Source organism: Hipposideros armiger, unplaced genomic scaffold (genome assembly GCF_001890085.2).
Source record: "Hipposideros armiger isolate ML-2016 unplaced genomic scaffold, ASM189008v1 scaffold_225, whole genome shotgun sequence".
Lineage (NCBI taxonomy): Eukaryota > Metazoa > Chordata > Mammalia > Chiroptera > Hipposideridae > Hipposideros > Hipposideros armiger.
In genome coordinates this window covers 1294520-1366608 of record NW_017731575.1, presented here as the reverse complement: position 1 = coordinate 1366608, position 72089 = coordinate 1294520, and the positions used below count along the sequence as shown (strand labels likewise).

Below are 72089 nucleotides of genomic sequence, written 5' to 3'. Positions count from 1 at the left end.
ATAAAAAGCAATCTAGAAAAATTCAGAAGTATATCCCATCATTCATGTGTCATACATTTATTTATATGCATAATATACAAAATAAGTGGTATTTCAATTAAGTAGAAAAAATATTTAATAAATGGCACAATTGGACCTTCATTTAAAAGAAAATAAAAGTAAAAATCATATAAATATAATTTCCAGATAAATTTGTAATGTAAAAAGTAAAATAAAATTCATGCAAGAAAATATAAAGAGATATTCAACTGAAAAACTCAGAAAAACATAAAAGATGATATAGATACAAAACAAAAATACCAAAAGCAAAGTTAATCAATAAATGACATATTTTGAAAAAATTTGGTAAAGCAGATAGCCATAGAACTGATATTTAAATTTGCAAAGGTATTATTTCTTATACTGACAAGAATGCAACCAATGGAGTATTAAAAACAATTCACAAACAAGCAGTCTTGATAGCTGAAAACATATGAAAAGAAGTTCACTGTCACCACTAGGGAAATGCAAACTAAAGAAAATAGATACCTTTTTATACCCGTCAGAATGGCAAAACTTAAAAAGACTAAGAACACATATTGTGGGTGAGAATGTGAGAAAATAGTATAGTGAGAATATGAGGTGTTGGCACTTTTTGGAAATTGCTCTAGTAACATTTCATGAAATTAATAATTGGTATACCTTTTGAGTCAGCAGTCTCATTCTTGGTAATGAATCTCCTAGAAAGAAAATCCCAAGAGAAAATAAAACTATTCAAAGGAGAATGGTTGAATGATGCTGGGATATCCATAGGGAATAATATTCGGCTATTAAAAACAATGACTGTGAGCTATAGTAATTTGTCTTTGAGGAATTTCCAAGAGGTATTTCCAAGCAAAAAAAGCAAGATAGATATGAAAAGTGTGTAACATAACATTAAAAAAAAAGAACAATAACAATGGAAATCCTATGTGCGGAGGAAAATGTGAAAGGGTGCATTCTAGGTGTTAACATGTGTTATGGGTAGAGGAACAGTCTAAAACTTTTCTCATAGCCAATGAAGGTAACCAAAGTTATGGGTTGATAATTCGATTCAATCACATTTTGTAAACTATCAAAATGCAGACAATACACCTGCATACATTTAAAATATGCTACTCAAAACTGGTCACGTGGCTTCATTTATAAAACACAATATTTCATCCTTATGAGTGGAGATTTCTTAAAAGACATAAGGATTTACTCTCAAAAGTCTTAGCATACCCTCTATTGGTCTAGAAAATTAAGTGGGCAAGGAGTTTTTTGTCCTAGAAACTAGAAGTCCTGCAAAATTTTATTGGTTATTCTTTTTCTCTCTCTCTGACTCCTTGTCCTTTACTCTCCCTAAGGAGTAAATGACTGGTCAGCTGCACCTGTCTATCTGACCCAGTTGGTTAATTCAGAATTAAAATTTACTTATTCAGCAACACTGTAACTCCTGTGGCTCTACAATGATAGTGATAATTTCAATAAAAAGTATACCAATTCCTGTATATATTATCTATCCCACAAACTTCTTTTTTTTAAAGATAAATAATGTTGCTTCCTGTTGTCTCTGGGTTTTCAGTATTTCTATGTTGATAATAGCTTTGACTCTAATTGTTTGATCCTATTAAAAAGCAGAAATAAGCAGAAAGAAGAAAAAACATATTATTTGTATCTCTATAGAGAAATTGCTTGGAAAGCTGTCAAAGTTTCTTTAGACTATTTAAATTAGGGAAGGTAGCTTCCGTCTGAATGTGAGATGACAGATCAGACTAAGAAATTCACCAGTACATTGTGGGTATTTATTTGTATGTGGGCATGCGAATCCTTATGCATTTATAAGGATTCAAAAATGCATATGTTTCAAAATATAAAAATCTTTAGAATGAAATCGACTGATATTTTTTAGTAGCTCACAGCAGTTCTAGGTTCCCTTGAGTGAACACACTACTCGATAGAATATACCTTGGGTTATCTTGCTTTACAAGTATAGTCAAATAATAAATATTACCCCAAGCATTCATACAAAGAAAACAAGCCCCTTATGCTTCAGACTTATCTGTAGCTAAGAATTAGGTTGTCCTAAATGAGGAGAGATTCTTAGTTATTTCCTTCAAAGTAATTATTTTTATCCAAACCAAAACCAACCAACTAACTAACTAATCATATAACTTTCCCTGGTCATATTTGCTAATAAATCTTTCTCTATTTTTACATTGTTAATGTTTTGTGCTATTGAGTTCTATTTCTATCTCTTGTAAGAAACTATATGGTTAGAGTATGTTTTCTTATCCTATTAATTTTTTTATTTTTATTATGGAATTTTAAGCTATTTGCTCTTATAGTATTTGATGTGCCTAATTTTAATTTTGAAATTTTGATTTTTACTTACTCTTTTGCTCTTCTTTCATATTTTCTTTGTATTTTGTCTTGTTAGGCGGACTGTGGTTTTTGCTTCTTTTCAGAGATTTGCATCTAAGGATTTTGAAATACGCATACTCTTGTTTTTTAAAAACTTCTATGGGAAACTATCTGTAAGTTCTTCAAAATTGTGCATTTTTTTAATTCTCAAAGTCAAGTATGAACAATTTTTTGATACAGCCAATATAAATCTAGGTATTTTGGGCATATTTATATTCTATTATATCCTTATATCCCTTTTATTATTATAACCTGGAAGTTTTAGCATATTTGATATTCAACCTAATTTTATTTTTAACTGATTTAAATATTATTTGAAAATTATTTCTTCTATGAATCTGAATTTTTAATTTAGATTCTTCTGTGCCGTGGCACTAGTGTGTCTTAAAGTACTTTTCTTAGAAAATTTCCTGAAAGAATGCCTTTCCTTTGCCTCCATACTTAAAGCTTCTGGGTATATACTTCTTGAAGTACAATTTTCCCCTCCCAGCCCTGTAGCTGTAGAGTACTATTTTCCCTTGATATCTCAAACTGCAGGAAAATATTAAAAACAGTCTGTTTTTTGTTTCATTGTAGGAATTTTGTCCAGATGTTTCTACTCTAAGGTTTTTTCCCTTGTACCTCATAATTGAAAAACAAAAGGATCATATGTTGTGGCATGGGTCTTTTTTTTCCCCCCATCATTTTTCCCAGCTGTAAAGTGACCTTTTTGAATGCGTACATTCCTCACTGACTGCCAACCAGCCCACATGTATATTCTCCCTCTTAAGACTCTTCTTGTTAGGTGACCTGATTCTGATCATATTTAAAACCATATTTTCTTTGTTCTGGATTTTAACTTCATTTCTCTAGCCCTAAGGTGTCTTCATTATTTTGTTCTTATCCTTCAACTTTGTCTTATTACAAAATTAGCATTCCACAAACTTAGTACTGTAGAAGAAAGGATCATGCGTAGAACATCTATGCAATTTCACAGGTCACTGATTACTGTTATACGTTATGAAAGATAATGTGAGTAGACATGGAGATATAGAAGACCATCAAAGGTGTCACTTCACTGCTATGACTGAACGCCAGGTTGTAAGCTCCATGTATGATATTGATGTTTTTATAGGCAATATGTCAAAAAAGATAAATATCAAATCTTTTCAACCTTGTCCACTTTTCCTGCAATCATGAGTTGATAAAAAGCTGAAACTATGTTGAGAATCATGTCTCCTAATCAGACAACCTTTTTGCAGAGGTTGCAAACTTTGGAACTGGGTGAAATACACCTTGCTCAATATTCCACCCTTAATCTACAAGCAGCTTCTCAACATACCACCCTAAATCCACAGGAGCTGTGATGAGATACCAAGTAATGGTATCATTGCTATTGTTCCCCATTTTAACCATTCAATGCCTGAAAATAACAGCCAGCAATTCTACGGACTCTTTGTTTTCCCAAATACTGACTTCCCCCTCCCAGATGACAATGTTATAAACTCCTTGAGGATATCTTCTACAGTATCCACCTCAGGGTCTTTAATATAGCATTTGCTCAGTAGAGAGTAGATGACAAATGAGTGAATGAATGAATGAATGAAATAGTTGTTGACCATATTCATACCCATCCTCATTTTTATATCAAAAGTGAATTCCTTGACTGAAATGAATTAAAGTTGAAACTATGATGCAGTTATTTTCACTTAAACTTGTCTATAGCAAGGACATACTCTTTCTTTGTAAACTTTGCTTGGTTCCCTAGAGAAATCTCTCCTAAGAAACACATCTCTCTCAGGTGTATGAAAAGACTTGGCATCACTTCCCTGAACCAAGTATAGAGGCTCTGACTATTCTGGTTGCTGTCATCGCCCTCAAGACAATTGCTATTCTATTTTAACCTCAGTCCTTTCAAGTACTTTGGAATTTGAGATAACTACAGAGTTACTTGATGTATTGAAAACTGCCCAACTTCTACTTTCTGTTTTGTTCTTACTCCTTGGCTGATTGAAAACATTGAATCTAGCCTGTCTCCCTGTTTCCCCCATGAGATTTGAGATGGTTTGTCAAAGAAAAACAACAGTGAAGAGAATAATTAATGATCTTTTTATGCCTGCCCACTCTGAAGAGGTACTTATGTATGGGCTTTCAAGTGTTCCATTACTACGTGACAGTACCCACTGCTTGCCCATCTTACCAAGTTTCCATATGTTTTCAGATTACTGCAGATGGTGTAAATATTTGCCGGGTTCCCACTACACTATAGTTCAATGTATTCAGGTCAATCTCCTCCATTAAAATAATCACAATAAATGCATAGTATACTTCAGAAGTATATAGTTATGGAGGTATGTAAAATGCTTTCTCTGAGAGGTTTGAGAACAACCACATCCTGTGGAATCTATTTTTCTTTCTTCCACTTCAACACACGAAGAGATTTATAAAACTTCTCCCTTGGCCAGATTTCAGCTTTTCTTCCAAATAAACTCAGAACTCTTTCACCCTATCTTGCTATGAGCTGGGCCATTGAGGAGAAAATAAGTGTTGTGTAGTACGAAACTGAGCTATTACTTTTTGAAAGATAAATAATACATAAAGACATAAATAGGGGTTACTTGACTAAGTATGTACTGGTTTAACATATGTATGAGTGGGCCTTCTTGGTCTCTCAGGAATTCTCCATATGTCCTATATTTAGTTCTATTTCCTACTTATGAGGAAAACTTAACATCAATACAACAGAGGTAAAAATGTGGGGATGAGGAGGCGGACTGACAGAAGAGTATCTTCCCCCATCAAGTGATTACTATTTATCGGGGCAACTTAAAAGGCCATTTTAAAAAATCAGTATGACATTTCATTTTCATTTTATTTGAAAAAATGGTAAATTTCTTCTATGAAATTAATCTTTTTCTCAATTTTCATATCTAAAGAAAGATGCTGCTAAGAACCTTTTTTCTTACAATAATGTTTTTATGAGCAAAGAAGTTTTTATTAAAAATTCTGTTTAAAGGAGATTCAGGGGTAAACTTTTCAACACAAGTGGAGTAAACATCTCACAGTATAAAATCACATAATAGGATGGGTGAATACGATATTAAAGAGTTTGTTTTGAGATAAATCACTTGAGGAAAATGTTTTCCAATTTCTAAAACCCTTGGGTAAGTTATTCCTCAAAGTTCCATCGTATGTTTAATATTGTCATATATTGTTGCGTAATTGTGCACTGCATCATTCTAGAAGCTTCTATTACTTACACTATAGTTGGCGTCTATGCTGTGCCCCCAAATCCATTTTTATCATTTTAGAAACTCAAAAGAGTTTTCATTCTTGAAGAATTGAATCTTTAAAAAACAAACAGAAAAATTTTATTCAGAACACCAATACAGAAAATAGATAAAAGCACAACTGTTCTGTTGGAAGCGTAGGTGAGAAATCCCATAGACCTGCCCCTTCATAGCTCCCAGGAAGGGCTTTTATGTCTCTGAGAAAAGCAGTTCAAATGTGGTGCTTGAAAGTAAAAAGTTTGTATAAGGAAAAGACATATTTTCCAAGATTAGTTGAGAGTGGGGTGATAGAAAGAGCATTAACATGGACATCAATAAACACTTCACATTTTGCTGTGGGTGAGCCGCCAAATCCTGGGCAAATCACAACTATTTTACATAAATGAGAGAGGTGTCAGAACCTCTTTTGAGCCATGGGCTCTTCGGAAATCTGAAAACAGTGGTAGATCATCTCCTTACAGCCTGCCAAAGTCACATAGGCCCATAGCTCTGCTGTTGATGTCCAAGGATCACTGGCCCTTTGGATCTCTTAGTGTTCCACGGACACTTACTCTAGATTGCCATAAAATCATTCCAGATCTCAATGTTATTCTACACTTCTTAACATCTAAAGTAATTTTAATGTCTGACAACGAAAGTTACCTCCACATTCTGTTTGCTTCCTGAATGGGTCAGTCGACTTTCCTCTGCTCCATAGATGCAGAATAAGACTACATGCAGCTCCATGGAGTCCTTACCTCTTTCTTGGAAATACACTTTATAAACCAAGACCTTCTGAAGTGAAGACACTAGATCATATCATGCATGAAAACAGCACTGACCATCAGAGGAGAAGTTCTCAGCAAGTTTTCAGCTGATGGAAGTCCAGCTGTGTCTAGTAAGCTAGTCAGGGAAGCTGAAGATGGCCACCAACACTTTCAAATCAGAAAATCTCAGCATCTGCATATATTAGGCGCTTAATATTTCTTGTTGGAAAAGGAATGACCAGGATGTTGTAATAAGCACCATTTCTATTCCCTATAAATTCAAAGCTACTCGTATTATTGCTTATAATTAAATTATTGATAGTGATGGAAAATCAGTTACCTTTAACCCCAGCAGTATCCAAGTTTCTAGATGTCTAAAACTAATGTTTTCCTTTTTCTGAATCCTCCACTCACCAATAATTTATTTTTCCTCCTTTAAGGCACAGGTGAAATCCTAACTTTCATGTAAATTCTGTATCTACACTTGGGAAATGTGCGTTTCTGGAGAGAAGAAACTGGATTCTAAATGATAAGTAGTTTCTTCTCTTAGGTCAACTTTTATTTATCAATTGAGTGAGGCTGCCTAGACCACAGAGTTAGAAGGATTAGAACTGTTCCAAGGATAGAGTTTTGTAATCACATAACATTTGTCCAGTATCTTATGGACCCTAGAGTGTATCTTCACCAACCTATTTCTCAGAACCCATGGTAGAGCAACTGCTCACCCATAGCATATGAGAATCACAGAAAGCAATGTTAGTTGGGCAAATTGATAAATAAAGCAAAGAAGATAAAACAACATACATAACCCCCTTCCCCCACTTCCCCCAATCTCTATTTCTTTGCCCATTTGGGTTTAAGGAAATGCCGAATATTTTGTGTATTATTTTTAAATCATAAAAAGGATGTTATTTTCATACTTCAATATACCTAGGAAATTTCTGGAATACACAGGGAAACACTTAGTGATTACTTCTTGGGGGTGAGGATGAGACTGGTTAGAGATTCTTTTTCTGTGAGCATAATTTCTGCAGGAGTGTCCTCACCACCAAGTGTTTTGGTAAATTATGAATTCTGATAGAGTTAATGCTGATAGCAAATAATACCCCTAAACTTTAACCTCTTTGAAAGGAGGGTTCTTTTGTCATTTAGGACTCTGGCCACTTTCTGAAGTAAAATAGGTGCTCCATGTAAGTTCATTAAATTAATGAATAAATCAACCAACTAATTTAATCAGTCAAAGTACCTTAAGGCAAGAGTCCTAAATTATAACTACAGGCTAATTCCACCCAAACCACTGTCTTGCTTCATGACAACTAGGTAAACCAGAATTCACATTTTATCTCTATCATGTAGGATTTGGGACAAATTCCTAAACTTTTGAGTTTCAACTTCCTTTTTTGTAAAATGGAGATGATCCTTTTTCGCATAGTTGTTGTCCAGACTACATAGAATGAGATCCACAGAGTGCCTGCCTAGCTCAGAGCCTAGTTAATACTAAGTATCACTATTATTAATTCCTTAGAGGTGCCACTTAATTCTTTCAAGGCTTACTTTATTTCCCCCCCTCTATTTAAATAATGTGATAAGAACTTTAAAAAAAGTCCTACAAAAATGTTATTATTCAGCTCCTGCTGGGTGATAAAATGTCCCACACTTGGATTATACTCCCTTTGAGTACTTACAGAAATGATGACAATAATTTAAAAGACACACAGCTGAGCTGATTAATCATTTAGTGACCTACACTGAGTCATGTTTCCTTGGCTTCCCTAAGGTGCTTGCATATTGCCTAATGCCCTTCCTGTGACACTTAATAATACAAATGCCATGTTTGTCCTTCAGTAGGAAATTGTAGCACATTTTGAGGAGAAAAAAAAACAGTAAAGTGAAATTATTGAAATGAATGCCACATATGGGGGGGCGCCAAAAAAATGTATATACATGACTTGTATTCATCTTTTGTTATCAGTATATATTATTACAATTTTAATACAGTTTTTTTCTTCCTTAAAATGTGTATACATTTTTTGGCACTCTCTGTATATATATATATATTATGAACACTAAGTGATTTTAGTGAGTTTCTATAAAAGCATTCCTTTTGAACTTTTTGAAAATCAAAATATAATGTATTCTAATAGATACCCATTTTCTGCCTTTACATGTTGTCCATTTTTTAAAATTTATTAAATATTTAAGTAAAATACTGATAAGAATGGTGAACCCTTTTGTCTAATCATAGCCATGTTCATCAAAATATAGAATGCTTTCTTAAGTTGTTTTTAAAACCTAATAGTCTGAAGTCTAGACAGACATTTCAGTGATTAAGTAAACTATGCAGTCGATTCAGTTAAATAAATTACATATGACTAACCCATTTGGATGTCCCCTAACTCAGCCTACTGCCTTGTCCAAACATAGTAGGCACTAATAAATATTTATTGATTTAAGTTGTTTGTGCTTTGAAGTGAAATGTACTTAGGTTGAAACTAGAGCAAGTAATTTTGATAATGCATGTGAAATGCCTAATAGCTCCTATTAAGTCCTTTTCCAATTCATGTGCACCTTCTTCTGATTAGTGAGTTTCATTTGTTCCTGTTATGTTACTGAGCTTGGATTTAGATGCAGATTGGCAAATTGCTTTCCAAATATCTATTATGTATTTTGTTGTAATAACCGTTCATTGGGCTTTAAGTCATCTCCCCATTGTCTTTGTTCTAACCACCTCTTTATTGTGAACTAGTATTACATATTATTTATGAATGACTTCAGGAAAAAAAAAGAAGAAACACCATGGGTGCCAATGAGAGAATTCTTCTTACCAGCAGGTGTGATTCATTAATAAGTGAGTGTATTTTGAAAGGAAAATAATTAATGTTGTCACTCTTAACAGACAATAACTCTGTATGAGTTAGATTTGATCAAATAATGATTAGGTAAACTGTAGAAGGATTCAGATTAACTGTGAAATTATTACTTCTGGGAATCTGATTTAATACTTTTTAATTTTTAAATATGAGAGCATGATATCTAGGAGATCAATAAGTCTGAGGAAAGAATAAGATTAAGTAAGATATCACCCACAGTGTTCTTCTATTAGCAATAAAGAAGGTTTTTATGCACAACCATAATTACACAATTATGAAGTTTATTAAAATAGTTACATGTTGGATTATCTCTCTTGATTTTTTATATTTTGAATTCCAGAAAGCTACCACTACCAAAGCACTGATGGCCATATAGTTCTATCATGTAATCTGCATTTTGTCATTGTAACCAGAACAAAATGTAAAATAGTATTTTTGTCTATGTGGCATAAATATGAAATTGCTATCCAAAAACTGAGATTAGAGATTGTTTTACAAAATTCAGTTCCAAAGGAGGAAAAATATATAGTTGATGTATATAAAAATCAAATTAATTTTCTTACCCTCTCTTTCAACCCTCTTTTGCCTCTGATCCATGCAGTTGTACTTTTCTACAGACTGTCCTAAGCTATGCTGAGAAGGGAGGGATATTGTTTGCACAAATGAGATTGTTGTTTGCACTGTGCCCACTGTTTCTAGCCAGTGGTCCCTACTGGTGGTTGTGTGTGAACGGCAATTCACATTCTAGGAATGAAGTGATTACAGCCCAAAGAGTCGTTGAAAGATGTGTTGTTCTTTGCTTATACTATAAAATTCTGATGGGTAAATATTGCATGATCAAACAAAGAAATTATTGTTCACATTTTTCTGAATACAATGCATAAGACTTGCCTTTGTTGTTATCTTCAGTGAAACCCAGCAACAACCCTTGTTTGGCAGACTCATGGGAAACCAGTATTCACAGGTGGTACAATGGATGATGCAGCATCAAGAGTATGAGGTGGTTGACATTATATAAATGGTATTAGGGAACTGCAGAAGCAAGAACATCTATATTACTTCAAATACAAATACTAAAGAACCACGGTACTTTGAAAAATAACAGCATGGCCATCTTTTCTCATGGTGGGAGATGCAGAATTAGCCAAGAGAAAAGGCATTTGACAACAAAGTATTAAAAGATGATGCCTAAAATAAATAAATAAATAAATAAATAAATAAATAAATAAATAATATCCAAGGTAGAGATTTAGAAGAAAAAAAAAAAGATGGTGCCCGGACATCTCATATGCACTGAATGGATAATAACAAATATACAATTACTTCTTCTCTACCCATTATTTTATATCTTCATCAATGAATCCCTGTTCTTCATGAATGCTTATAATACATACATTTCGTAGTGCATTTTTAAAATAAATATATTTATATAGGCAGGGACCCAATGAAAAAAAAAATTGCTCAAGGTCTCACATAACCTAGCAGTGGCCCTGAGGTCCTAAATTTGAATAAGATTTTGATCTCTATCCTTATGCAATGCAAAAACTGCTAGCCATTTTTTGTCTCATCAATGTTAAGTACACTGGGAAAAAACTTACTGTAAGTTTCTCATAAATCAAAGTTATATTTTGGGTCAACGTCTCAGGTTGGGCTGCACAATAGACATTTATTTCTCATAGTTCTAGGGGCTGGGAAGTCTGGGATCAGGGTGCCAGCATAGTCGGGTTCCGGAGAGGATTCTTCCTGCCTTGCAGATGTCTCTCTGCTGGTCTCTTCTTATAAGGTCATTACTCCCATGGTGAGGGTCTCACTCTCATGACCTCATCTAAAACTAATTACTTCCCAAAGGCTCCATCTCTACCTCCAATTATTATACACATCAGGAGTTAGAGCCTCAACATATGAATTGGAGGGGGCAGGGTGTGTGTGTGTGTGTGTGTGTGTGTGTGTGTGTGTGTGTGTGCATGCACGCGCACAGAGTTCAGTCCATAGCAGTGAGTTCTCCGTTATGAGAACTTTGTTCCTAACATTGAATCAAAACTTATCTCTGCATTACATCCCTATGTCAGGGAAGAAAAACTCTCCTCTACCCTCTTCAAGTTTGTGAGGGCTTGCCTATAACTAACAAAAGACAAATTAGGCACACAATTTTTATAATATTTATGTGCACAGGAGTTCACAGAAAAAGAAGTGAAACTCAAAGAAGCAGTTTAACAGGGATATGTATATATATATATATATATATATATATATATATATATATATATATATGTTTGGTTTTTTTTAAAGGAAAGAGAGTTTGGACTTCAAGGGATGATAAATTGCTGGGAAGTGATAAGGAAATATTTGGAGAACTAATGGAAGATAAGGGCTATTTTAGTAATGTCTGTTAATGCAAACTCAGCTTGGACATTCGATGACCAGAGTTTCTCTTCCACCCACCCCTGGTATGGTGGGGGGCACCTTCTCCAAAGGGAATTTTGCGTCCTGTTTTAAGCAGATAAAGAGAATGCGGAGACCTCTTCCTGTTATCTGTCTGTTGATTCTCAATTCCCTTCAGCTCAAAATAAGCCTTACGCCAAAGTGTCATATTTGAGGTGACATATGCTGATCCCCTTCGCCTACAACAGTCGTCCTCAACTTTCACTCTGTGTCAGATCCACCTGAGCGGCTTTTAAAAAATTAGATGACTAGGTTCAGTGATTTGATTTCACTTGAGCTGAGTGGAACACAGACATGGGTATATTTAGAAAGTTCTGGTGATCTTAATGTACAGCCAAAGTTCCAGTAATTCTCACTCCTGGCTGCACAATAAGATTATTGGAGGAATTTCTAGAAACATATCAATGCTGAGGCCCTGCCCAAGACTAATTAAATTAGAATTTCAGGCGAGGAGGCCCCAAAATTGGTCATTTGGATTTTGTAAAATCTCAGATAACTCTAATCTGAGAACCACTGTAGAGCAATTTCGGCTGGTGCTTTTATTTCTACATGGTGATAAAACATAATCTCTTTTATCCAAATTGACTGATTCCTTTAAAACTGTACAGACACAAACCTAATCATACATTTCATTAAATGTCAAAATTTGTTACATGAGACCTATAAAATGCTATACAGTTCTTATAACGTTCAACCACACGTTTCACTGGATGTTAATTAAATTGTTCACTATTTAAGTGAACCTGTCTACAATCTCCTGAACAGCAGTATTTCTAATTTTACATATTCTTATTTATCTATAAATGGTCCCAATAAGAATCTGGGGATATTTTTAGAATTCTACGGTAAGGAGATTTAGGATTATGCCAGGCAAGTTTGCGCAGCCCCTCCCCTGCCTGCCTTTACCAAACAGGACCATAACTGCAAAACAACCTTCCAGAGGTGGGAGGCAAACCAGCCTGGCTGATAAGCAAAAATGGGAACTGGCAGGCATGGAAGGAACACAACCAAATCTCAGACTTGTGTTTATCCAATCGATAAATGCCATGGCTCTTGAATAACTTGTTTAAATTCATTTCTCAGGGGCGGAACAAAAGGAGAGCAATGAAAGCAATGCTGTTAGAGAACTCATTAGAGTCAGTAAGGAGAAAGCAGGCTTTAAGATAATCACTCTTAGGGAGACAACATCCAGACCATCTTTTGGTTCACAATGATATCAGTAAGCAGTGCGGTGGTCAGGCAAGCCATTTACTCAGTCTGTAGAAAGATTATAGAAAGGAGATCAATAGCTTCATGGCAGAGGATCTCCCGGGTTTGTGCAACCCTTTCGTTGACTCTTTTGTTGCTAATTTGGTTTTGGTAATATGAATCTCCTCCAGTGCCTTTCACTGTTAGCATTCTAGGAGCAGTTAGCCAAGCAGAAAGGCCACACAGATCAAGCCTATTGTCAGCTGGCAAAGGCTCCATTGAATCCTAATGGACATAGGAATCTAGCAAAACAAAGAATCCTTAGTGCCTTGCTTAAATGAATCCTCCATCAGAGGCCAAGGGAGACGTTTTGATTATCTGAAAAGGTAGTGATTAGAAGGTTCATCTATTATGAACCAAAAAGAAAGAAGGAAAGAAGGGAGTAAGAATGAAAGAACATAAAAAAGTGGAGAAAGAAAGGATAACATTTCTCTACCTTGCAAGGTTTCCTCAAGGGTCTCTGGACAAAAATTTGAAAGAAATCTTAGAATCCCTATATAGAGTGGTCTCTGGTGTCCTCTATCCACATAAATGCAGAAATTTGCTATTCAATGTCTCTAAAGGAGTCACTGGCTGCTTTTGTCTTTCATCTCGTATTCACAGCATTTGTGACAAGTGAGAGGGGGAAGGGAATGTTCAACTTTGTTGTGTGGTTATCTTTTGACGCATGTAACTTCTAGAAATCGAATGATCTTTCCTCTAAAATCTTAAGCATTTTTTTTTAAAGTGTGAAGTTGGCTTTCCTTCTTTAATTCTAAAGACATGGTTTGCTTGATTGAGACGCTTTGATGATGATATGTGTGCTTTCACTTTTGGAGTCAGGCTGCAAAGAATTGGGTGCTGTGACTATTAGAAAATGATGAAGTAAAAGGTATTCAACCATTGATGTTAAGAGAAGCAAACGTAGCATCAATTATTTTAATCTGGAGAAAAGGAAGTTGGCCATTGCCAGAAAATATTTGCTCATCCTCCTGCAATAGAAAACAACAACAATAACAAAAGACCCAGAATCACCACGCATACAATTTACTGAGCACTTGCCATAGGCCAGAGAAGAGTCAAGCTCATTTAATATCCATAAATATTCTGAAGGATAAAGCTATTTTTATTATTCTACAAATGGCAAAATTGAAGCTAAGAGAGCTTAAGTAACTTGCTAAAAGTCACGTAGCAACTAAGTAGAACCATGTCTAGACTCTGAGGCTGGCTGGCTCTCAGATCATTCCTCCTCCGTAGAGTCTTCTCCATCTTCCCTCCAATGCCCTTTCCAGGTTTGTCATCTCCTCTTCTCCATCCTACAGAGATTGTCTCCCCAACCAGTGCCCTCAAACTCTGACTAAAAAACGGTCTACTTTATTGCTCCCATTTTATAAAAATTAGGACTTTAATTAGTGGGGGAAAGCATTTTATTCAGTTGCAACTTCTGGTTCCCTCTCACCTGATCATTTAAAATAACTTCCTATGAAGACCTATAGAAAGAAAAGTGCAGAGAGAGGAAGACATGCTTGCTGCTGAGCTATCTACGTGCAACACTGCTCTCCTCCTCCAGGATTCTACAAAAACAGCAGCAAAGTCGGTTCTGCTTAAAGATTTGCTCACGTTGGTGTGTTCTGGAAAAAGCAGGACACTCAGAAGAGTGAGTCTCCAGTATCTTTCTTGGGGAAAAGCATACATCCAACAAACAGAAACATTTGATCAGACGTAAGGAAGCAAGCAGTTTCTCATTGCTCCACCTGTGGCATGGGTATTGTATTTGATTCTCTTTTGATTTTTAGTTGCTTCTAGGGTTGCTAGATTTAGTAAATAAAAATACAGGATGCACAGTTGAATTTCAATTTCAGATAAACAATGAATCATTTTATGGTATAAGTATAAATTTCAGATAGATAATACATATTTTTAGCATAAACATTTTTAATATGTGTGACCCAGGCAATATTTGACACATTCTTATACTAAAAAGTTAATTATATTAAAATTCTATACGGTGTAACAGCAGAACCAGCTCAAAATGGTCCCATCATGTTTAACGAGATACTGAGCTGCTTTTCAGAGACAATAGACCCAAACTGCAAGGCATGCAGGCAAAGCTTGTGCAGATGAGAGAACTTTGACCTGCAGCTGTACCTGGAAGTAAAGTCTTGTCCTTCTCATCCTCTCTCACCACCACCACAGAATCAAAGGACTAGGACATAACCAGAACCTGAAACCTTTTAGGAAGCAAAGGGCCCACCAGGAAGATCCGATGTTGACACCCCTTAATATAAATTACCAAACTCTAATTAAAACTTTCCCCCCAGAGCTTCTGCATACTTGTTCCCCTAAACCCTTAAAAACTTGCCTGGAAACCTCGATGGGGAAATTCAGGCTTTTGAACACTAGCTTCCTGTTCTCTTGAGTGACACCATTCATCATAAAATAGCCAGTCTTTCTCCACTGCAGTTTTTGGTGTTTCATGTTTGATTCTACTAGCACCAGGTGGATGAACTCTTTCTATTTGTTTATCTGAAATTTAAATTTAACAATTGTTTATCTGAAATTTAAATTTAACTGGGTATTCTCTATTTTATCTGCCAACCATACAATGCACTGTGATGAGTCTACACATGATAATGGAACCTAGAATGGACTATTTGTGTAGACCTTATTTTTAAAATTAAAACAAAAATTGATCAAGACACACAGTAATGTAGATGCATATTTATTTGCAATCTATTCTAGGTGCCATTGTGAGAAAACTAAAGGGCGTGTCAATTGGTGTGACATTTTCTTTGTAATTTTAGTGTGATTTCAATGTCATTTCATTGTTATTTCACTATATCAGTCTTGGTGAAATAATTTCAGAATACACATTCATTCATTCCCTCAACAAACCCTTACTGAGTACTAACGCTGTAAGACATTTACTTCATGCTCTAGGGATTCAAAACAGAATCTGAGCCAACCATTATCTTCAAGAAATCAACTGTTCTATTAGTATAAGTAGTATAAGTACATATAATATATATTAGTATAAATAGTATAAGTGCCTGAGATTCTAGTAGGAAAGCATCACTTTCATCTGAAGTTAGCAGCAAAATGTGATGGGCACAACTGGACCTCCGATCAGGCCATGCTGAAAAAGGAGAAAAGTTGTAGTCAGTAACAAGTCCTTACTGGATTCAGTCACCTCAGTATTTACTCACTTTGCTGCCTAATATTTCACATGATTGGCAAGTTGGTACATTACCATTTCTAACATTATTTTATTTTTAAAAATAAAGAATGGCCAGTGCCTTCAGTGACCATTTGGCAGTCCTTTGTTAGTCTGCCTGGGCGGTTTTATTTTTAAAGTAGTTAGCCTTAAGTACACATTAGTAAGCTTCATCATGCTTCCTTACTGGGTCAAGCTCAACAAATATCTTTTTCATAAGGAGGTGTTAATTCTATAGTATTTTCTTGGTGCCTCACCTGGAAAAGCTTATTTATTTTCTCAGTGTCTGGTTTTCTTTCTTTTTAAAAAAATAAATATAATATAAAAATAAATATTATCACGCCTATCATTCTACCAGGAATAATAATGACTGCAGTGCCTGCAAGAAGCTTTCAGCCTCCTCGGGGATTCTAAAATACTGAAAACTGTTACATATACTTTGACCCAACTGCCACACACTCCTTGGATTCGTGGCAGTTATGAGGAGCTGTTGGCCAGACAAATCAAGTCAAACGAAAATGCCTTTCCCAATATACAAAGCTGCTCTTGTTTGCACTGCAGCTATGGGTCTTGACACTCTGACTCCTTTTGCTTATTGGGTTTACACTGTGTGAACCAGGCCTGCAGAGAGAAATTGCTGCATCTCTCATTACCACATGTCTGGGTTTGGGCTCCAGCTGAAGTATTTTGTTTGTGGACTTCCGACCCAGCATTCATTTCCTTCTGTTCTTTCCTATTATTGCTACTTCTTTTGGTTTATACAACACCAAAGGACTCAAGATGTGCCCGTGTCATTAACTCTCTCAACATCTTTCTCTAATAAAGAATATTATTCCATGAATATCAAGAATAGATGGGCAATGTTCAAAAATCTCTGTATTTATCCTCCATTTTAGCCAGTTCCATCAACGTTTTAATATAAAACAAATCCCTGGACACTAAGGATAGAGCTAACAGACAGACTCTCGCAGAAGAAAATTTAGAGAGGTCAATAGTCATTTATTTCAAAATATTATTTCCCTACCAAGGTCAAGCCATCTCATGGGTCAGTGCATGTTTATCTGGAAGCCTCTGGGGGACAATTTCAGTTTTTCCACTTTCCTCCACATGACATTTTTCTTTATTATCCATCAAAAATGAATCACAGTTATGTTAGACTATGAACTCAATTTCAGCAAACTTTTATTTATTTCTTTTGCCTCCGTGTTATTACAGTGAAATTGTAAGTATTGTGCGTGAAGGGATTGTCAGTATTTGCCTTCCAATTAACTGATAATGCCCCTTGGAATTTCACTACAACATATGAGAGGCCTCAGAGGGAAAGCCATTTTTGAATGGCAAATTTCATGTCTCTCAGTGACAGTTGGGATTACCTTGTGCTCCAGCACAATTCCTACAGAGAAATATTTGTCATGTTTCATTGACAGTTTAGTGTTATAATTATGCACTAAGCATATTTACTCCATCCAAGCATTAAAGTAAGCAAATACTTAGCTTTTTCCCTCATAAGAATAAGGGGAAAGCATGCTAAATATTTCCTTATCTACTTCCAGATAGGTTGTCTGTAAGCACATAACTCTGATTGCCTTTGGGAATGACATCTTAAGTTTTATGTGTGCGATCAGTGTCACAGCAGTGTGGATTGTCACATGGGATCCATCAAAGCAGAGCCTTCCTCTGCTTAAGAAACAGAGCCTGATCTTGATCCTAACAACATCTGTTTTGGATTACCTAATATGTTTAAATGCTCCTCTTTTGGCCTGAGATCTTTTGCATAATCCTATCCAATTCTTATCTCCTAAGGGTGCCACTCTTGCTTAGAATGAGATAGAGTGTCAGCTTGTCTAGAGATACATGCCTGAGAATTGTGAATTCTCCCTTGTAAAAGTTTGTGTTCTTTTTTTTTTCTTTTCTTTTCTTTTCTTTCTTTCTGTTTTTTCCTTTTAGTATTTATACTGAGTGTTGGAGAAAAAGTCAAGAAAGAAAGGAAAGGGATGACATGTGATTTTTTCCCCCCATTGTCCTTCTATCATCTCTTCTTTCTGTTTTTAAAACTGCCTCTTTTCTCCTGAGAAAAGGAAAAATGCCTTCTCTGCATGGCTGAGTGTGGCTATGTAGCAGTCAGCTTTGAGCAGGAACTTACAGGTTTTGAAAAGTGGGTGAAAGTTCAGTGGGTGCACCAGTTTTTGGGTTTTTTTAAAGATTTTTATTGGGGAATTGGGGGATGGGAACAGTGCTGGGGAATTGGGGGAAGGGGAACAGACAAGTTGCTGTCCTTTTGTTCTTCAGTCTAGTTGTGGAGACATTGCTTCACTGGCCCAAGTTGGCACCATCATTGCGCTCTTCCCAGGTGAGGCAGATCAGTCACCGGCTTCTGGACGGCTGCTCACGCTGGCTGCTGGCTACACACGGTAGCCCATGGCAACCCACTGCAGCAGGGGCTGCAGCCTACACCGTCGCCGGCAACTCAAGGCAGCCCAGCTCCAGGTTGAGCCGTTGTTCAGCATCTTAGCTGTAGAGGGCAGTGTCACTGGCCCTCCTATGTGGGATCTGAACCGGGGCCCTCTGGCGTCCCAAGCCAGTTCTTAACCATCACGCCACTCGGCCAGCCCCACCAGTTTTTAATATTGCTTCTTTCTGTACCAAGATTTAAAAAAGAAAAGTTTCTTTATATTTATAGCTAAGTGAATAGGATTGGGTTCTTCCTCATGGACGCACATCTCGAAAACCTTTCAACTATCAGAACAGGGATAGGTTTTCATGTTTTGCTGTTGCTACTATGGACACAGTAAGTAAAAAGAGATAATGATGCTCAAAAACCATGGAAAGTCAAAAATCATTATGGTGCAATTATTACTATTATTATTATTATCATTATTATTATATTATTGTCAAAGATATAAGCCACAACATTAAGAAAAGATGATGAAATGTTTAGTGCCTGAAACATCTATAGGCAAATCTAAACTTTAAAAAGCAGAGAATTGTAAAGATTGAGAAATTTGAAAAAGACACTCCAAATGCTTCTCCTCTCCTTCCTTTCACCGTCTACATCTACATTCACACATGCATTCACATCAGTCATTAATGCTTACCATAATCCTAGAATTTGCTCTGTTGAAGCTAATCAAAATGCAAATACTATTGAGAAGGGCAACACTTTTCATAAACCACCGCCTATCAACTCAAATTAATTGACAATATCTGGTTTGAATAACTCTGAGTAAATTGAGCAGAGGTACTCTAAATTGACCTAAGTACTCAGGAGAAAGGATTATGGGAGATCTGTAACCTAAGAAACTGGGCAGTAATTCAGATGGTTCTGTGGGGCGTCTGGAGCCATAGGTAAATTATGAGCCCAGAGTGAGTGGTGAAGAACAGAGGCAGGAAAAGGAGAGGACCAAGGGAGACAAATGAGTTATAAGAGACACTGAAATGAGCTTCACTTTATTCACACATTAAATCTGGAAATGAGGTCTCAATGTCTCAGGATAAGAATCAACAGGTCAGGGGCAAAATGGGTAAACATTTCCCTCACTTTCAAGAGACCACCTAAATGAGTCAGCTAAGATATAGATCTTTATTTTTGCAAAAATGCACTGTTAAGAAAATATTACTGTATCTAAATATCATCTGGTGATCTGACTGTTAGAACTGGGAATTAATCAGTGGGAAACAGTCACCTCTGAAAGCCTTTGCTTCTGACTAAATATGTGAGATAAAATTAGTACAAATGGGTAACAAGAAATGATTTCCATATTTTACTGACAGGTAATGTTAGAAATCATTATCCTAATGGCTTATGAACTTCCTGTATTATCAAATGATATTCTGGAGTAATATTATGATCAGAGGAAGAAATTTTTTTTCTCTCTCCATGTCATAAGCATATATATATATATATATATATATATATATATATATATAATGATTTTACTCTCTTGGAGAATCATTGTTTTCTTTGTTTTAACAGAACAAAGAAAAGGGAAATTTAAGCTTATTAATGGACACTGCATATTCAGAAGGCCCTGGAAAGCTGTAGTCATCACTATAAATTCTTTTCCCAGTAAATTTCTTTAGGGTGAGAAATTTGTTTTTCTGACTTAAAGAACTATCTCAGCTGATACTCCAAATGACAATGCAGGGTTGAAACCTGGAGAGATGAAAGGTGAAATGCTTCGCTTCCTGGTTCAGGATGACCCTCCTGTTAATAACTGGGCATCATTCTTGTTTTACATGGTAAGGTGATTGAATGGCTTAGAGCCTGTCCAGCCAATTGTCTGAGGGAATGTATCACCAAGACAGAGAGAGGAGCTGAGGATAAAGTTAAACGTGGCCCACTGTCTACTACTCCCATAATCAACATGACTTCTGAATATGACCTTGAGGCTGGACCTGGAGCTTTTGAGTGGGGTCTCAGGCTCCTTCGAAGTTCGAGTGGAGAGAAATGGGGCAGAATGTTCTTGGTCAGAGCGAAAAGGAAGTTCAGGATAGAGATGCATCTAAACGACTAGTTTGCTGGAGAGAGCTTGGCTGGTGAACAGTGGTCTCTGATGAGAGAGCAACAACAGTCCAAATGATTTTCAGGGAGGGGGTGCTGGTCTCCCTGGTCCCAGGAGGTGTGCAAGTGTGTGTTCCCCCCTTAACCCCTGAACCTGGGAAGGAGTGGTCTTTCTTGACAGCAGAGAACATTTGGGGGAATTGAGGCTTCCTCCGCTGTCTGCAAAGTGGTGATGATGTAAAGGTTCATTACCTCCCACAGTCTAGGGTGTAGACACAATCTGAGGACTAGACCCAAAGTCACAGTGAAATAAAACAGCTAGAAGAAATGCACTAGGATGGGACCACCAAACTAACTAGAGAACCTGAAGAGATTCAATGAATGCACATAATGTATCTCTAAATCTTCACCAATATGAATTTTAAAATTCAACAGAAAAAATAAGTCATTAATATGAAGGAATAGAAAAACTCATTGATAAGCTCAATCTAACAAATAAAAATAGACTTTTATTACTCATCAAATAGATACTATATATTTTTCTATAGCAAATAAATATTTACCAAAAAATGATCTGATACTGGTCTACAAGTAAAATTTTAACCAATTTTTCAAAACGAGTTTTTTTCCCCCCCGGGACTTATTATCTAATCAAAAAAGAAAGTCTGGAAATCAATAATTTTTAAATTACTCAAAGCATAGTAACTCCTGAAAATTAGTAAACAAACTTTCAACTTACACTTAGAATAAAGAAGACTCTACAAATGAGAAAGGGCTTTACGTAAACATGTTAGAATTGGACCCTTCCCTTGACTTGGCCTGTGAAAACAATCAACTGGTGGGTGGCACCATGTGGAGGTCCCAAAGTCTCTAAAAGTGAAGCAACCTTTAGGCCAGTTATCCTAGGAAACAAAAATAGAATAACTCAAGGCATTCAAGGCTGCGGAAGTGTTTATCTTAATAGAATCAGAAATATATACCTATATATATATATTGTTTCCTTTGTTATTATTTATGTGGTCTTCTTTGGAATTAGTATTAGCCATATATATAGATGATATATATGCTATAGATATAGATATAGATATAGATATCTCAGAGGTGCCAAAAAAATGTATACACATTTTAAGAAAGGAAAAAAACTGTATTAAAATTGTGATAATTTTAATTAAATTTAATTTAATTTTAATTAAAATTGTGTAATAACAAAAGATGAATACAAGTCATGTGTATACATTTTTTTGGCACCCCCAGAATGTATATATGTGTGTGTGTGTGTAATATATATATGACATATATGTTATATATGTTATATGTATATATTATATTATGTTATATAACATATATGTTATATTATACACACACACACATACACACACTCTATGACATGCCTTAGTGGTACTTTGCAAAGCTAAGATATTTGAAACCAAACCATAGACAAAGAATTGAAGGGGGAGGATAGTCCTAAATATTTGAGATCTGCTTCACTCAGAGGATGAAACCCCCTTGCTGAAAGGTCAAGAAGCGTGATTCACCGTCCCATCTCCCACCTGGGCCCCAAATTTTGAAAGTTTTGTACTGTTTCTAAGGAGTTCGTGCATGTCTAAAGCTAGACCAGAACCTTTATGGAAAGTCCTTCTGCTCTGTTCTTTGTTTTCCCTTACTTTGAGCTCTTGAGTTAGCCCCTTCTTTCTTCTTTCTTTCATTAGCCCCAGTCATCATTCGAAACTTTGTCTCTGCAGCTATTTGCTTTAGTCCTTTTTCTAAAGCACATGACCATTGCAGAGATTCTTTTTTCTGTTATCTCTGCTGAGTAGCCTCTGGCCTCCTATCACACAGAACACCTAGGAAAGCATTGCCTTGTCTAAGTGTATCGCCTGAGCAGCCAAGATTGCAAGCTGGTGAATGCCAGAGCAGCTGGACACCAGAAGGAATGTCTCTACAGTAGTTAAGAACAAGTCTGGATTAATAGGCAAAACTACTCCAAAAGCAGTTTTTTTATTCTTTGTTCTTATGGTGTTCCACAGAAAGGCATAAGGCACATTTCCTGAGAAATGCACGGTAATGAAAAAACTTTCTGGCATAGATAGTTCCCAAATGTTCAGGTCACTGTAACAGAATTATAGCCTAAGATGCACTGCCATTAAGTTCCCAAGTCATTTGCATCTATCAGGAAAGAAAAAGATTGCATTGATATGGTATACAGTGTCTTCTTATTTGGTCAAATCTTAATTGGCACCATTGTGGTGTAGCTGTGTGGTATTTTATACAGTACTGCCAGAAAAACATGAATGCCTTCCACATGAACATTTTAAGGGATTGTTTGTTAGTTAGCTAAAGCCACATTAGTTAATCTGTTGTAATAAACTCCAAAATGCATAAAGGCTTAACCCCAATATAAACTTATTTCTTGCTTATGCAAAGTCTAAGCTGGGTGTTTCTAATCAATAGGCTCTGCTTTTCCAAGTGATGACCTACAGGGATCAGTCATCTTCCCAAATGTAGCTTCCAAAGTTGCTTGGGAGAATAACCCCTTTTCAAGCCAATCAGAAGGAGGCAAAGCATAAAGCATCTCCTGAGGTGGTAGCAGTGGGCTTGGCTGCAAAGTGGCACAAGCTACTCACGTTTCCTTTTTCATTTATTGGAAGTCAGTCACATGGCCACACATGGGAGGCCAGTAAATGCAGTCAAGCTAGGAGCTCAGGAAAAAAGAAGAAATGGGTTTGATAAACATCTATCAGGCTCTCCCACTCTGGTCTTCTAAATTCATTTTTGGTTCCCATTTCCTTCAGAACTGGGAATATTTTTATTTATTTATTTATTTTTGTTTTTTTGTTTTTGTTTTTTATTTTTTTATTTATTTTTTTTATTTTATTTTTTTATTATCATTATTAGTTTCAAGTGTACAAAACAATGCAACAGTTATCCTTTTCACCCCTCACAAAGTGACAACACCCTCCCCCCATGAACTGCCCCTCCACCCCCGATATCATACATGTCTATTACAATTACATTGATTCCACTCCCCACACTCTACACATCCCATGAATATATATGTATTAAATTATAGCTGACATATAGTATTATTCAATGGCAGCTTCAGATGTACAGTGCAGTGGTCAGGCCTCTACACCATCCATGAAGTGGTCTCCCTGACAAGACATGAGACCATCTGACCCCTTAAAAAATATTTACAACATTATTGATTTTATTCCCCAAACTGTCTTTTCCATCCCTGAGGCAGTGTTGTAGTTACCAATTTATGTTGTCTCGTCCCTTCCCCTTCTGCCTCGTCCCCACCCCCTCCCAACTAGCAACCATCAGTTTTTCCTCTGTGTCTCTGAGACTATTTCTGTTTACGTTGCTCATTCATTCAATTCTTTAGATTCCACGTATAAGTGAGATCATATGGTATTTGTCTTTCTCTGGCTGACTTATTTCACTTAGCATAATGTTCTCTAGTTCCATCTATATCGTTGCAAATGGTATGATTTCCTTCTTCTTTATAGCTGAGTAATACTCCATTGTGTAAATCTACCACAGTTTCTTAATCCAGTCATCTACCGGTGGGCATTTCGATTATTTCCAAGTCTTAGCTATTGTAAATAGCGCTGCAATGAACATAAGGGTGCATATATTTTTTTGGATTAGTGTCTTGGGTTTTCCTGGATAAGCGTGGAATTGCTGGGTCATAAGGTAGTTCCATTTCCACTTTTTTGAGATACCTCCATACTGATTTCCATAGTGACTGCACCAATCTGCAGTCCCACCAACAGTGTACCAGGGTTCCCTTTTCCCCGCAACCTCATCAGCACTTGTTGTTTGCTGATTTATTGATGACAGCCATTCTTACTGGGGTAAGGTGGCATCTCATTATGGCTTTTATTTGCATTTCCCTAATGATTAGCGAGGTTGAACATTGTTTCATATGCCTGTTGGCCATCTGTATGTCCTCTTTAGAGAAATGTCTCTTCATGTCCTCTGCCCATTTTTAATTGGGTTGTTTGTTTTTTTAGTGTTGAGTTGCATAAGTGTTTTATAAATTTTGGATATTAATCCCTTATCAGATATATCGTTGACAAATACCTTCTTCTCCCATTCAGTAGGCTTCCTTTTTGTTTTATTGATAGTTTCCTTTGTTGTGAAAAAACTTTTAAGTTTGATGTAATCCCATATAGAACTGGGAATATTTTTTAAAAATCAATGCAATCCACCACTAACTTGAAATGTACTGTGTAGCCAATGCTATCACATTTAAATTACCACTAAAGTTATATTCTATATTAAATTACCTGTTCTGAATCTTTTCCATGTATCCTTCTGAATCAGATATCCTTCTCATATGGCTTTGTCTCTTCCCTTTCGGCAAAAAGATTTGATTTTGTTCTTTTACTGCTGCACAGTCCATCTCCAGGGGTGCACTAAACGTAAAATTTATTCAACTAAGTTAGCCAGGAAAAAAAAAACCCAGGATAAGTTCACTGCAATGTCTCCCTTACTAGGGGCTTTATCTCACCAAAATGTCTCATATCCTCCCCTTGACAAACCAAAATTGCTGCTGACCTTTCATGAACTCAGGAAAAGGTGATGGGTCAGATAGCTACCTCTTTATCCCCACACAATCCAGATGCTGACGTCAAAACCTTGTCTCAGCATAAGCAAAAACTGGGGAAGATTCAGTAAGTGTCAGTCTAGCTGCCACAAGGCGCTGCTTGATGTTTGTAGAGACTGACATGAAGAAATGCTCCTGAGAAATCCCCCTTTGGCAGTGCAGCAGAAATTTCACATCCACCCTAAAATCACTTGCTGAGCTATTTGCACTCTGCCACAAAAGTTTCCATCAGCAGAAAAGACAGCTGGAGTTTGGGTTTGAAAATGCCACTTTAGGCTGTGTTGGCTAAGACCTGTAGAAAGGGAGGCTCATAAGTCCTTCTGGCAGTTCCTGTCAGGATCTTAATGAGGCACCTTGTTTGTAAAGAGAACAGTGAATTCAAAAAGCAGAAGCTTAGAAGCCAAAGTGATGGATGCATATTAGAGATATCTAGATAGTTTGGGTGCAGAAATGATGTTTTGAGAGCACAGTGTGATATGCATACAGTCACTGCAAGGGTAACCACAGCAGTATGTGTGGCCTTGACAATCTCTGTCATGCTCTGCCAGTTGAAGGATGGGTGTCAATTTTAACTGCTCAAGCACTCCCTTGTCTGGCTGAGAAATCCTCAAGAAATCTGCCCTTGGCCGGCCGAGTGGCTCAGTTGGTTAAGGCACTAGCTCTGAGCAACAGGGTCCCCGGTTCAATTCCCACATAGACCAGTGAGCTGCGCTCCAACTGAGCTGCCACTGAGCTGCCAACAGGTGGCAGGATGGCTCAGCTGGTGAGAGCACGTGCTACTAACAACAAGGTTGCCTGTTAAACTACCATATGGGATGGTGGGCTACGCCCACCTGCAACAAAGACTGAACATGACACAGTGAGCTGAGCGGCCTTCAGCTGCCGAACAGTCAGCCAGATGGCGACTGGACTTGGAGCTGAGCTAGCTGCGCCCTCCACAACTAGGACTGAAGGACAACAATTTGGCTGTTCCACTTCCCCAATTCCCCAACACTGTTCCCCTTCCCCAATTCCCTAATAAAATCTGTTTTTAAAAGAAAAAGAAGAAGAAAGAAGTCCTCCTTGATCCTGTCGCACAGTACTGCTATGAAATCCTACAAAGCCTTGCTCACTTTGCAGTCTCTTCGTGCATGAGTCTCCTCTTCTTCTGATACCTGTGTTAACCCTGCATTCTAAGTCTTTCCCTGTGACTTGGGACCATTCACCTAGCCTTTACCTGTGGTCCAACCCATCCCTTCATTTCTTCATGTATCCCAGGGCAAGTCCATTATCATATTATACCATTTTTTTTTTCAGTTCAATCTTCTGTTCCTGTCTCTTACATGAAAACCCAAACGACAGCTTGAGTAAAACCATCATGACCAATTTTTGTTACTCTGTATTTTATAATTTAAATATTTTCTTGTGTCTTTTCTTTTTTCTTCCCCTCAAAATGTACCTGCCTTCTTTAATTTTTCCCTCAGAACTAACCTCTACTCTGTCAAGAGGTAGCTAAATAACCTGACAAATAAATTGCAAAAATGTGTTCAGTTAGGTTATAGAAATCCCTAAAGAATGAGTCTGCATAAAATAAAGATGTTCTGAATATAGTGCTTTAAAAAAGGAGATGGCTCAAGTGGTGGAAACACGTGGCACCTGGTAAACTTTTAGGGGAGATGTTTGGGGAAAAATGGTTTCTAAGTGTCCTTTAATAACACAATAGAGTGACTCTCTTCTCTGTTTACATCTAAAGCCATCATCGTCTCATAATTGTCCCTAAAAACTGTAAAAAATTTTGTGATACAATAATTACTGTTGTATTTATAGTTTGTTTCAAATAAATTGAAATAGTGATAGTTAACTGTATTTTTTTTTGTTAAATGTATTATTAATATAAGTACAAAAGGCTAGAGAGACAATATTTAATTTACCCTTTGCATGATTAAGAAATGCATTTGTAGGGCCGGCTGAGTGGCGCAATGGTTAAGAGCTGGCTTGGGATGCCAGAGGGCCCCGGTTCGGATCCCACATATGAGGGCCAGTGACACTGCCCTCTACAGCTAAGATGCTGAACAACAGCTCAACCTGGAGCTGGGCTGCCGTGAGTCGCAGGCCATGGCGTAGGCAGTAGCCCCTGCTGCAGTGGGTTGCCATGAGCTACCGTGTATAGCCAGCAGTCAGTGTGAGCGGCCAGCAGCTGTAGTGAGCGGCCAACCAGAAGCCGGCGACTGATCCGCCTCGCTCGTGAAGAGCGTAATGATGGTGCCAACTTGAGCCAGTGAAGCGATGCCCTCCACAACTAGACTGAAGAACAAAAGGACAGCAACTTGTCTGTTGCCCTTCCCCCAATTCTCCAGCACTGTTCCCATCCCCCCAATTCCCCAATAAAATCTTAAAAAAAAAAGAAATGCATTTGCAGTACTATGTATCATGTTCTCAACTCATTTGACTTACTCCATTGATATCAGTAGATTAAAATAATAGTAGATGATATAAGATTGTCAGTGTAGGAATGAAAAGAGCAAAACTTGTATCTGCATAAGTAAGCGATTGAACTGTAAGAGAGTTGAAAGCGCTACAGGAATTGATAGAAGAATCAATAGAAGTCAATAAAAAACCTCTAGGCAAGAATTGGCTTTTAAAGAACAATCCTAAATACACAAAGGCTTGACAAAATGCTAGCTAACAACTCTGAGACTTATTGATCACAAGGATGTAGGCCATTTTGCAGTATACTCCAATAATCAAAATGCCTTCACAATGGCATACAGTGAAAATTGATATGCATAATAATAACTATAAGTCACTGAAAGATCTTTAATGCCTCTGATTCACTCAAAACTTTATTGTGCTCATTATAATTTTAGGGATAAACACATTTATTTCTGAATAAAGAGACTTAAAACAATATTTCCTTTGGCGGGAGCTATTTCACTAAGAATTATATAATTTTGAGCTAGAAATTGCAGTACGAATGTTGAGTTGTTAATTCAGTAGAAAACACCAAACTAGAGAACAGAGGGTTGTCAGGAAGATTTGGGAAATTGGGGGAAATTTAAGGCATGGAAAGGATGAAGGCAGGATGGAGCCCAGGGAAGGCATGCTTAGCATGTGACCCAGAATAACAAACATGATTTGCCAAATTCCAAATTGAATAAATCCATATAGCTGAACCCATGTGATATGTGTAGACAAAAACCCACAAGCAAACCACCGAAGTGTGAGAACTAGAAGGAAAGGGTGGTCAATAGTCTGATGTAATATTCTGATATATTTCTTAGAACCTACATGCTATCTTAAGTGATCTGGTCATCAAAACCAGCAGTCCCGCCTCTGCCTTCTTCCTTTACCCTATTTCTCCAATGGGGAAAATTAAAGCTTAAGTAAAATGAATTGTTCAAGGTCACATAGTTGGAAGTAGCAGGGCCAGGACTTATATATTCAAGTTTCTTGTTTTTTATTCATTATTCTCTTCAATCTGAAAAGCCACCTCTAGGCAAACGTACCTGAGGGCTCAAATCATCCAGTAATTCACTAAGTTTTTTTCTCCCATGAACATACATGTAATCTGATGGCCAGAGGAAAAAACTCAAACTATGATTTTTTTGTTTGTTTGTTTGTTTTAATTCACTCTAGCATACAAGATGTCTCAAACTAGATGGCCTATTATCCTTGGACCAATTTTTCTTCTGAAAGGAAAAGGGGAAAGTGTTCCTCATGGGACTATGAGTGACATCAACCCATAAACTGCAACACTCCCATTGTTCACACAGGCAGAGCTGCGTCTGTTAGCCCTAAATCAATTTGAAAAACAAATTGGCAGAGCTGAGCTTGTCATCCTAAATGTATTCTTAAAAAATTATTTAGTGTTTATTATGCACCTGATTATGGAGTACAAAATAAATAAGACACCATTTTGACCCCAAGTTACTTACAATTTACAGATTATTTCTTTCTTAGATGAATCCAAGTTATGAAATTGTTCTAAATCACTTTTGTAAGTAATCAACTGTTAAAAAAAATCACATCACATCATAATAGAAAAGTGATTTGCTATACTGCGGGGCATGTGGTAATGATACAACACAGTCTTCCTGGCTCCAAAATTTTTTTCCCCCCATCTTCAGATAAACCTTGATATATATATATATATATATTTTTTTTTTTTTTTCAATGCAAAATAGCATCAGATAATTTCCTGGGTGTATTTGTACTAACTAAAATTTTTATAAAATAAATACATTTATTATGCATTTAGCCATACCTTATGTTCTATATTATATAACATAGATAATGTGCTAAAGCAAACATTTTTTGAACTGTTAGCTTTTTGTAAATTATGAGCAAACAGTTCTGTAGTTTAAAATAGTAAGTGCAAAAATATAATTGAACTGGACTCTCCTTGAATGTGTCTCTGCACACCTGGTCTCTCAAGGTCACGATCTTCTCCTGGGCAACAGAGTCTGGCTGTTCAGCTATGTTTCCCCTCCTTAGCTACCCACCACCACCTGGGGTTTCTCTTTGTGATACATGAATTTTTTTATTTATTCTCAGGTTTATAATTATAAATATGGTGATTGAAAATAACTGGCTCTTCATGTGCATTTTTTTCCCTAAGTGACAACTAAGAATTCACTATGCCTTTTTTTCCCTCTGTTCTTCAAAACGATTATCATTTATTAGACAATGTTGTAAGTATGCTTCCTCATCTTCCCCTAACCAAAAGCCATTGGAGAGATTTATTTTTTTTAATTATGCGTTTGACTTTTTGAATAAGTAATACATTCACAAGTATAAATCAACAAATGCAAAATGGCCTAGAGTAAAGAGTCTTTCGATTCTAGCTGTTCACGTCCACTTCTCATTTTTCTCAGAGGTAACTATTGTTCATCCACAAATTTTTATACATAGAGTCATTTTGCACTATGTGAGAAGATACAATTATATATTTATATTTTTTCCTCTTTACACCAATTTTATCATATAATGCACACAATTCCACAACTGGCTTTTTTTTTTTTTTGCTTAATACTATATTTGAAGAGCTTCCATATTAATGTATAGAGAGCATACTCATTGCTTTCTTTTAAGGACATATTAATGGATTGTTTCTCAAATATAAATGTTTCTCAAATGCAGATTCTCAAATACAGGTGTTTTGTGCAGGAGAATTGAAATAACTGAACATTATTATTCCATGCCTGTTCACAAGTGAATAGAGGCAAAATATGTCCCAGTCCTCCAGATCTGTAAAACACCGTTCTGTTCTTAAACATACACTACTCCATGCCCAAGAGTCCGGAAATGTATAAGTACATATATACTTGAAATCAGCTTTGTATGTAATTTACATATGCAAATCATTAATGATTTAATCTTCCCTAATCCACCCATGATGGGGAGAGCCAACTTAATCACTAAGACAGCTAGAGTAATTGAATAGTCCTGCCATTCAACTGTTGCTTCCGAAGCGTGGACAGAGTCAGTAATATGGTTGCCCTATAATGTCATAAATTCACAAACACCTTAATTGACGAACGTTTGTGGATAGCTTTATAGTGCACCAGACACTTTAATGACTTTTCTAAGGGGATATCTCATTTGAAACATCAAAATACTATTATATACTATTATCATTCTGCTATTAGAGCCGAGAAAAATGAGGCAAAGGAGCATAAATAATTGATCACAGTCTACAATATTAAGTGATTAAACCAGTATTTGCAAACAGGTCCCTCATGCTCAGTCCCTATGCTGTACTGACATGATCTCCTTCCCTGTACTAACAAATGGCCTCCACTAACTTTCAGCCTGGAGTTTTGCCTACTACATATCTGAGCCAGATGGGCCAAACATCACATTCTGCTCCACTGTTTACTGGTGATGATATTTTGGGGAAGGCTCTGAAACCCCCCTCTGAGCCACTGGGGATAATGAAATTTAGAATGGCTGAGTTGAACATTGTATCCATTTTTGTGGTGTCCCCCCTTGGTGTTATACAATGTTGCATTGTTATAAGGATCAAATAAGAGAATACCCATAAAATTCGGTAAATCCTTGGCACAGATAAATGCCCAATAAACAAGAGTTTAAATAATAACAGAAGGGACATCAGTCAGTGTTGACTTTCTAAAGAAACTGTAGCTATGAATGACACTGGATGTCCCTGAAATGCTTACTGTGATGGCTTTGACTTTATGAGACATTAGGTACACTCAGAAACAACAGTGGCTAGGACGGTCTCCTAAGAGCTAGTTTTGCTTGCGAGACATCAAATGTATTGACTCTTGGTGAGCATGATGTGCTCTGAGAAAACACTACTAACAGATAAAATATCTCTACCTCATATTTGACTTAACCCATTTTACTACTGGGGGAACATCAGAAGCTGCACTTTTCTCAAATACTGAGAATTCAATATCATTCTTTATCTTACCTGGGCGAGTTAATGTTACCTAGAAAGAAAATTCTTTTAACATAGGGCTTGTGGCTTTCAAAAAAGATTTGAGTCATTTTTAACAGCTTTATTGAGATATAATTCATATACCACACAATTCACTCATTTAAAGGGTACAATTCACAGAATTGTACAACCATCACCACAATCAATTTTAAAACATTTTCATCACCTGTAAAGACACCTCTGACCAGTAGCAGCCACTCCTCAATCTCTCCATCTCCCCCCAGCCTCTGGCAATCATTAGTCTATTTTCAGTCCCTATAGATTTACCTACTTTGACATTCCATATATATGGAATGATACAATATGTGGTCTTTTGTGACTGGCTACTTTTCTGTAGCATATGTTTTCAAGGTCCATTGATGTTGTAGCATGTATCAGTACTTTATTTTTTTATTGCTAAATAATATTCCATGGTATGAATACATCACTTTTTGTTTATCCATTCATGCTGATCAACATTTCAGCTGCTTCTCCTTTTGGCTAATATGAATAATAATGCTGCTACGAACATTCATATACAAGTTTTTGTATGGATATGTATTTCATTGCTCTTAGGTACACAACAAGGAGTGGAATTGCTGGGTCATATGGTTACCCTGTTTAATCTTTTGAGAAACCACCAAACTGCTCTCCAAAGCAGCTGCCCTGATTTACATTCCTACAAGTTGAGTCACTTTTAAAACCTAATACCATGTTCAATCTTTAAAAAAAAAAAAACACTAGTGGCTTTGCTTTGACTTGTCATTTTATATCTGTTAGAGTGACTGGCCAAGGAGCCAGGATAAGCGGTAAGGCTACTGAAGGGAAATATTACCACTAAAATGCTTTATCACTACAATGCTGTATTTAACATCTTCTGTCACTTTTTTTTTCTATTGACATCCAATCACATTTGTCATCTAATCCTTCATTATAATCCATTTTTTTCCTCTCTGAACCTTATCTCACAATATTCTTGGGGTGAGAAAACAATTTACAGTACCTGTGCTTTAGTTATCACAATGCTAGTGGTTTTAGTCTTTGTTTCAGTCTGTTTAACTGTTTTCCTGCTGCTTTTACAAATGTAACCTCTAGATTCACAGTTATACTTTGACAAGAAAATGAATAGATGGCGTCTAACAACAAAATGGAGCAAAAAATAAATTTGTCACGAAATCATGTTACACTATGTTATTCGTCATCCAAGAAAATAAAAAGTAAACGAAAGCAAAACTGAATCATAAGTATAGTTGTGCCTGTGCTCTTTGTAATTTGTAAAATTCGTAAGATTGTATCTCCTTATGGTTAAGAAGAATATGATTTGTATTAATGTGGCAATAAGGTAATATTTCTTATTTTTAATATGGATTACAATTTGAATATGTAATTGAATATTATTTCCTTCCTACAATTCATGTTAGAAAGCTATATACTTGATGTAATACTTCCTAAAATTTAATTTCTGGAATTCCTCCTTTGGTGTTGTCTTCAGAACCCACACAGTGCATTTAAAGCAATTCCACCAATATTCATTGGATGTCAACCATCTGCAAGGCATTGTGCTAAGCATTCTTTTGAGAGGAAACTTAGAAGCTATTATTCTTTTGAATGTGCTTGTTGGAGGCAAGTATTAGTGCCTGGATGGTGGCTTTTATTTGGGGAAATGGTCAAAAGTTATTCAAAGCCAATTCTGATGGATGAGGTAGATAATATCCATCAAGCATGATGACATTCTTAATGGTCAAAATTATATATGACTATACATTTATGAGGCTGATTTTCTTACATGGCTCATTAACTAGATTTGAAGAAAATTGCACAAGAGTAGTTCTAGCAATGTTCAGAGTAGGGGTGGCAATGGTGAGGTGTGTGTTGCCAAAGTAACTATTTTGATGGATGGCACTCTTTGGATATATTAGTGCTGGCATGTTTTTAAAACACACTCATTGCTTATGATCACACATTACATAGCGCCAAACAATAATGGGCCCAGGAAAACTTTAGCCACATCAATAGCCAAAATAATGTCATTTTCTAGTGATCGTGCTTTCATCCTTGACAAAAATGGAAGATAACTGATAGCACATGTGACTTGTTCTTTTCCACAGCCAGGAAGGAGCTGGGGCTTGTATGTTACCTGTTTAAACAAAGGAATTGACCTGGAGAGAAACATTCCTACTGACAGTTGCCTTTTCAATTTAGGGCTTCTAGAACCTTCTTAAGGTGGCACTACTTGTAGAAGTAGTCACAGAAACAGATCTTGGCTCTTATCATTTGTTACAAGATTGGAACTAGCTTAATAGAGCTTCAAAGGAATAATCCGTCGTTGAGTGCTGCACAGTAACTACTATGTCTGTCTCTCATTCTTTGGACTATACTAAATCTGAAACCTTCTCTTTTATAACCTAGCCCAAGAATGGTAAAACCTAATTTCTTCGGGCTGCAGTAACAAATTACCACAAACTGGGTGGTTTAAAACAACAGGCATTTATGGTGTCACAGTTCAGGATGCCTGAAGTCTGAAAAATCAAGGTGTCAGCAGAGTTTATTCCCCTGGAGGCAGAGGAGGAATTTGTTCAATGGCTCTTTCCCAGTTTCTTGTGGTTGCTGGAAATCCTTGGCATCTTTTGGCTTGTACATGCCTCACTCCAATCTCTGTCTCCATCTTCACATGGCTTTCTTCCCTCTGTGTCTGTGTCCTAATTCCCCTCTCCTCATAAGGAGGCCAGTCATTGGATTAGGCCAGCACAGGAGGATTGGAGACCTGAAATAAAAATTGACCGACTCTTACCTGCTACTCTAGGAAGGCAGAGAATCTGACTATTGATTTCTTTGTCTACTTCAACTTCTGACAGAGAAACACACAATAGGCATTTTATAATTGTTGAGTAATGGATGACCACTAGCAGTAAAATCAAAGAATGCTTTAAGCTCAATCATGGGAAGATTTGTTATTACAAGTTATCTTTTCATCTCTGAGTATTGGGGATAAAGGTGATAAAAGGGGTCAGCTTTGCTCACAGAATTGACATTAACTCCATAGAATGGGGAACTACACCAGGGATGCTTCACTTATTTCCCAGACTATGTTGCTATTAAAGGTCTTTAGATGCTTTGTTTCATCCTTCTGTGATAGCTGTGCTGGGTGATGACATTTCATCTTGAATGTCTAGAGGCTTGTTAGCAGAGACCCTGTCACTGCCAGGGATCACAGCATTTCTGTGCTCAGTCCTTAGGGCACTGATCTCTGTTGTACAGCTGGACTCAGCAGCAGACTCCACATGGTCTAACATGACAAGCAGCTGGATCTCCAGTCAACAGGCAGAGAGTTATTTTCCTGAAATGAATGGCAGTTTGCAAAGCAGAGCAGGCAGCGGCTTTTTCTTCTTTATATCACTAAAACCACCTCAACTTCAGCAAACACAGAGATCCAAAGAGAACAGAAGAAAAAAAGGTAGCTTATTTTAGCAGCATAAAGCTAATGCATCTATTTAGCAGCAGGCAAAAATGAGCAGTCCAATCTGCCTAATCTATTTTTGCAAAATTGGCCTGAGGTGGGATTGAGTATAAAGCAAATATAGAGACAGAGATAGATAGGAAAGGCAAAACACCCGAGTATACAAGTAAACTTTTGCACAGTATTTTTATACATTCTCTCTGTAAGCAAAATTATCAATATAGCATGCCTTTCACTTTCTTAACCATCTGTCTGTGTTGTAGGACAATCACTCTGTCCCCAGATGCTGTAAATCAGGAAGTGAGCAATAGAATGACTGCAGCCTTTAGACCAATGTTTGCTCTGAGTCTTGAAACCATCAAGGAAATGGCAAGTTCATTTCTAGCTGAAGTAGACGTCTGCCTGACCCTCAATTTGAGGAGTGTCATTGGCAGTCATAGGGACATCTTCACCTTTACTTCCAAAGAAAGTAAAATGCTAGCTAGTCAGAAAGGGATTTTTCCATTTTTTGTTAGTCAGTGGTTTGTGGCATTTTAAGCCACCAGAGGGGAAATATATAGCTTTCTTTAACTTTGTATCTGACTGAATCTTTTGAAATACTGTTTTTCTAAAGTATTCCAACCTTCATGCTTCTTACTCCTAGTGAGAGCTGAATGAGTGAGAGAATTGTTTCTTAAGTAAAACATCTTACATTTTAGAGTTCATTTATACAAAGCAATTAAAATTTGTAAACTGAGTTCAGAAGACAAGTAAATAGCGCATGAAATGTTATGGATATAGAGAAATTACTTGTAGTCCCAAATGTCTTGAGGTCTCTGATGTTTGGAATGTCAAACAATATACAGGAGCAAAATAATTATAATTGTAACTAAGATGAGACAGTCTCAGTGGACAATACAATATTGGATTTGGTAATTCTGTTTAATTATTGAAGGGTGGAAAGAGGAAGCAAATAGCAGAGATCTGCCATTAATAAAAATTCTGACTTGGTATGCTAAGACTAGGTCTAGCAGAGATATAATGTTTTCATTGGTTGAAGAAGAAGGTTTCAAACAAGAATTATATTTGTGCTTTTACACACTTTAAAACATAGAAACTATTTTAAGATACATTTAGAAAAATCATAGAAGGTCTCTCACAGGTAACCAGTTCATTGAAACTGTTCCAAGTAGAACTTGTACAGACATGGACCACCCATCATTTTAGAAAGTTCACAGAACTAAATATGTGTGTGTGTGTGTGTGTGTGCTGTGTAACAGAAAAAAAATAGACTGGATCATTAAAACCAAATTTTGGATCTCTGAAAAGACAATAAAACAGTTTAAAAGAAGATAAACTTTGGTAAGTCTAATAAAAAAGAGAAAAGATAAAATATATCAGTAGTGTAAGTACTAGTTTTTAACTGCACATATAAAGAGGATTAAAGTATTAAAGCATGTAAAATGTGTATAGACCAATACATTTGAAAACCTACAAAAAGTGTCACTACCTCTCCCCAGGAAAATGTACAATTACCAAAATTGACCCAAGAAAAGTTCATAAAACTTATAAGATCTTTTTTCCTTTTTTTTTAAAGTTTATTGGAGTGACTATTGTTAGCAAGTTACATAGATTTCAAATGTACAATTCTATAATACATCATCTATATATCACATTGTGTGTTCACCACCCAGAGTCAGTTCTCTTTTAAAAATGATAGTCAACGGTGGACAAGATATACTTCTAAGAAAGAAAGAATGAGTCCAAAAGATTTTGTGATTAAGCTCTTCAAAATCAATAAGGAAGAGATAGTTTCTGACATGAAGAACAGAAAAAGAGGGAAAGCTTCTCAACTCATTTTAAAACCTAGCATTATCTTAATCCTAAAACAAACAAATGAGAAGCAGAAAAAGGGCATAAAAATACAGATGCAAAATACATACACAAATCATTTTCAAATAGAACACAAGGATATATTTAAAAAATAAGGTAGAAGTGAAAATATTTTTAACATTAACACATATAAAGTAATATATATATAATAAATTATATAAATAAATTACATGTAATAAAATATATAAAAATAATTTTTAAAGACATGAAAAAAACTATTTGATAAGCTTCCTCCCTCATTCCTAGTATCTCCTAGAAAATGAGATTAGATAAAACCCCCTTAACCCGATAAAGAGTAGTTACCCAAATCCTACAAAAATATCAATTTTAATAATAAAATATTAGAAAGATTATCATTAACTTGTCAGGCACACATTATTTTGGCTGCTATCATCAGTAATATTCAGCAATGTTGCTGGAGAATTTTGCCAAAGCAATAATATAAAAAAGAAAAAAATGTGGAAAACTACATGAAAAGATGAGATAAAAATGATGTTAATTTAGATTCTAAGAGTTTCTACCTAAATACACAACTGAAAAATACAAATGTCCAGAAAGAGGATCAACATAGAAAATCAAGCTTTCCTATAGTGCAGTAAAAACCAATTAGAAAATGCAATCAGAAGGGAAAAAAGGATCCCATTTAGAGTGCAAAACCATGAAATAGCTAGGAATTAAAAATAAAAGGCAACCTCGTTGGTGATTATTTAAAAAGCTTGCTATAGGACAATGTAATAAAAATAATAGGATATGTGTAGCAAATATTGCTAGTTGCCCAAAGTGGTGGTATAAACTTATATTTCCTCCAAGTAGTGCAGGAGATGGCCAGTTCCTCCCCAGGACTTGAAATTGCCTTAATAGTTTTAATTTGCATTTCATTGATGACTAATGAGGCAGAAACTTTATCAGCTTTTACATTTAGGTGTATAGTTCCTTTGAACTGATTTTTCTACATAGTACAAGATAGAATTCAATGTTTCTACCAAACATACATCATATTGATCCAGAACTATTTATTTAAAAAAAAAATCTTTAACCCACTACATCTCGGTGTCACCTTGCTTATAAACCAGTTTACCATATATGTTTGAGACTATTTCTGGACTTTATTATGTTCTACTATTATACTTGCTCATCCTTGAACCAATTTCATACTCTTAATTGTGATAACTTTATAGTAAATCAACAACATTTAGTGTAAGTCTTCCAGCTTTATTCTTCTACAAGACTGTCCTAACTATTTTGGGACCTTTTAGCTTTTTATGTATTCTTAAATGAGATTGTCCATTTTCAAAAAAAGGCCTCTACAATTTTATTGGGATTGCATTTGATTTAATGATAAATTAGAAGAAAATTAATATCTTTAATACATTGAGTCTTTCAATATATTTATTAAGGCCTTTCTCAATTTCTCTAAATAGTTTCATAAATTTCTGCTGACAGAAATTTATAAAAATGTATTTTTGGACCAGCCGAGTGGCGCATTGGTTAAGAGTTGGCTTGGAATTCCAGCTCTGAGAAGTAGGGCCCCGGTTCGGATCCCACATGTGGGCCAGTGACACTGCTCCCTCTACAGATAAGATGGTGAACAACAGCTCAATCTGGAGCTGGGCTGATGTGAGTCTCTGGCGATGGTGTAGGCTTCAGTGGGGCTGACCCGCAGCTGGCGTGTGCTTTAGTGAGCTGCTGTCAGCCACCATGAGAGGCTGTCCAACAGCCAGCGAGTGGCTGTCTCACCCAGGAAGAGCACAATGATCACAATATCAACATGGGCCAGTGAAGTGACGTCCTCTACAACTAGACTGAAGAACAAAAGGACAGCAACTTGTCTGTATCCCTTCCCCAATTCCCCAGTGCTGTTCCCCTCCCCCTATTCCCCAATAAAATCTTAAAAAAAAAATTACGGTTCTCAGTTTTAATGCTATTTAGTGAATACCAAGTGTAGTGTCTGCAGAGAAATATCTTGAACTAGTGAAAGATTTTTATTTAATGTCAGTAGAAGAACTGAATTTAATGAGACAAAATCAATTCAAAAATAATTCTGAGTTTTGATAAGTATTCAAATGTTCAGTTTTTGGGTAAAGATAATTGTACTCATATGCATGCCTGAAATCTGTAGCCAGGATGAAAATAGTTGTATTCAACAACTCATTTTTCAACAGTAGCTGTAAATGTAAGAATTGATCTGGTAGCTAGGCTTATATTGTTTTATTCATTAAAGTTTATTGGGGTGACAATGGTTAGTAAAGTTACATAGGTTTCAAGTGTACAATTCTGTAATACATCATATATATATATATATATATATATATATATATATATATATATATATATATATCACGTTGTATGTTCACCACTCAGTCAGTTCTCCTTTCATCACCATTTATTTGACCCCATTTACCCTCATCTACCACACCTCTCCCCCTTTACTCTCTGGTAACCACTAAACTATTGCCTATGTGTATGAGTTTTTGTTTCTTTATTTGTTTGTCTTGTTTTTTGTCGCTTTCAGTTTTATATCCTACATATTGGTGAAATCATGTGGTTCGTGACTTTTTCTGTCTGACTTATTTTGCTTAGCATAATATTGAGTTGTCGAAAAAATCATGATGCATTTTTGCAATGAAAAACAGAAAAAAATACTTCATGACTTTTCCAACAACACAATAATTCAAGTTCCATCCATGTTGTTGCAAATGGCAGTATTTCATCTTTCCTTATGGCAGAGAAGTATTCCATTGTGTCTATATACCACATCTTCTTTATCCACCCATCTATCCAAGGACACTTTGGTTGTTACCATATCTTGGCCACTGTAAATGAAGCTGCAATGAACATCATAGCACAAATATCTTTACAGGTAAATTTTTTTCAGATTTGGGGGATAAATACCCAAAAGAGGGATTGCTGGGTCATATTGTAATTCTATTTTTAATTTTTTAAGAAACCTCCACACTGCCTTCCAGAGCAATCTGCATTCCCACCAACAGTGTATGAGGGTTCCTTTTTCCCCACAGTCTCTCCAACACTTGCTATTATTTGTCTTATTGATGATAGTCATTCTAACTGGCGTGAGGTGATATCTCATTGTGGTTTTGAGTTGCATTTCTCCAATGATTAGTGATGTTGAGCATCTTTTAATATATCTATTGGCCATCTGTACGTCCTCTTTGGAGAAATACCTATTCAGGCCCTCTGCCCATTTTTTAATTGGATTGTTTGTTTTTTGTTGTTGAGTTGCATGAGTTCCTTATATATTTTGGATATGAACCTCTTATCAGAGGAGTTGTTTGCAAATATCTTCTCCCATTTGGTTGGTTGTCTCTTAATTTTGTCGATGTTTTCTTTTGCTGTGCAGAAGCTTTCTAGTTTGATATAGCCCTATTCATTTATTTTAGCTTATTGAATGTTATATTCAATAACTCATTTTTCTACAGTAGCTGTAATGTAAGAGTTGATCTATATGGCTTGGCTTATATTTTACATTGGTCTTAAATTATTTCTTGCTTCCCATTTTAACGCTGTATCATCATCAGTGCTAAAGTTAGTCTTAAGTTGATTATTTGTGATAATGATTAGAGATCTTTTACAGAGATTAACCTTTCTTAAAATTTAAGGAAAATGTTAATATAAACAATAAAGTATTCTTAAAACCAATTCTAATGTAGGCATATATAGAAATGGTTGTTTTTAAAATTGAAGTCATGTTTGGTAGCTTTATTATTTTCTTTTTCATCAGATTAATAGAGCTCTTTTTTTTAAGTTTATTGGGGAACAGTGTGTTTTCCAGGACCCATCAGCTCCAAGTCAAGTAGTTGCTTCAATCTAGTTGTGGAGGGTGCAATTCAGTGGCACATGTGGGGACCGGACCGGCGACCTTGGTGTTATGAGCACTGCATTCTAACCAACTGAGCGAACCAGCCACCCCCAAATTAGTATATTGATGTAAATTATATCTCAGCAAAGCTGTTGGAAAACTAACATGTCTTGGCATCTGATTGTATAATATATCCTAGAAGAAAAACATAATTTTATTGACTAAAACAGTGATACAGGAATATCTCTAATTAAAATATATTGCCTGTGTTTTTATCTTTGGCTTAAACCCAGTAGGGTTCTAGTCACTCTATTATTCACTTTTTTCTTTTTCCAGAAATAGTTGTGTGTGTGTGTGTGTGTGTGTGTGTGTTTAACCTAGAAAAGTTCTGAAATAACTAACTATAGAGATTACCAAGAAACTTAAAAGTAGGCTCCTCATTCTATTCTGAACCATGAGCTATAATAGTATGCATAAAATGGTCTTAAAATCTCTTAGGCCTCCACATTTCTCTTTCAAAATCATTTCACCTGTGCTTCCCTGCAAAAAAAAAGAAATGAAAGAAAGAAAGAAAGAAAGAAAGAAAGAAAGAAAGAAAGAAAGAAAGAAAGAAAGAAAGGAAGAAAAAAGAAAGGGAGAAAGAAAGAGAGAAAGAAAGAAAGAAAGAAAGAAGAAAGAAAGAAAATCTTTTCTGAGGCATATATTTCATATATATATCACCATCTGCCTCTTCTTGTCATTGTCATCAGAGGCCCTTTTGATTATGTCAACAATCTCACTCCCATCTCTGTTTCTATTATATGTATTTTCCGTTTGTAAATGCAAATAACAATTGCTAATATTAATTACTGTGAGGATTTAAACTGTTATAATTAATATTTTTATTATCTTTCAAAGGTTTTAGACTTTATTCATATCCATTATCTAATTTGGTTTTAATGGCCTCTTTCTTTGCACCCCTCTCCCCCTTTTTTTAAGAAAAATTGGCTCAGACAAGTAAAACTTTTCCCCACAGTAGCACAACTTGGACTTAGGTCTCCTTGCATTTGAACCCAAGTTTGTCTTAGTCCAAGAGCATATCTGTTCCATTGTACCATAAATCTTTAACATTCAAAATTCCTCAGAGAATGATGCTACAGAAGTAAATAATAACCAACTTACTTTTATGTCTCTTCGGCCATGACATGGTTTCTCCTATTCTAGTTTTTTTCTCTCTATATTTAATTTTGGGAATACACAGAATAAGTTAGGGACTTATCTGTCTTTGTTTATGGTGTAACTTTGCATGTTTTCAGATAAAGTGTATAATCATAGGTTCAGAGATAAAGGACAGAAATTTAGTGGTATACATAAGCCTTAGAACTACCACTTATTATGCAAGATTTTGTTGAGCGTTTAAAATGTATGTCCACAGAACTTTGAGACTATACTATGAGTAAAACATGATCTCTGCCTTCAAGAAGCTTATTTTGAAGCTTACACATTGCATTCTGTGTAAGCAATAAAAATATCAAGAGGTCAAGGCCTTTAATCATGCATCTAGAGTATTCTTTCAGTGCCCAGTACACAGTAGACATTTGTTAATATTTATTAAATCGATAATAAATCAGTGCAGCAGTTCTAAAATGTGGTTTAGGGTCTCCTGGTCATTTCTGAATCCCTTTCTAGGGGTCCATAAGTAAAGCTATTCTCATAATACTGAAATATTTTTTTGCTTGTGTTATTCTCATTCTCTTACAAGTATCCAGCAAAGTTTCCCAGAAGCTATACTATGAGTGGTGACATTGTTCCGATGGCTAATAAAACGTGTGCTTGTGCATTCTTGCATTTTAAATATCTTAGTTTTGATTTCTAACACTATACATGTTGATATGTATAACCCACATAGACAACCTTTATAGGGTCTTAAAAAATTTTGAAAATACAAAGTCCCCTGAGACCAAAAAGTGCAGGGGTTTCTGAATTAATAGTTTAACTATCTTTCACATTCAAGAAATGTGTTTGTCATGCCAGGGTGAGGAAGAGGTGATCAAGCAATAAAGTGTTCATGTTCTTTTTTTAATTGAGATATATTTTTATTGAGATATATAACATTATATTAATTTCAGGTATACAACATAATGATTTGATATATATATATATATATCAAATTGTGAAATGATCACCATGAGACTAGTTAACATCCATCACCACACATAGTTACACATAGTTTTCCTTGCGATGAGAACTTAAACCATCTACTTACTCCCAGCAATTTCAAAATATACAATTAGAAAATATATAAGTTAAAGACTCTTACACTTTGGTCTTCAATGTTAAACCAAACCAACTATGTTTCATTTCCTCCTCCCCAACTATTCTTTCATTTTATTAAGGTAAAGCATTTTGCATGGATGGTTCTGCATCTGACAAGATCAATATGATATCAATATTATGTGATAAACTGTGATACCAATAAATATGAATTGCTCTTGTACTTTTGTCCTCCACCTTAGTGTTATTTTTTAAGATAGTAAAGTTTTACCTAAGCAGAGTGGAGAAATGCTTGGGCATTAAATAGCTCTCATGTAACAATATTCTGATAAGCTAAAGTTGAATGAATGTCCATCAGCCAGTATTTCTCAGATCCTATATGAAGGCTTACAAAATGATTAGAAATATGCTTAGCAAAGCCCATCAAAATGAATACATTTGAAAAATGATGTGTTTGTCAAATGCTTATGTAGAGTATCTTGATAAAATTGCTTTGTCAGTTTTCCATCTACACATTTTTTTCTTGATTATTTGCAGATGAAATACAAAACATTAGGTTCCTCTTAGATACCTCATAAGTGACTTTTCGCTGTCCAAAGGCAGAGGAAGACATGCTATGTAATAAGTAATAGGTTCATCCTCCAATAGGGATTCTGCTTTCCTTTATTTAAACCTGTTTTTCTCAAATGTGTATCACTATGACATCCTTTTTCATGTTCAAATGAAAGATAAAGACACACCTGAAGATCAGATTTTCAGTTGGTTTGTGTATCTCTAAAATGAACTTTGTCTCATTCAAGTTTTTAAAATTATAAAAGAACATTATACTTTCTTTGGCCAATTCTCAAATTTTGATCTTATTCTAGGAAAATCAGAAATTTGAAACTTTACATATTATAAATTACATAGGGGTATGATGGGTTGTTAATGTAATTGAATATATGAAAATTAAGAAAACTCAATGGAGGTTTTACTGCCATTCAGTAAACTTCAGTTGTAAAGTTCATCAATTTACGATAAAGAGATTAATGATAAAATATTTCCTGAAATTCTTTATGGTAAAAAGGAATATATATTCATAATACCTCAGGGGGAAATAAATAAATAACTGATATATTTAAAAAGTATTCTTTCAGTTGAAATTGAACAAACCCTTGTTCAGAAAGTAAGATCAAGCAAATAAAATAAAACCGTACAAACAAAAACAAGTTGAAGGTGAACTTATGAATTCTGGAAGATGTTTTTTTCCCCAAGAGTTATCTGTAAATTTAGGGCCTATTAAGGACTAGTCTAATATAAAGGCCAAGATTTCACATTAAAGAGATCCCTTGAGCCCCACTCTAGGGTGAACTTGAATTTGCCAAAAATCACTTACAAGAATGTTTGCAGAAAAATAAGTTCATTGGAAAATTGAATCCATGAGAATGCCCATGAAGAAAAATAAAAGTGTATTACATTGCGTTGAGCTTGAGAACTACTGAGTACTGGGAAATATACCTGATGAAGTTTTGAATGCATATTAGTCCATCAAGGTCTCTGGAACCCTGTCATGGAAGAATCCTGTTTGATTTTATGTAACCCAGCACGTCCCCATGTTTATATTGCCACAGAGTCTTCTTTAATGTAATTTCTATAAAATATTCTTGCAATGCATGTTCTATAGAACACATTCACAGAAATATTCACCCAAGAAAAGAACCTGCCTCTTAAGCCTGCTTCCAACTGGGAAAGATGCAGGTAATACTCTGAGCTAAGCAGCTCTGGGAGTGCCCTTCACTTCATTCTATTTCTCTTGCCTCTACTTGCCTTGCTGAGGCCTCACAGCAAGTGTCATTATAGTTCCCCTACAGTCATTTCTGCCTGAGTTTTTGTACAATTATAAATTTTATGCTAAAGCAATTTGAGTAGTGATCTACTACTTAAGTGAAAACCATAAGAAATCCTCTCATTTTAAATTAGAAAGAACCTAACACTTAAACAAAGAAAGTTAAACCCAGGGCCTTTGCTACTTGCCCAAAGTCAGACAACCAATGAAACATTTTACAAGGAAGTAGAATTTAATAGGAAGCTCTAGCCAGCACTGTGCCGTATTTGGATCAGATTATGCTACCCTTAACAACAAAAGTCAATTCCAACCCTGAGTAGTTTTACGTCCAATATGGGCAAGGAAAGAAAAAATGTCAACTGTGGTGGAAAACAAAGATGAAGTGCAATATACAGAAAGCTCATGACCAAAGTTGTCCTGCTGTGTGTCGTTTTGTGGATGGTAGTATCAAAGCATATCATGAAGTCTTCAGGCCTCCGTTATAGCATCACAGGGTTAGATGCCATTAGTCAGATACCAAGTAAATTGCTTGCCATAGGCATTCTAGTATCGCCTCAAGTTTTCTTATGTGACTATTAGAAAAAGAATTGCTTGTGAATTCATTAATTCATTTCCTTATAACCTCAGGGTGAAACGTTTTCACATCTGCTGGTTGTTATACTATATGCTCAGTTTTAATGCATATTCCCTACTTGGAATTTTTCCAGTTGCTTTATGTCAAAATTGTCATTACGTCGTTGTTTCTGTGTTTCTTTTTTGTTAAGAACTAATTTGAAAACACTCTCCCATTTATTTCAGTGTTATAAAACTCCAAGTTTAACTAAACTGAAATGAAGATAGATCTGCTCTCCAACATTTTCCTTCTTTAGATGTTCCATCACTTTTCCATTTACACCATTATGACTACAATAAATTCCATAAATACTTATCTCTTGTTTGGTCCCCTTTGGCTACTTACCATTTGTTCATTCCAGATGATGATCATTATCGCCATCATTATTATCATCTTCAACAAAAAGCATTGAGCACCCACAGGGTGCACACCACTAGAGGAAGTTTGTTTCATGACAACATGGAGATCACATGGTATAATAGATGAAGCCCAAAAGTGGGCTTTTTGAAACACAAAAGCTTTGTTTACGGTCCTGCCCATGATGTATTGCTCCAAATTGCTCCAAACATGTCATTTCTTGAGGCTCTTATTTCTATATCTCCAAAATGTAAATAGTGCTCATGGCTGCCTCTCATCCATTCCTATGATTTTATGGGAAATCATACAATGAAGTATAAAGCTATTTAGAAACAGTCACCATATCAGAGGCAGCTATTGTAGGATTCTCTTTTTTTTTGCTATAATCCTCAACTACTGTTCACATTTTAACAGCCTTTTTACAATTTTCATTCCAGGCCTCAAGAGCTATGTCTCTCAATGTCAATATTACAAATAGAAAAGTGGAAAGTCTAGCCAAACAGCTGGGGTTTGGGGCATGCATTTTGAACATTATTCTTCTGGAAGCCTTGTTTTCCTCCTGAAATTACTGGCTGGTTGACTAAATTAACTAAATTAACTGCTTGTTTTGGCAACATAAAGATAAAGCCTTAAATGGTTGAGAACAATAAAACTGTATAGATAGGCTCATTTTCTTTTTTTTTTTTCCAGAATAATTGTGGTTGTTAAAATGTGTGTCCTATGATGGGTTTAAATAAATTAAGTCAATTTAATATTTTGAAAACATCAAGCCTGCTAAGGTGTTGAAGTACTAATTAAATTATTTATGTTATAACTTGTTATTCAGTGTTAGTCCTTTTCAAGCAGTCCCTGTCTGTCCCCTCCACATTATTTGGGATTACCTCTCTCCTTTTCTCCTTCCTCCTCAGTAATCTTTTCTCCAGGATCCTGCCTCTACCTCCTCCCCAGGCACTTCTCAGCTCTTCTCATGAGCTATATTAAACCAGGTCAGGATTAGTTGTGACAAGGGCAGAGCAGGGGGAGGAAGAGAAGGCGTACCCCCCAAAGACTCCTTCCTCACCGTTCCTAAACTCCTAAGGATGATTTGGTCTTTTGTAATTTTCAAATTCCTGCCACATTGCTTATCCTCTATCATGATCCCATTCTATTCTGCATCTCAGAGTCGCTGTCCTACCATGATTCTCTCACAAAATATTTATGACAGATTCATTCAACTTGTCCTCTAAGATATATTTTTATTTCGGCCCATTACCTACAGAGCCCAACAGTGAACATAACTGCAAGGTTCCATTTTTGCCTCCTGAACCTAGATGTAAAAGGAAACACTTTTTAGCCTTTGTTTCACTTAAATGTCTCAATCTAGACCACTCCTACCTTGAAACTTTCTCCCAGTGGGCTCTTGACACAACTTTTCCTCCACTCTCTCACCAATCCTTTTCCCTCTCTTTTGTTCTTTTCTTGTTCCCCTCTCTCCTTTCATGTTGGTGTTCCCTGAATATCAGTCTTCTCTTCATAGCTTCTTGCCCTGTAATCCTGCCCTGGATAGTCTCACTCAAGATTTCTGTGATCTGTCCACATTTTCCTCCTAAGCCCCAGACTTATGAAAGTCAGTGTCTTATCAGATCAACCTTTCAAAGGCCTAGGAGGGGGAGGATCAAGTCACTGAAGAAACATTTTCTCTACTGTGGGAAGGGTGACCTGAGTGCCTCACTTAGTTATATAAGCTCATTGCTTGCCCTGGAAAATGTGTGCAACAGCACCTTTTAGGAGGGCTTTATCTGTATTTGTGCAGTTTAACTAACTCTTACCCACTTTCATGTGTGGAACTCGAAGGATGAGTTGGACCAATTGCAATAGAAGCACAAAGGTTTTCTAGTGGAAAGAAGACTGAAGCCTCTGGCACATTCTTTGCAACACTGAAAACTGGAAAGTATGCTGTAGTGGTGCAGGTCAAGGACCTGTGTCAAGGAGACACAATTTTCCTGGAATAACATTTGCACTAGGGTATGTCTTAGTTCAGGCTGCTATAACAAATACCATATACTGGATGGCTTGAGCAACAAACATTTATTTCTCAGCTCTGGAGGCTGGGAGTCCAAAATGAGGGTGTTAGAAGATCCAGTGTCTGTTGAGCTGCTTCCTGTTTTGCAAATGGCCGTCTTCTCCTGGCATCTTCATATGGTGGAGAGCAGAGAGAGATCCCATATCTCTTTTTCTATAAGGGCATTAATCCTATCATGAGGGCACAACCTTCATGACCTAATCTAACCATGCTTACCTCGCAACAGTCCTACCTCCAAATCCCATCGGACTAGGGTTAGGATTTCAACATATGAATTTTGAGGAGGACACAAACACTCAGCTCATAACTGAGCCAAAGGATAGGAACTATTGGACTGGCTTCTACTCTGAATTATTAGGGCAGATAATGTGGATAATGTCCTGGTTCCCAGAATTTATATCAACTCAGCATTCCTAGGCAAGGAGGAAGGGGGAAGAGATTCCTCTCCTAACTCTGCAGTCTCATGTATCTGTGCTCTTCTCCTCCTGTAAATTCTGAGAGATTTCAAATGTCCTCAAGCCAGACAAGGGATTTCATACCTCTGAGCCATTGCTTACATGGCTCCCCAGGCCTGAAATGCTCTTAGCTCACTCTCCAATGACTAATCTTGACTCTCCAATGATTAATCTTAGAAACATCAGTTTACTCCCTTGTCCCCCAAGAAGACTTTTCTATCACTTCTTTCCCTCTCAGAATAGGTAAGATTGTTTCTCAGATCTTCTCCCATAGTCCGCAGTGCATTTAATGTACTTTATAGAAACCGTTTCATTGTTTCTTGCTTGAAGTCAATTGACGAAAGACAGGACAACATTTTACTCATCTCTGCATCTCTAGCACTGAGTAAGTGTCCTATACTTGTTTGATAAGTGAATGAATGCACACAGGTAGGAGAAGGCTGGGAGAAGTCCATGCATTCTCAATCCTGTCCTTATTTATGACTAACAAACCTCAAAAAGCCTGGATGCTTGAGGGATGATAGAAGCTGAGCCTGTGCACAGTTTGGCTGAGACTAGAGAAGGGAGCTCAGTTGGAAATAGCCAATGAAAACTGTAACTGTGTTGTTCAATCCAAGTATAATACCTAGACTGCATTAATGTGATTTACCTAGGAGAGCCAGAAGGCATGAGATAAGGAGGGGAAACAAGACAGGTAACTTTTTAGTTGTGAAGTACTAATTCCTACCCATTAGCTAAAAATTGCAAAATTCATTGAGGCAACTTGGTTGAAGACAAAGTCACACAAAAAGCAAAAGGTACTGATAGATTACATAAAGATAGGAAACATTAAGTTTGTATTATATCCACATTCCCTATAGCTCAGCTCCATTGAAAGTCTATGCTTAATAGGTTAGGTAGAATAAATAGAAATTCACTAATGGATATATGAAAAGATATTCAATGTCACTAATCATTAGAGAAAACCACAATGAGCTATCGCCTCATACCTGTCAAAATGCCTATCATCAATAAATCACCAATAACAAGTGTTGGCAAGGATGTGACAAAGAAGGGAACTCTCATACACTGTTGATGGGATTGCAAATTGGGGCAGCCACTATGAAAAACGATTTGGATGTTCCTCAAAAAATTAAAACTAGAACTACCCTATGACTCAGCAATTCCAGTTCTGGGTACTTACCCAAAGAAATCCAAAACACTAATTCAAAAATATATATGCACCTTATGTTCACTGCAGCACTGTTTACAATAGCCAAGTTATGGAAGCAATCCAATTTCCATAAATAGAAGAGTTGATAAAGAAGAAGAGGTACATGTATATGATGGAATATTACTCAGCCATAATAAAACCCAAATCGTACCATTTGTGACAACATGGATAAACTTAGGGGGTATTATGCTAAGCGAAATAAGTTAGACTGAGGAAGAAAGACAAATACCAAATGATCTCACTTATAGGTGAAATCTAAAGAACAAAATAAATTAACAAACAAAACAGAAACTGACTCATACATACAGAGAATAAACTGATGGTTGCCAGAAGAGAGAGGTGTTGGGGAGTTGGGTGAAGAAGGTGAAGGGATCAAGAAATACAAATTGGTAGTTACAAAATAGTCACAGGGATGTAAAGTACAGCACACAGAATATAGTCAATAATGTTGCAACCACTATGTATAGTGCCAGGGGCATTCTAGACTAATTGGGGGATCACTGCATAAATTACATAAATGTGTAACCACGATGCTGTACATCTGAAACTAATATAAAATACTATTGAATGTCAACTGTAATTAAAAAATAAGTATTTTTTTAAAAATTCACTAATGATAATCTGATATGAGAACAAATAAAACAGCCATACATGTTCATTTACACATTAACAGTGTTAGCAAATATTTTACTATACATCTATCTGTTCTATTGCTTTGACAATATTTAGAGAAAATGTAACACAGCTCTTATATTCCTTATTTTTCCATTTATTCTCATGGTTTTAGCCAAATATTTAGCATAAGAATTATAAAAAGGTCCTACTAGATCTTAATGTATTATAAAAACAGTGTTATTATTCAATGTCACTTTTCTTTTACTTGCTTCTTTTCATTCCTCCTTGCATTTTCTCAGTCCTTCTAAATTGCAGAAATACACACTTATCATTTACCTTTTGTTCTATGAGATACCCTTTATTGATTTTTATCAAAATTGAAGCTCCAAGCCAAGTTAAAGGAAATTGCCAAGGTTGGAAATACATTTTTCTCATAAGAGTTCAGGGACTCTTGAAACTCACGGTCACTTTCTGAGATAATCTAAATACTTTAAAAATTTTAAGCTACAAAAAAAACTAAGAGGACTGACCTACAAGTCAGACAGGATGTCTAATCTTAAACCCATCTACAATTCATTCTAGGCTCTGGGCAGATCTCTCCGGGCCTTACTCAGAGAATTTTTTATCAAGAGATCAGTAGTATCTTTCCATTCATACACCACAGAGACATCTATGTTTCAAAAAATAACCCATATGTTGTAAATGGAATAAATGTTTTAAGTTTGCAGACAGTAGTACTATGTGGATAGCAGTTAGTTCTGTTGATGATAAATTTTAAATGCATAAGGATTATGTCTCAGAAGCTAAGCTATTATAAATCCCCAAAGGGAGCCCCTTTATTGATTTAATCACAGGGACAGTGGAGGAAAGTAACCCACACTTTAGGTGGACAAAACTATACCTTAAAGAACTAGAAGAGGGCTTTAGTCGTGAGAGAGACAATATGACACCAAAACATCCATCCACTCACTCATTCTATAAACACTTAATGAACACCCATATAGGCCAAGCGGTTACTTAAGGACTTGGGAATGACAAATGACCATGACATGGCTCCTGACCCAAAGTGCACAAGATTCCATAAGAGAGAATGAATCCATTTGAGTAAAGAATAAGGATGGGGTAAAACAAGTAGAACCAAGTCTAAAAACAAAACAGTGAAAGTGACTGTATCGAGCATATAAAACATTTCCCAAAGACAGCTGAGTCTTTCTTCTGTGCCAGGGTCCATTTAAGTGGTTTGCACACATTGACTCACTCAGTCCTCATCATCCTTCATGAGACACTGTTACTGTCTCATTTTATAGATGAGGAAGCTGAACCTTAGAGGGGTTAAGGGATTGGAGTAAGGTCACAAAGAAAGAATGGGGGAGCCAGTAATCAAATCAGAGCAGTCTGGCTTAATATTGTGCTAATAATGACAATAATAATGCTGCTTCTCAACGTACCGGTACATAACTGACAAAAGGTTCATATTTAAAATACATAAGGCATTCCTAAAACCCAGCAAGAGGAAGATATCCCAAATTAACAAAGAAACAAACAAACAAACAAAAAACAGGCAAACTGTACAACCAGAAATTTCTTATCAATTTAACTTGAAACAGAAAAAGAGCATTCAAAGGGATGCTTAATCAGGCAATGTTGAATAAAATTGAGAGCACATGTATTTTCCAACTAGGTCATCCTATTTCTATGTATACATCCCTGAGAAAGCGTCACATAGGTACACAAAAGGATATATTTCAAGTTGTTCATCACAGATTTGTTGGGAAAAGCAAAAGGCTAAATTAACCTAGATATCAAAGGAAGCGTGTAAAAAAAGCAGCTACTTGCCTATGAAGGAATATGGAACTCAGAAAGAAATTAACCAGGTACACTTACATATGTATAATAAATCCCAGAAACATAATGGTGAATTAAAAAGATGAGCAAAAGAGAATATAGGGTATAACAAATACATGTAAAACCATACACAAAATAACTATCTATGGTCCATAGATATCCATATGCAAGTAAAGGCATATGCAAATGTGGAGGTGAGTTGAAAGAACATGTTAAATGCACAGAATGTTCAGATACTTATAAAAATCTTGAGTGATAAGCTTTCATTCTTAAACATGATAAAGTAATAGCAACAATAATAATAGCTGGCAATTATTAGTGCTTATTACTTCCCAGGTATTGTTCCCAAAAACTTTACAAGTATTAACTCACAAAAATGAGTTAGGTATTATTGTTCCTCTAATTTTACAAATGAGAAAAACTGAGTCATAGAGGGGTAAGTATGTTTTCCTGATCATAGAAATTTTAGAGGTTGAATATGAGATTTGAATCCAGCAATCTAACTGCATAATCAATGCTCTTAATGATATATATATATATATATATATATATATATATATATTTTAAAGATTTTATTGGGGAATTGGGGGAGGGGAACAGTGTTGGGGAATTGGGGAAGGGGACCAGCCAAGTTGTTGTTCTTCAGTCTTCGTTGTGGAAAGTGCCAGTTGCCATCTGGATTCCCATCGGCAGCTCGTGGCCTCTAAGCTCAAGGTGCTGTGTTCAATCTTACTTGTGGGTGGGGGTAGCCATTGTCTCATGTGGGAGTCGAACCAGCAGACTTGTTGTTAAGAGGGCAAGCTATATCCACTGAGCCATCCAGGCGGCAGCTCAGCTCAAGGTGCCGAGTTCAGTTTTAGTTGCAGGTGGGCATAGCCCACCATTGAACAGGCAAGCTTTTTCATTCTGCCACTTGTTGGCAGCTCAGTGACAGCTCAGCTTGGGTGCAGCATCACTGGCCCAAGTGGGAATCGAACCGGCAGCCCTGTTTCTCAGAGTTCACACTCTTAAGCCAACTCTTAACCAACTGAGCCACTCGGTTGGTCCTTAATGACATACTTTAAATGATTATAATATACTGTATTGTATTCCCAAACCAGTGATATGTTAGGATTCAGAGAAAATGCCCAAAAATGAAAATAAGATATAGCAGAATCTATGAAATGTTTTTGGGTGGGGAGAACATGTCTGAGACTCAAGTATACATTGCACATCTATACACATTTGGAAGATCATCATGACAAAGATTGTGAACAGCTCTTTTGCTTCCATTCACTTCTTTAGGATAAATTGAATTAAACTGTGAAATGAAGGAATTGAGTAAAACATAAAGGGGTGGTAAACATAAATCATACTTTTGAGTTTCTACCATGTGCCAAAGTGTTAAGTGCTTTTATATACATTATCACACTTAATGTTCAACTTTGAAGTAGGTATTGCTAGTCTCATTTTATACACATGAAAACTAAGACCCAGGGAAGCTAAGTATCTTCCCACTGTCACACATTATGGAACTGTGACAGGAACTCAACTAATTCCAAGGCCGATGGTCATTACTTTGCATCATCTCTAAAGTCAGTCAGGTGGCTCTCCCATCTGATGATCTACTTATTTCAGTGTTTCTATCTGTAGTTAGCAATATACCAATTACTCCCACCTGTCCACCTTATAGAATTAATACGAGTACCAGAGGCAGCAGAACTCATGACCACACATACAAGAAATACATTCTATATCTTATAATTGTTACTTTTAGTTTCAAACACAAAGTATCTTGGCCATCAGACATCTTTTGGTGCCTATTTGAGGGTGGATGAGTTTCCAACGACATGGAGTCTTCATTCTTTTGATAAGGTATAAAGCTTGTTTTAAAATAATTGATTTTCCATTTAATCTTGTTTTTACTTTCCCACTTGTCTAAAAATGAGCAGGAATTTAAACACGGTGACACTTTACCTTCCCTTTCTGGTCACCTTCCTTTCTACCAGAAGCTGTCTTCTCAATCTAAGCAAATGTACACTTTCTTTTTCTTTTTTCCAGTGTTACTCTCAAAGCAAGTCTTTTTTTATGATACCTGAAGGGAAGAGGAGAGGAAAATAGATGGTTGTGACTACTTCTCAATATTTATCAAAGCCCACTAGAGTTTTTTCCAGCTGTGCAAATGCAGCATAGCATAATTAATAGAAAAGGTTTTCAAATTAAGCAGACCTGAGCGTGAATCCCAAATCCACTATTTACAATTTGAGTGACTTTGGGCAGATAATTCTCCAAGCTTGGTTGTTTTCAACTTCAAAATGGATGTAATAATACCTACCCTTTGTGGTAATTTTGAGCCATATATATATACATGCCTAACATAGTTGGTTGGGATATTAAAAGTCTTTAATAAATGGTCATCATAATCATGATGTTAGCATCCAGAGTTTTTAGACTAAAAGGTAAATCATACTAGTTACAACTGGACGTTTTATAAGAAAGGGGCAAAGTAGCATGTCCAAGATCACACAGCCGGCTAGAAACTGAGCTGGGGGCGAGGACCTGATCCTGACTCTGTCTTATACTCAGTTCCCTTTGATGCTTCTCATTCTTTCCTGATGTTTGTAGCCTTTCAACAGTCTGTCCTTTTCTGCTTCCTAACTCTTTACTCACACCAATATTTTTATTCCACCAATTACAGATTTTTTCTAGTGGTAACCATGACATCTGAGACCCATTTGGAACCTGAAATATATTCTGATTACCTCAGAGCTCTCTCTCTCTTGCTCTGTTTCCATCATGTATGAACTTGCATGTGGTATTTGGAGGTTAAAGAAAAAAAACATTTTTAGGGGTTATTTTTAGCTCATCATTTCTTCACAACCTTGAATTCTTCATGCATTATGTAATTAATTTATCATAAGAACAGTAACGTTGAAAGAAATTTCTTCTGAGCATAGAAGATGGAAAATTGTTGCAAGAAGTCACAGCAGTAATAAGACTTGCTGAGCATGGGTTTATTAGAAAGCAAAATAAACAGCATGCTGCATGCTGACTTCATCTTCATTAAACATTCATACTGGAAATGCTTACCTTGTCTACAGCCAAGATGTTATCCTTTGCAGAAGGGGAAAAAAAAATCACCAAGCCAACATGTGCAAGTATTCCAGAGCTTTGGGAAAGCAATGTTATGAAAAATCTGCAAATATGTTAGCCTAAGCATTTTTGGCTTTCAAACAATTTCAGCCACCTTGGGGCAGAGCATGAGGGTGAGGGAGGCATCTCAGATGAGAATAAATTGACTTGCATTCTACCATGCAAAGAAATGTAAATAAAAATTGAAGAGGCCTTTATGCCACTGCCATCATGGTATGTGAGTCACTTGGCCTAATATGTTAAGAGGATTAGAGCTAAAACCGCATGAACTTGAAATAGCCCAATGAAGCTTATGTGCTTTCCAGTTTAAATTGGTCCTCAGCAAGACCTCTCTGATCATCAGGAATTTGGCAGCCTAACTATTCTGCCAAATTCTCCAAAGCAAGGTCAAGCAGCCTGGGTTCCAACACTGTAGCCTCTCTTTTTAGTTGAGGTACAGGTGGAGAGAGCTAGAAGGGGAAGGGGCAAGGATCACCAAAGAGGTCACGGTGAAAGCCAAAATCTAAAATATGCCTTCTTCATTCTTTCCCAGAGATCACACAGTTTAATCAAATTAAAGTAAAAATAAAGAAGAAGAAAAAAACCCCACTTAGCTGTTGCATCCTGATTATGGCTTAAAGGATCAAACACAAGCCCTTTCTGTACCCATTTAAACTAGAGAGGGTTTCAGTGGGCATGAATGAATCTTCCTTATAATAATAAAGGAATCAAGCTGTGTGCTCATGTGGGAAACAAGTTTGGAAAAGAAATGGGAACTCACAGTAAAATGTCTCTTCCCTTAAGAAGCCCCTAAAAGGACAACAGCCTTTACACTTCAATTTAGCAGAAATGGAGTTTGTCACCAACTATAGAGGTATGCTGAAGAATATTCCCATCATAAGTTGATCACTACATGTGCTGAATAATGCTGAATGTCCATGAGATAGAAGCACACACATGTGTCTGGGAATTGCCATGTCCCTATGGGTATTTGACAACTCAAAGGCATAGTTGTAAGAATCAGCCAAAAGCACATATTCCCAGCAAACACAGGCCAAAAAAAAAAACCAAACAAACAAAAACACCCAACCAAAAAGAAAAACTCTTTTAAGGCATTCCACTTCTAGGAACAGATTTCGTGGGTTTTTTGCAGGGGATGCCAATGGTTTTGGAATCAGTTTATATGAAATGCATCATTCAGGAAGCAGTTGGGGGACCTGTTCCAGTGACTCCCCTGGGTTTTGAAGCTCCTTTGAAGCTCCTGCTTCTGCTTCAAGGATATCAAGTGACATGAACCTTTCTTTATCTCCAGAAGGGGGAAAATGGGAGGACTGCTTAAACACCTGAGCCAGCGCTATGTCACCATCACAAAAGAGAGGAGCTGAGAATAGCAGTCAGTTCAGCAAAAGGAATTTTAAAGATTCAGTAAAACTCGCCAAGAGAGGAGAAGGCTCCTGGATTCGGAGGTTGTTGTTGCTTTCCACAAAGTGAGAGCGATCCAGATCATTGTAGGATACAAAGCAAGAGAGGGGGGAAAAGGCAAGTGCTATTTGATAGCTTTCAACATTAATCCAGAAATAACAAGGCCCTGTGTTTACATTTCCTTCTGTTTTTTTGCCACAACCAATGGGTTTGCGTAATAACTCTGTCAAGTTCTCTTTCTCCCATCCTGTGTGTCCACTGGTACTGAGTGAATTTATGAGGAAACCAAGAGCTGGTTTGACAAAATAGAAAATCAGTTGTAGAAGCAATGAATTTTCTAGTGGAAAGTATATTGTATTTTTAACAAACCATGACTTCTTAGCTGAAGGAGACATAATGCAGGATCAATTACAGGGGCTGAAATGCTTGTGCTCACCACAGATGTATTTTCATTTATAATTATGTCATGCAAAGAGCATAGCTGGGGCCCCATTCCAGGCAGACTGGAACACCCACCAAGCCACCCAATGTGATTGCTGCTATTGCAGTTGTTAACTCTCCTTTGGGAACTGTCTTGCAAGGATTTTTTTTTTCTTTCCCCAAAACCAACAAAGAGATCAAATGTGTGCAGCATTGTTCAGGGGTTACTGGAAATCTGTGCAAACGTTTCAAAATATAATTCTAAAAAAAAAATAGTTATCTGAAAAATAAATTGTCAATTTACGTAGCTATTAAATGTATGTAGTTAATACAATTCTCTTTCCACATTTTTCTAGATTTTAATTAGGAATTTGGATCTCAGGAAAGTAAGCTGACTGACCAGGTAATTCTGAGTTTTTGGCCTCAGGATGAAACACCAAACCTGTCTCTTGATATCAACCCTCACTACGCTACTTGGCTCAGGACCTGAGTTAAAGTGTTTAAAAGATCCAAGATGGCTGGTCTTCCCTTTTACCCAAACTTGTAGCTTTGGCCTAGATCCAACACTCTTTCCCACGGTCAGCAAGAAAGGGAGGATTCCACAACACCATTGACTTTGAGAGACTGAATATGTAAACAAACAATGGTCAGACCATATATAAAAATAAAACTGTGACCCATGACCAACAGCAATCTACCCAGGAAACTAACCCTTTATCTCTAATCATCAGCCCAGGAAGGTAGTCTACTATAAATCAGACTTGGAGGAAGTTCGAATGCTATCTCTACTAACAATGTAGGAAGCTAAACAATAACTTTTGTAACAATCAGCCCCAAATGATCAGGGCTTGGGTAATACCTGACAGCTCCCCTAATTTTTGACCCTGCTTCCAACTTGGGACCAGCCAGAGAAAGCCAACTATGCACCCCAACCAATCACACAGGATACCCTGCTTCTAGTTAGCCCATCCACACAAAGGTTCTCCCTGTGAGTCCCTGATTTTAGAGAACAATAGCCATAGGGTTATGCTCTATACACTTAGAAAAGGAGGTAAAATCATACGTTTAGGATTCAAATAGTGAATCAACATTGAGTCAGGAAAAGAGAAACCAGTTCATGTATTTAATACAGAGGGACGTTCAGAAACAACATAGCTTATGCAGGCATTGGAATTGCTCGTGTTGGAGGGAGGCACACTAGACGAGTGAGAGAGGAAATGGGTGTCAATCTAAGATCAGTACCTACAACCACTCCTGGACTGGATCCTAGGAGCTCACATACTGCTACTTTGATGGACCTATATGACTCCTAAGCAGAAAAATGGGAACTGTACTCTTATTATGCTGCTAAAATTGCCAGCAACAGTGCTAGAGCCCACACCCACTGGCAGCCACCTCAGGGGCCAGCCATTGCTGTCATTGTCCGATGCTGCTCCCTGAAGCATTCAAATATGCCTTTACCTCCTTTCACTTTGTGATATCCTGCCAGTGCCTTTTATTGGGAGGACACACCAGGAAGACAGCTGACAACAAGGTTTGGGAATGTGACTGCATTCTTCCAACCCCCAGTGGGATGAGAAGGACAAGTGTGGAGCTGAGAGAACATCAGACACTATGGAGCACAGATAATAAATATGTTTTGGACTACCTTACATCATAAATTCAAACCAGATGAATGTTCTGATTTATTAAGCTTGCTCTTTAAGTAAGGTAAAGAAGTTACATCTATAATATTAAATTGCTATAACCCTCAATGTTCTTAGAAGGAAGTGAGTGACAGAGCACTAGTCCCTATCCTGCTCACTTCTGATATGGAGATAGGCCTAGTGTAGGGTGGAGCTGGATTGGAGGGCAGCGAGAGGCAGTGCTGGAGAAGGAGCAGCTTTGCAAAAATCCTGAGCCTCAATTATAGGTGGGAGTTACTGGTAGGAGCTATAGATCTGAAAAGACAGATTCTCTACAGCTCTCTACATTAATTACTCACAGCACATCCATTGGAAGATGCATTCCTCTGAGAGAATCAGGGCCAGAATTTGTAGAATTATATTCTGGGACCATCAATGGAAGGTGGTGGGGATAAATAATAAATAGATCTCTTTTCCTTTTTGGATTGCTTTTATTTATTTCATTTAACAATTATTTATTGAGGACTGGCCATTTGTAGATATTATCTCAGGCATGGGGAATACAGTAGAGAAAAAAAAAAGCAGACAAATATTGCTCCCCATATAGGGGATACAGGGGGAGGAGGGAGACAATCACATCATTAAAAGGTGGTAAGTATTATAGGAAAAAGAGCAGGAATGGGGAGAGGCAGTGCAGAGGCAGACTTTGCCATTTTAAGTAAGTAGACGGGAAGGGCTTTATTGCACAGGTAATATATGAGCAAAGAATTCCAGAAAGTGAGTGAGGAAGGTATGTGAGCACCAAGGGAGGATCTACCTGGGAGAGGATATTGCAAGTTCAAAGGTCCTGAGGTAAAACATGCTTTAGTGTGTTTAGCAAATAGTTCTTCATGACTGGAGGAGAGAAGCAGCGATGAAGTCAGGAAGAAGAATGGTTGTATCACAAAGAGACCTTACGAGACCTGAAAGCCATTGTAAAGAATGGTTCTTTCTCAAATGAGATAAGAACACTTTGGAGGATTTAGAGTGAGAGGGTGACATGACCTGATTTAGGGTTTTATGGGATGCTGTGGAGGATGTGTAAATGGGTGGAGAGGGATATGTGGGGATGCGGTGGGTGAGGGTAGGGTCAGGGACCAGTTCAGGGACCATTGCAATAATCCAGGTGAGAGATGGCTGCACAGTGGTGGTCGTGGAAGTGATGATAAGTAATTTGTTCATACAAATAGAAATAGGAAATTAATCAAGCTAGCCAGAATTACATCTGCCACACTCCACTGGAAAATTCATTCTAAATATATTTTCTTGATGATGTTAGGTTAGCTGTATCATCTTTAGGACTGCATATTATACCAAAATTCACTTTATATTTGCAGCCATGGTGCCCCAACTGCTTCATTTTGGCTGAAAATGTGTTGCTCTTGAATCATAATTAATAACAAAATACATTTTACATAGAGCACTGATCCTTTTCTTATAGTGAGCTTTTTCAAATGAGGACCCTTTTAACAAAAAGTGATTTTGTGAAGACTTACATTCAGCTTATTTTTAGCACTCACAGATGAAAATAATACATAATGACAAAAAGCTATAATAAAAATCAATAATGCTTGAAAATGGCATATTTTATCAGTACAATATCTCCACTCAACTGAAAAGTAATTGCAGGTGTACGCATGAAACCAAATACGTACTTATAATTCACTGACCATATGTAGGCTGCGTAAGGTTTCACAGGCTCCTTGTCATTGTCATGGAAATGGCCTCTTCAGAAAGTGAACCCCAAGTCAGACAATTCTGTAATACACCGAATTCAGCCAGTAGTCATTTAAATACAGAGGTCATTGTCACTGGACAGATGGGAAGAGCAAGGAAAGAATTCAGAATAGAAGGAAGTGAGAAATTGATTAATGAAAGCTAAGGCTGTGGTTTACATGGGTGGAAGCTGTGGACTGTAATGTCCCTTGAAAATTAAGGAATGCGCTCTCTCACACCTAAGGTGGGAAGCTAAGGTGATCACTCTCCTCATTAAGCTATGGCTTCTATATCATGGTAACTGAAGGAAGCTCACCTTGAATGTCACCAGTTCCAGGCCTCACACCCAAACAAAATTTCTGGTCAATTACCTACCACTGGAGCTAACAAGGTAATTTAAAACTTAATTCCCTGGGTAAGCGAAATCTCAATTGTTTCTTTAGAGCAGCGGTTCTCAACCTTCCTAATGCCGCGACCCCTTAATACAGTTCCTCATGTTGTGGTGATCCCCAACCATAAAATGATTTTCGTTGCTACTCTATAACTGTAATTTTGCTACTGTTATGAATTGTAATTTAAATATCTTTTTGTTTTCCGATGGTCTCAGGTGACCCCTGTGAAAGGGTTGTTCGACCCCCAAAGGGGTCGCGACCCACAAGTTGAGAACCACTGCTTTAGAGGGTAAAGTTTTTAGAGGAAATTAAGTAAATCATACTGCTTAGTATTCATATTTTTCAAATTAGATTTAGAAATAACCTATATATGTGAGATATTTTAAATATTGAAGTGTAAGAGGATTTGACATAATAGGGTCTTTTAATGCATGGGCCTACTATTTTGATGGAAAAATCTTTAAGAGATTAATTTAGATTTGTGATGTTACCTTGAAATCTTACATTTGCATATAATATTGGAACATATAAAGCACTGGTTCTCAGACCTTAGCACATCTCAGAATCACCTGGAGAGCTTGTTAAACCACAGCTTGCTAGGTCCAATTCCCCAGTATCTTACTCATTAGCCCTGGAATGGAGCCTCAGAATTTGCATTTCTAACAAGTTCCCAGGGTATGCCGATGCAGATGGCTTAGGGCCACACTTTGAGAACCACGGACACTGGATCTTAAGATTCACTTTCTTCATAAGATAAATTTATTAGACTTATAGGAAATACTTAAGAACTTGGGAAAGTTTCTTTTTTTTATTTTTTTTTTATTGGGGAGTTAGGGGGATGGGAACAGTGCTGGGGAATTGGGGAAAGGGGAACAGACAAGTTGCTGTCGTTTTGTTCTTCAATCTAGTTGTGGAGGATGTTGCTTCACTGGCCCAAGTTGGCACCATCATTGCGCTCTTCCCGGGCGAGGCAGATCAGTCGCCGGCTTCTGGACGGCCGCTCACTGCAGCTGCTGGCCGCTCACGCTGGCTGCTGGCCACACACGGTAGCCCATGGCAACCCACTGCCACAGGGGCTGCAGCCTACGCCATTGCCGGTGACTCAAGGCAGCCCAGCTCCAGGTTGAGCTGTTGTTCAGCATCTTAGCTGTAGAGGGCAGTGTCACTGGCCCTCATATGTGGGATCCGAACCGGGGCCCTCTGGTGTCCCAAGCGAGTTCTTAACCATTGCGCCACTCGGCCGGCCCGGGAAAGTTTCTTAAATCAGACAGATCACTTAAAAAGAAAATCAATAATATGAAATTTATCATTGCAGCTTAAATTATTTAAAGGAGGTTAATGATCTACATTTGTAAATGGCACCAAATGTTCATAAAGAGTCCTACAAAAATTTACCGGTGTTATATGTAAAATATTAAGATTTATAAGTTTAAGGAAAAACTCAGATTTTAAATGAATAAATTTATTAAACTGAATATTAATATTTGAAACCAAAGTCACCTCTGAATAATCTTTTTTTGTGCACAAAACTTACTCCTAGTTTTTGGACATCGCAAATCTAGCATTGACAGTAGTCACTCCATTACCCAGAGCTTCCAAGCCCATGGATTTGGCATACTCGTAAAGGACTAGCTAAACGTTCACACTTATCCCAAACCATTTGATGCTTCTTCAAATGGTCTTACTCCTCTGCTCATAGAGTCAGGCCTTGCTTGGAAGACAGGGGGTTGAACAAAGAGTCTACATCTTGATCTGTTTTGCTGCAGAAATAAATCTCCTACAAATGCTCTGGGAGCTTTTCTCTCCAACTCCCCTGCTAACTGTCATTGTCTTCATATACTGTCAGAGGACACCACAGGAAGAAGAATGGCATGTCAAGATCAATCTTACTCTAGAGGCACTCCTTGAAATAATATTGAATAGCTGTGCATTTGGAAGCCTTTACTTCGGAGACCAATTATCTTCCTGCTACAATGTATTCAGCTTTCACCAGCTTGGCTCCTGGACCCAGCTGTTTTCTGCAAGGCCAGATGTATTTTGAACCACAGATGTGATTATTTAAATTAACTAAATTATCTATGTTTTTGAAAAGGGATATTTATTAGCCTTCAGGAAACGTGGTCCTTGGTTTCTTTTCTAGTTAAGAATTGTTATCCCTCTTTTCTCTTTTAGACCTAAAAGCATCAATACATCATAAATAAAAACACAATGGAAGCACCAAAAGCTACCCTCTACTTCAAAGAAAAAATGAAGTTAGTGAAGATTCTAGATTTCCATAGGATCCCATACCCCATCTGGAATCCAACTCTATAGAATTCTAAATGCCAATCAGTTGCTTGAGGCTAGATACCCCCCTATGGTGTTGTTGGGGTCTACTCTAGATGGTTGTATTTGGGTTAGCAAAGCAATCCCTTATTTTCAGGGAACTTTAATATTTGGATCTAATCTTAGGTGAAAATGTATAGAAAGCTGTCAGAGAAAAAATAAAACTATAGCAATTTCCTTTGGCCACCAAAATACCATAGTGTGTGCAACTAGTCTTAGACAAATAGTCCATTTTAAAAGTTGTGTTGTGTTATTACAGTAGACATGGGCTAGAAAAACAGATTTTGTAATGCGATGCTTCAAAGTCTGGATTTGCCATGCCTAAGCCTTTTTTTTTTTTTAATAAAAGAATACCTACTTAATTTAAGTAGCTCTGGCACATAGAAGGTGTCCAATAAATGTTAGAAATGATTCTTTTTTAACCTAAATGCCTATCAATCAGAAAATGGTTAATTCTTTTGATGGAATTAGTGTGGTCATTAAATATTGTTTTATAAGACTATGTAATGTTATATTTAAAATTCATTGTAAAACTATTACATTACAAATAATATAACTAAAATTTTAAAAAACACTCTAGAGAAAAGATGAAATAATTCATCAAATTATTAATAATTTGTTGAACTATGGCTTTTTAAAAATTATCCTATCTTTTTATATTTTGGAGATATTTTAATTTCATCAGTAGAGACCAAGTGAACAAATTCAATAAATAGAAATTGTGAATAAAATTGCGTTGGCATACTGAACTCTGTTGTAGACTACCAAATGGTATTTTTATGGTACCCAATTGCATCTTACACCCCCACACATATGATAATCACAATTATAAAAAAACAAAACTACATCTAAATCATTGATTACCTTCAAGGTTTTATTTATTTTCAATAAATCTTTGTGATAGATCAGATGGTTATGAATTCTTTCCATTTTACAGGTGAGGGAAAGATTTAGAACTGGCACACCCAGGTTTTTATTTCTGAAGCTTTTACAGACACCAACAACCTAATGGATTATGTTTATTGGTCACGCTGTACACCTTGCTTAACCCTATGTAAACTTTCATTGAACTAGCTATATGCCCAGGGGTCAGTCACACGGCCTCTATGGTGTGTATTCCCATTAACAAAATGGGAATGGAGACATCTTCCCTCTCCACCTCACAGGCTTAGAGGAGAATCGAACAACAGTGCAGGTTAAAACTTCTTAAATATGTAAATTTAAGGTTATTTTATTGTTTTTAAACAATATTTAAATCACCAACACTAATGGTAGATAACTACATGATTCATGTTGTTTGGAAGGCAATTGCCACTTAGTAGATGCCCCCAAATATTTGTTACCCTGTCAAGTTCCTCTCTTGAAAGTGAGAAAATGTTAGTAAAGTTGTATGTACTTCTATACAATTTCAGAGTTTTCAGGCAACTTAAAAGTCATCTATTCGACCTCTCCACAATATCTCTGATATGATTCAGCCTCTGCTTGAACATTTCAATTGAAAGAGAAACTCTTTACCTCAGGGGGAATTGTCCTCTTTTGGCCTATACTAAAGTGTCATTTTATTTACAAGCCTAACTATTTCAGTAAGCTTCAACAGAAAAGAGAAAGAAAAGTAGCAACTTTTTTCTTTTTTAATCTTAAAAGGATTATGTATAACCAAATACTCTTTAGGAACCTTATTTTCTTTTTTCTTTTTCCTTTTCAACTTTCTGCTGTGCTTGGATTGTTCATCTGAATGTCTAATTAGGAGGTCTCATCTTTCCTGGGTTTTCCTTGAGCATTGTTACTCTGCAGGAAAGAATTTTCCATTTTAAATTTTCATGATATCATAAAATAGAAAGAGTGGGGGCAACATTAGCTTCTTGGGGGTTTGTTGTGCATTATGGGTAGCAATTTGCAAATACCTTGCCTTAAACCTCAGAAATGGATCTATAATGAATAAATCCCTACAAAGTACGAATGGGAGTGAGTCCTTTCTAAAACACTTGATCTGGATATTATGAGGTAAGAGAAAGTTTAAGCCTTACAAGAACAAGACCATCTTGTTCAGCAAGAAAATATGTGGGAATCTTGAGCACTTCAAAAATGTGCAATTTTGCCCATCTTGACTCATCTCAGTCATTCTGAGTGCTGTGCCTGCTTTTTAGTCTGTGATAAAACATAGGATAGTGAGGATGACAAGTTGTGTGGCTTCAATGGTCAACTGTGCTTAGCATCCCACCTCAGATAATGGAGGCTGTGAAGTGGTTCAGAACATTCACCTTGCCCCTTGTGATGGCATGAGACTTCATATATTAGCGGTGTCCACAGACATGTCAAGATTTCTTTCATAATAAGAAAGAAGTGTTGTTATGAAGAACAAAGAGCATAATTTACAAAACAATCTAATGAGACTCAAAGTATTCTTTTATAGTTGTAGTATTGTTGGAATCAATTAGCTCTTCTCATTTACTCAAGCCTCAGTTTACTCATAGTAGGAGGCATCCACTTGAAGAAACTATCAACTCTCTTCATTGACCCTGAGAGTAAAAGTGGTCTCTTTTGTTTAGAACAGCCGCAATCCCTCCCAGAATGAAAGGACTTGTGTGAGTATTTCCCAAGAAAATCTTGGCTGCCCGTAGAGATTGACATATCACAGGTAGCTCATTTTATTCAGCGATCAGCTGGGTGTCATCACGCAGGCATTCCCAAATTCTGTAAGTCCCGTCTCCCCAAAACTCTTTCCTAAAAATGTCAAGAGGTATTTACCCATGTAGGTAAATGGAGTTTCCTGCAGTCTTATGAATTGAGTGCTGTGGTGAGTAAAAATCCTGGGTTATACAGCCATTTCCTTATTCTCAGCAGCCAGGTGAAACCTGTCACAGTGCAAAAAATAACTGTTGATACTGTGTTCTGAATAAAAATATGAAGCCTGCATGCAGTTCGTTATGCTTGATAGTTTCAGTTACCTCCTGCTTGTTTCTATCCCTCACAAAGGAGTGTGTAGGGAGGGAGGCATAGACATGGCCAGTGCAAGGTATTAGCATGGTTTTTTATTTATACACCATGTAATTTTACTTAGATATGATTATATAAACATTATTAAATCTATGTCACAAAAATTACATTCTCCTTTTCTTCAAGTGTTTCATAGCATTTTCCAACAAATCATAATATTGGGTTATTGGAAAAGTCATGACGCATGTTTGCAACAGATGGCACTAGTTCATTTTTGGAAGTACTAGAGTCATTTGCATCTAGGCTAATGCTATGTCATCTGATAGCTGACAGTTCTAGCTTCATTCTAAAAAAAATTGAGCGATTTGGTTGAGTTTTGGAGATTTTTACAACAAGTTGAAGATGGAAGACCAAACTGTGCATTTTTGTCATATTTTACTGTTTTACTTCCATAAAAGGAAGAATGCGTGTCAAGCTTGTGAAAAGTTGCATAAAGTTTACGGTGACAATGCTCTACAATAACGTCAGTGCCAATGATGGTTCACAAAATTCTGTGCTGGTGATTTTGATCTAAACGATGCTCCTCCGTCAGGGAGGCCCACCAAGGTTGATGACGACAAAATAAAGGCATTGATTGAGTCAAACCCATGTTACACGACACGAGAGATTGCAGAAATATTGAACACCCATCATTCAAGTGTTCACGACCACCTGAAGAAGCTGGGATATGTAAGCAAGTTCAATATTTGGGTTTCCCATGAACTCAAAGAAGTTCATTTGATGGCACGAATAAACATCTGCAATATGATCATTAAACGTGAGGAAAACGATCCTTTTCTGAAGCGACTGATAACTGGTAATGAGAAGTGGATTGTTTATACCAATGTGGTGCACAAACGGTCTTGGTCCCGATGCGATGATTCGCTTCAAACGACATCAAAAGCAGACATTCATCAGAGAAGGTTATGCTCTCAGTGTGCTGAGATTTTAAAGGTGTCGTGTTTTTCAAGCTCCTGTCAAGGAACCAAACAATCAATTTGAATGTGTACTGTCAGCAATTGGACAGTTTGAACAAATCCATCATCCAGAAACGTCCAGAGCTTGTTAATTGTAAAGAAGTTGTGTTTCATCACGACAACGTGAGACCACACACAAGTCTGATCACCCGTCAAAAACTATTGCCACACCCACCATGCTCACCTGACTTTGCGCCATCAGACTTCCAGTTGTTTCGCTCTCTTCAAAACTCCTTGCATGGTATAACGTCCAATTCAGATGAGGCTGTAAATCAGCACCTTGTTCAGTTTTTTGCAAATAAAGACAGGTCCTTCTATGAACGAGGAATTATGAAACTCACTGAAAGATGGCAAAAGGTTATCGAACAAAATGGGCAATATATCATTGATTGATCTTTGTTCTTTATATAAATAAATGGTCTTTGGAAAACAGACAAACTATGTCATGACTTTTCCAACAACCCAATAATAAAAAACTATGAAAAGCATGGGTTCAAAGTGTAGCCTACATTATCTTTAATAAGAAACTGGCTTCAAAATATTAAGTAGCCAAAAATGCTGAGACAAATGGTGACCAGAGAGGATAAAAAAATAATTCACTTTAAAGTGTCTTCCACTTTAACATTTTATGGACCTGGAAGAACCAGATTAAATAGACTTAAAATTTAGGAAAGTGCAACTTTCCAATAGGATCTTTCCTCATCTTTTCAGAATCTAATTTATAAAGACAAAACAGATTACCCCAAAATATGAGTTTTGAACATAGCCATGATAATTCTTTCTTTTATGGAAAGAAATAAACTCAGAGTCAGTAAAGCAGGTAACCAGCATGAAGGCAGACTGAGGTGATAATTATGCATCATATTAAAACCAAAACACTTAGAGTAAGTACTGACACCACGGCCCATGCTGACAAATATATCAGCTACAGAGGCTGTGGACAGGAAGCCGGGAATACACCCCAGGGGTGTGAGCAGGAGGCTGGGCATCTTTTTTTTAGTGATGACAAAAAGGCTGACTCAAAGGTCAAGACTGCTGTCCTGTGCGGAGTGGGGTGGTCCAGGAAAGGTTAAAGAAGTTATTAAGTCAAAGTGCCCATGCCATTTCTGTGCTCAATTTCTTCATTTTCCTTGCAGCTAATTATCATGGATGTAGATAGTTTGATGCCGTGACCTTGCCAAGTCATGGTGGTAAATGAAGAAGATGATCAGGACAGGGAGCAAGAGGACAACAGACACGGGGAGAGAATGGGTGACAGAGAAGGGAGAAGAATGAAGGCTGAAATAAGCCCCTCCTCACTGGAGAAGAGTGACGCTAAACGCCCAAATCAAAAAACCCTTGCTTGAAGAAAACCTCCTCAGTGGATGTTGGTGGCATCCATCTATCATTCCCCTTGAGTCCCACTGCCCTTCATCTACTGGTTTCTTCTGCTGTGAAGGGGGTGTGTGGAACATCAATCATACAAATGAGGGGCTGGCTCTCTCCCACCGAATTACCTCCATCATCCTGAGGAAAGTTGCCAGAATATCTAGTAACAGAATTTATAGATCAAAATATTTTGAGTTCCATAAAACTGCTCCTAACTACCATGTGTTGCTGGTGCCTGGGAGTCAGAGCCTTGAGCGATCACTTCCTCTCTCTGGGCTTCAACTTCCTTATGTATTAAGTGACAAAAATGAGTTTAGGCCATCCACTGCTTGAATGTGCCCCATTCTCTCTTTTTGGGAGCTAGTCACAAAAATTATTCATATCTTGGTTTGCTGTTATATTGCTGTTTCTATTGTTGCTTAGGTTGATTATTTGTTTTCATAATTGGTTAATTTAATAGAGTTTTATACAGTACTTTGTATTTATAAAACACTTTTTACTTTAATGATACACTAGGTAGAAAAGAAATGTTTTTGCTATACTGACAATAGACTTTAATGTAATTAAGATCATCATACAATCATAAAAGTAAAAAATTTCAACACAAAGTCTTAATACCCTTGATCTGTGTATACCTAACAACTTAACCACAAAATAAGTAAAGGAGGAATTAACAGAAATACTATGAAATACTGATATATCAACAATAAGAATAGAAGATTTTAACATATTTCTCTCAAGAATAAAGAGTACCAAAATGAATACATGGCTTTTTATAGAACAATTTAAAATGTTAATATAATATTCCAAATGGATCAAATAACCAAATGTAAAAAAAAAAATGAAACCCTACAAGTACAAGAAAAAAATAATAAAATGTAAGATAGACCAATCAACTTTAATGTAATGAAGTATGAAATATTCCTTTATATGCTTTCAAAATCCACATTGCAACTAACATTTATAAAGCTACCATTTCTTGCATTTTGGTATAGTATGAAAGAGAAATATCTACAATTATCTGAAAAGCAATTAAAATACTCATCTTTTTTTCAACTACTTGTCTTCTTGTATGTGAACCAAAATAACATATTACAGCAGATTGAATGGAAAAATAGATAAGTGAATTCAACTATCTTCTATTAAGCCAGGCATTAAAAACATATTTGCAAAAATGTTAAACAATGTCACTCTTCTCACTGAATTTATTTTTATGTCCACAACTATAATTATTTTTTCATTAAATCATGTTATTTATGTTAACATATGATAAGTTAGTGTGATTTTTAAGTATTTTTTAATTTCTCAATTTTATTTTCTAATATGAGAAATACCAACACAAAAATTATTTGGGGTCCTCAATAATTTTTGAGAGTATATAAGTTCCTGAAATCACATCCCAAGCAGATTTAAGATCCATTCCTCTAGGCGATCACCTTTTTGTTATAGGAGCCTCATTACATTGGCTATCATATCCCAGCTCCTAGTCCCAGCATTGAGCTCGCAGAAAATACTAAATAAACACATTTAACAAAATAAAATGCAGATGTGGCACTGCTCAGGGAGAAAACTATATGTGAAATTCAGAGGAAGGTTTGCCACTTCACCTGAGGACAACTCTGCAAGAAAACAGACACACCTGAATCCACAATGGTTTGTCCTCCTCTACCCCTCTGAAGTCAGACCTGCCTACAGATTTCTCTCTAGTTCTAACATAACTTACTCAAGAATGTCAGGAGATCCTGGGGAGGTTTTATAAAAACCGCAAAGATAATTCAGAGTTAGAATAAAATCTAGGTGAAAGTTACATTATTTTATTTATCTAATGGAACCTAATAATGCTTATCAAGTAGATTCCTCTAGAAGCACCTTGACCCATGGCTTTTTGTACCCATGGAGGCAGGAACAAAAGGAAGCAACTTAACCTGAAGCCTCAGGGATTTAGAGGCAAAGAGCATTTGGTGGTATTGAGGGTTCTTAAGCATTATAATGGGCTTGTTAGGAATGTGGAGGTTGGGGTGACTGAAGAGCTCTTCTGCTGAAGGAAAGGGAGCTAAATAATGTGCTCTGTCTCCATTGGTTGTATTAATTCTAAGAAACAGAGTTACACTATTTAAAAAATATACTATTTCCATTAAAAATTCAAGAAATATGTAAACAATTATAAAAGTATTACCATTATAACTCTTTAAATAATATGGTTTATTATGAATAGATAAAGCATAAAGAGCCAATAGTAAGGCTGTGCTTAAATAAATTAAATTCACATTTTAAAGTTTCTGTTATGGGTTGAATTGTGTTCCCCCTCACCCATATTTATATATTGGACTCTAACCCCAAGTACCTCAGGATGTGATTTTATTTGGAAATAGAATCATTAAGATGAGGTCAGACTGGAATAGGGTGGGCCCCTAATCAAAGGTGACTGGTGTCCTTATAAAAAGGGGAAATTTGGTGACAGACAGGTACAGAGAGAAGACAATATGAACACACATGTGAAGATGAAGGTAGAGATTGGGATGGTACTTCTACAAGCCAATGACCTCCAACGATGGCCTACAAACCACCAGAAGCAGCTAGGGGAGAGGCACGGAAGAGATTCATCCCTGTAGCCCTCAGAAGGAACCAACCCTGCTAACACCTTGATCTTCAGCATCTAGCCTCCAAAACAGACACTAAAACTGACAATAAATTTCTATGTTTAAGCCACTCAGTTTGTGATACATTGTAATGGTAGCCCTAGTGAACTAATATGCTGCCTCTGGCTATGAAGAGATTTTAGTTTAATGAGCAAGAGGAGGAAACAGATAAGTACATCCAGATCATCAATGATGCAGTGGGATGAGATTCCCAGCACTATTCCCAGGTGGGCACCAATCTATAGCTTGCTTGGTAAAAAGAGTCTAAGGCAGGGATATGATGCCCAAGTTGCTCATCAAGATCTTCCTTTCCCCTTCTCTAAAGTCACCATTGCCATGGTGAATCAAAACCACACTTCTCACTCCTGAGATTTGTGCTCACTAGAGTGTAGCTGACCTGTGTTCAGGTGAAGGTTCCCCTATGCAATTTTTCAGCTCTAGTAGCATAGATCACAGCAGTGTTCATATAGAGCAATGCAAAGGTGTGACCTGCTTTAAACTCATAGTCTACACAACTTAATGGTTAAAAATAATGCTGCAGATTGAGAGTGACAGTGGGAATTACGGAGAGTCGAGTTGTAAGTGTGCCTTTTGTTTTTCACTGTTTTTCAAGCTCCCTAAATCACAGTTCAGCCAAAGCTGTTAGTACTTGAGTCAAAATGATGTCCAAGTACACAGAAAAAAATGAGGAGATTGATTTTGACTAACAATTAGGTTTATTGAAAAGTTAATTCAGTGGTATAAGCTTTCATTCAGTCTCTAGACTGTGCACCAAATATTTCTCTGAACTTTTATATTTTCCTCAGTGGTGTATATTTAAGCCTCCAATCACCTAATCAAATCTCCCTGCCTTTTTTTTTTAACCTCTTATTTCCACTCTGTATAAAAGAGAGCAAATATCTCAGTATATTCAGTGTCAGGAAGCTGCCTATGTGCTATATAATTAGTTGTAACCACCCTCAAATTTAA

The 72089-nt window shown here is 36.6% G+C and overlaps 1 long non-coding RNA gene across 2 annotated transcripts; it reads right to left on the bottom strand.

Moving 5' to 3' along the window:
• Window positions 1-16026: 16026 nt before the first annotated feature.
• LOC109389212 (uncharacterized) lies at window positions 16027-55413 on the bottom strand. 2 transcript variants are annotated; one of them, XR_002125362.1, is made up of 4 exons: window positions 55180-55413; window positions 54067-54184; window positions 24986-25114; window positions 16027-16114 (listed from the first exon to the last, which is right to left on the bottom strand). It is a non-coding gene; the product is annotated as an uncharacterized LOC109389212 (long non-coding RNA). The 2 variants fall into 2 exon arrangements; XR_002125361.1 differs by lacking the exon at window positions 54067-54184.
• Window positions 55414-72089: the final 16676 nt, after the last annotated feature.